This window comes from Scyliorhinus canicula, chromosome 29, assembly GCF_902713615.1.
Source record: "Scyliorhinus canicula chromosome 29, sScyCan1.1, whole genome shotgun sequence".
NCBI lineage: Eukaryota > Metazoa > Chordata > Chondrichthyes > Carcharhiniformes > Scyliorhinidae > Scyliorhinus > Scyliorhinus canicula.
Window position 1 is genome coordinate 12,997,365 of NC_052174.1, and position 71,764 is coordinate 13,069,128.

The 71,764-nt window shown below is 47.6% G+C and overlaps 2 protein-coding genes across 4 annotated transcripts in view; both read left to right on the forward strand.

Annotated features, from left to right (window-relative positions):
- Positions 1-276, forward strand: part of LOC119958386 (P2Y purinoceptor 3-like) — a 5,785-nt gene extending 5,509 nt beyond the window's left edge. Inside the window, exon 2 of the mRNA XM_038786879.1 lies at positions 1-276. This exon is cut by the window's left edge and continues 1,589 nt beyond it. The gene's annotated coding sequence lies outside the window, so the exon portion shown is untranslated.
- A 13,747-nt stretch (positions 277-14,023) lies between these two features.
- Positions 14,024-51,349, forward strand: LOC119958344 (protein FAM122A-like). 3 transcript variants are annotated; one of them, XM_038786789.1, is made up of 10 exons: positions 14,024-14,451; positions 20,469-20,550; positions 25,641-25,697; positions 28,748-28,791; positions 31,834-31,888; positions 33,703-33,807; positions 43,265-43,353; positions 44,989-45,053; positions 47,947-48,049; positions 51,206-51,349. In XM_038786789.1, the coding sequence occupies exons 1-10, from the start codon at positions 14,339-14,341 to the stop codon at positions 51,336-51,338; spliced, it is 846 nt and encodes a 281-aa protein (XP_038642717.1). In that variant the 5' UTR covers positions 14,024-14,338; the 3' UTR covers positions 51,339-51,349. The 3 variants fall into 3 exon arrangements, with proteins under 3 accessions (XP_038642717.1, XP_038642718.1, XP_038642719.1); XM_038786790.1 differs by having other exon boundaries at positions 43,268-43,353; XM_038786791.1 differs by lacking the exon at positions 25,641-25,697.
- The last annotated feature ends 20,415 nt before the right edge of the window (positions 51,350-71,764 follow it).

Consider the following 71,764-nt stretch of genomic DNA (forward strand, 5'->3'; position numbering starts at 1 on the left):
CATCCCTGTGATAACCCTGCAGTGTCATGGCTATTAAAGGATAAGCTGAATTTCTGGTGGCAACTTTCCCAAAACTCGGGCCGCCCACAGAGTGCTTTCCGGCCGATGGAGGACTTTTGAAAGCATAGACGCTGATGATGTCACGTGGGAAACGTGGCAGCCATTTGCGCCCAACAAGATCCAGCCAGCAAATAGACTGCTTCTTTTTTCTGTCTGTGTGTGTGTGTGATTTTGATTTGAGGAATAAATATTGGCCGGGACGCTGTGGGGCAGGTGTGAGGGTGCGGAACGGGGGGGGGGGGGGGGGGGGGGGGGGGCGACAGTCCCTGCTCCTGTTCACAAAATATTGGCCGTGAAGGCTCTCACGTCCGCTTGAGAGGGCAGATGGGGATCTCTCTCATCCGAGGGTCGGCACTGCTGATACTGCGGCACCCCCTCAGTACTGGGAATGTCAGCCTGGACTTTGCCTCAGAGCCGCTATCACCGGCTGGTTTAGCTCACTAGGCTAAATCGCTGGCTTTTAAAGCAGACCAAGGCAGGCCAGCAGCATGGTTCGATTCCCGTACCAGCCTCCCCGGACAGGCGCCGGAATGTGGCGACTAGGGGCTTTTCACAGTAACTTCATTGAAGCCTACTCGTGACAATAAGCCATTTTCATTTCATTCATTTTCACCTTTGTGTCTCGGAGGTGGGCGAGGGAGAGAGAGAGAGAGAGTGGCACCCACTTAGCCACGCTGACACAGTTAATAGCGTTGATTTTGTTTTATTGGCTGTTTAATCCTGAAGGGCTCATGACCAGAATGCAATGTTGGATGTTTGGAGTTGGCGTTCGATGCGTTTTTCTCCGGACGTTAATTTCCCAGTTAGTGACCGTCGCCAAGTTGGGTTGGAGAGGTCAAACCGATCCCCCCCCCCCCCCTTAAGTCCCACTTGACCCATTGACCGCCATCAACTTCACTGAAATAGAAACTGGACAGTATTTGCACAATACGACCTTGTCCACTGACTCCGGACAAATCCAAAGCCGGGTTGGCTGTCATGGAGGCCATTTTGATTTTTGAAATGTTCCCTCCTTGAGGTCCTCACCTGTCAATCAGCCCCTCACTATCTGTTTGATACTGTAGTCGTTCTAACCCGAATGTGATATAAAAAAGAGATTGGAACTGTTGATGGTTGTCGCAAATCATTTTGCTGTCTGCTGTCGCATCTTATATTCTTCCTTCACCTCCTGCTGTAGGTGCGTCCACCTTTTGGCCATTGGCCATGCCCGAGGTGAGCGTTGGGCAGGCTGTGGGGGCATCGTCGCTGAACTCCAACCCGAGGTGATAGCAATCAGGGAACACGCGCCGTCACTTTCTCTGCTCCAGGTTCCCCAGGGCCTATTGCAAAGCCTTCCTCCTGTTACCTTGGCTAAGGCAGCGGAGAGCTGGGATCGAAGGACTGGTTGCCATCCCTCAAAGGAATGGCCTGGAGTCTCCACAAATTGCAGTTTAATGTCCATCGATGCTGCCGGGAGCGATCCAGGAGGAAAATGGCATTTGATTCAAAACGGAATTTTGTTTTTTAATTGGCCAATGGGAAGGCAGGTTGGAGGTGTAAGTCAATAAATAAATAATCTTTATTGTCACAAGTAGGCTTACATTAAAACTGCAATGAAGTTACTGTGAAAATCCCCTAGTCGCCACATTCCGCCGCCTATTCGGGTACGTTGGGAGAGAATTCAGAATGTTTAATTCACCCAACAAGCACGTCTTTCGGGACTTGTGGGAGGAAACCGGAGCGCCCGGAGGAAACCCACGCAGACACGGGGAGAACGTGCAGACAGTCAGTGACCCAAGCCAGGAATCGAACCGGGGCCCCCAGAGCTGCGAAGCAACAGGTTGTACAGGGCAAGCCATCAAATCTCTGGGAATACAGAGGGTCAACCAGAGCCGGCAGCTGGAGGACGAACCTGTGACCCAGCAACTGTGTGTGCCTCAGTGCCTCAATGGCTGAAGCACTGAAGGAGATTATCTAAACCTTCTAAACGTGCCCAAAAAAAGGACTGCTGAGAACTCCTGCATTTGTTTGGTTAATAATCTCAGGCGTTGGCCAGAAAGGTCTTTATGTGAGAGGTTGGGGGAGGAGGAGGGAGGGAGGGGGGGGGGGGGGGGGGGGGAGGGGGAGGTCAGCTATAAGATATCAATAAATGCCCAGCGCCTGCATCCTTCACAATAGCGACTGTGGGATCCTGTACACCCCCCTTGAGGGGGCAGGTGGAACCTTGGCTTAATGTCCTATCAGACAAACAGCACCTCTAACAGCGTAGACCTCTATCTCCTTGCGAGGAACCATTTGACACTGGCTTGTAAACCGAATCAAAGGAGTTCTTAATTGACACTGTCGAGGTGCTTTACTTTGTATTTAATCCGTAGTTATACTCGAGGCAAAACGTGGCAACATTGCACACAATGGATAACACAGAAAGAGGCCATTCAGCCCTCGGGTTGCCTACTCTTCAGGATTGACCTGGAGTGTCCAGGAATTGAAGATAAACCTCGAGTCACTTCTCTGTGAAACCCTGGAGGCTGAATCATCGGGTGGTTAAAAGGTTTGTTTTTGTCGTCATTTTCTTCGACCATTTCTCTTCGAAAGACATCAATTGTTTTGAAATGGGTTAAAAGAAAAAGGGCCATTTGTCAGACATTCAGGCTTCATCCATGTTGAGTGAGGAGTCTTTGTTGCTCTCAAATTGGCATCGGGGGGGGGGGGGGGGCTGGCTGTGCATCACGAGGATGACGCGTTGACCGACTAATGGCAGAATCGTGCGGGGCAAGTCATGGGCAGCACAGTGGTTAGCACTTTTGCTTCACAGCGCCAGGGTTCCGCGTTCGATTCCCAGGCTTTGGGTGACTGTGCGGAGTCTGCACGTTCTCCCCGTGTGTGCGTGGGTTTCCTTCGGGTGCTCCGGTTTCCTCCCACAAGTCCCAAAAGACGTGCTTGTTAGGTGAATTGGACATTCTGAATTCTCCCTCTGTGACCCGAACAGGCGCCGGAATGTGGCGACGAGGGGATTTTCACAGTAACTTCATTGCAGTGTTAATGTAAGCCTACTTGTGACAATAAAGATTATTATTATTATGAAACCTCCAGGAATACACCTCATTGTGGTTGGCAACCCCTGTTCAGTCCATCTGATCCACCAGCATTTACATAAGAACATAAGAACTAGGAGCAGGAGTAGGCCATCTGGTCCCTCGAGCCTGCTCCGCCATTCAATTAGATCATGGCTGATCTTTTGTGGATTCAGCTCCACTCTCCGGCCCGAACACCATAACCCTTAATCCCTTTATTCTTCAAAAAACTATCTATCTTTACCTTAAAAACATGTAATGAAGGAGCCTCAACTGCTTCACTGGGCAAGGAATTCCATAGATTCACAACCCTTTGGGTGATTTACGTGCCGTGTGAGTTTCCTCCGGCCTCTCCTCTCCACCTCGCCCTCTCCCCGTTAACATGCCCTTCTGTTCCGCTCTCCCTCATGTGTTTCTCCAACTTCCCCCTCAAACGTCTCGACGTTGTTTGCCTCAGTCGCTCCCTGGGGAAGAGAGTGACGACTCTTAAGCAGCAAGTAGGTACGACGTGGAGGCAGATTCGATAATCTTGTCGACAGGGTAAAAAAACTTGAGGAGGAATGAATTCCGTGGCTGTGGGGAGGGAGACGGAAAGGGGGAAGAGTGGGACCAATCGGATGGGCCATTTATGGGCTGAATGGCCACAATCTGTGTTGCGTGGCTCGATAATAGGCCTACACCCCATGTCAGCTCCCTTTTCCCAGCGACACTGTAAACATGGTCCAAAGCAAACAATGTTATTGAAATGTCATTAACCTTAAAGACATTCCATTACACAGTCACATCAACCAAAGAACAAGGATTTTCTTGATCAACTGTGTCTCCGAGTTGGATAGGGTCCAAAGGTCGAAGGACAACACGTTGCTATGGAGACTCAACTAAAGAGAGAAATAAGCATCAGTCATGAAAGCGTCTGTTATTAATTTTTCAGACAATCTCTTCACGAAGGGGGTCGGCGGCCTCAAGCACAGATCCCCAAGTGTTAGACTAAAGATTGTGCAATAAAATGATTTAATATTAATATCTCAGCTGTTCCTTCACTCTCGCTGGGTCAAAACCCTGGAGCTCCCTCCCTAACTGCAGCTGCTCAAGAAGGCACCTTCTTTGAAAAAGTGATTGTGTTCACTGTAGCGTGACCATTGGCTGCTTTCTCTTGAGTAGGAGAGCTGAGTGGTGGTGATTTAACCTGAGGATCTTCGCACCTAAGGCGAGGGCCAAGTTTGAGGGCCAAGGGCCCTTTATGACTGTTACATAAGCTCAGATGTGAGACAAGATTATTTAACACAGCCTCTTTTCGACATTATCTGTGGATTCCTACAGTGCAGAAGGAGGCCATTCGGCCCACTGATTCTGCACCGACCCTCCGAAAGAGCACCCTTGATTGGCCCACTCTTCCCACCCTATCCCCGTAACCCCGTCTAACCTGCACATCTTTGGACACTAAGGGGCAATTTAGCACGGCCAATCCAGCTAGCCCGCACATCTTTGGACGGTGGGAGGAAATCAGAGCGCCCGAAGAAACCCACGCACACACGGGGAGAACATGCCGACTCCACGCAGTCACCCAAGGCCGGAATCGAGCCCGGGTCCCTGGCGCTGTGAGGCAGCAGTGCTAACCACTGCCCATCCCAACAAGCTGCCGTCTGATAACCTCAATATTTTTGCCTCCATTATCTTCCTTGTCAGAATATCACGTTTATTGATTGCAGGTTGGGCGGATTGCCCGCGATAAATTACCCCTTAGTGTCCAAAGGTGTGCAGGTTAGGTGGATGGGCTGTGCTAAAATTTCCCGTTAGCGTTCAAAGATTAGATTGGAGGTTGCGGAGATGGGGGCGGAGGAGTGGGCGAAGTTAGAGGTGCTCTTTTGGTCGGGCATCGCAGACTTGATGGGCCAAATGGCCTCCTTCAGCACTGTAGGGATTCTATGATTCCACCTGTTGACTGGCATGGATACATTGAAAGGGGAACTAGGCTTGCACAGGAGAGGGAAATGATTGGGAGGTTTTGTTGATAAAGTGAGATGATGGGGGGGGGGGGGGGGGGAGGAGGCTGTTTGTGTGAATGATCTACACCAATATTGAACAATCTGACTCTGTGGCCTGTTCAAATCGGATGAAGTTCCACGTAATTTTGTTTCATAAGAACCGTGGGATATTTGGATCTGAGAGAGGTGCTATCTAAATGCAGGTTTATGTCCTCCAACATCACAAGGTGCCTCGCAGCAGTGCTAAATTCGATATTGGGATACAGAAGGTGATGTTGGGGGCAGCTGACCGGAATCTTGGTCAAAGGGGGGTTGTGTTCCGGGATTATCTTAACCGAGAGGTTACGGCTGCGGGAATCACAGCTGCCAATGGGTGGACCGATTAAAATTGGGGATGTGCCGGAGGCTAGAGCAATGCAGGAGTGCAGAGATGGTCAGGGTTTGGGGCACTGGAGGAGGGTGCCGGGTCCATGGTTGGGGAGAGGGGGAGCCGCAGGAGAACAGGATGTGACGTTCCATCCCCTCCGCGATGATTCTTGCGATGGGCAGGGCTGGAAGATCTCACCTTCGGTCCCCTGGTTGTCCCAGCCCTTCAGCCAGGGGTGAAACAGTCAGCATCTCCCCTGCCACGGCCGCTAACGACATCCAAACGTTCCGCAGAGATCACGCCTCATTCATCCAGAGAATATAGGCCCGCTCTGCTCAATCTCACCTCGTGGGACTCCTCACGTATTTCACTTGCACCTCCTCACACGTTTCTCCAAACATGATCCAAATGGATAACATATCTTTACTGCTTTCTGATTGGTGTCGGAAGGCCGTGCCTCGCAAGGACAGATGAGACGGCTGGGGGAAAATCCTCAGAGCAAAGCACCAGGGGTACATTTAATCCGTGAGGGAAAACAACCCCCGGTTCGGGGCTCCATGTGGGATCAGCAGGGAGCGGCCGTACGTGAGATGGATTTTTAGTTTCCCATTTGGGAAGGGGGAAGATATTTGGTTGTTTCCTGTATCTGAAGAGGATCCATAGAATCCCCACAGTGCCGAAGCAGGCCATTCGGCCCATCGAGTCTGCACCGACCCTCTGAAAGAGCACCCCTACCTCGGCCCAATCCCCTCCACCCTATCCCTGAAACCCTACCTATCCTGTACGTCGTTGGACACTAAGGGGCAGTTTATCACGGCCGGCCCACCCTAACCTGCACGTCTTTCGGGACTTGTGGGAGGAAACCGGAGCACCCGGAGGAAACCCACGCAGACACGGGGTGAACGTGCAGACTCCGCGCAGACAGTGACCCAGCGCCGGGAATCGAACCCGGGACCCTGGCGCTGTGAAGCAACAGTGCTGACCACTGTGTCACCATGTTGAAATCAATCGAAAATAGGAGCAGAAGGCCATTCAGCCCTTCGAGCCCGCTCCGCCATTCATTATGATCGTGGCTGATCATCCAACTCAATAGCCTAATCCCGCTTTCCCCCCATATCCCTTTGATGCCCCTTCGCCCCCAAGTGCTGTATCTAACTGCTTCTTGAAAACAGACAATGTTTAGGCCTCACTACTTCCTGTGGTGATGAATTCCACAGGCCGACCACTCTCTGGGTGAAGAAATTTCTCCTCATCTCTGACCTCAATGGTCTACCCTGTATCCTCAGACTGTGACCCCTGGTTCTGGGCACCCCCCCACCATCGGGAACATCCTTCCTGCATCTACCCTGTCCAGTCCTGATTGAATTTTATAGGTTTCTATGAGACCCCCCCCCTCATTCTTCTGAACTCCAGCGAATCCTAACTGGCTCAATCTCTCCTCATACGTCAGTCCCGCCCTCCCAGGGATCAGTCTGGTAAACCTTCAATAAAAACTGAAAACAAGGGTTTAATTACTGTAATTATACTGTATTGCATTTGCTACCATTTATTTGTGCGTTTACTGTTCAATAAAACTGTCTACAGCCAAGTCAGTCTGATAAGAGTGTTTATTCTGAGATCGAGGATACTATATGATGCCATGTGACACATCCAGCCATGAATATAGTAACAAGATTTCTACCTACCTCTTCCTTTGATTCTCCTGAAAATCTATCCCTCTGACCCATCTTTTGTTCATCTGAACTCATATCTCCTGTCTCGCTGCCTTTTACAATGCTTGTGTGAAGCACCTTGGAGCATTTTCTTCCTGCAGTCTTTCCTGGGTTCAGAATCTCTACAGTGCGGAAGGAGACCATTCGGCCCATCGAATCTGCACCGACTCTCTGAAAGAGCACCTCACCTAGGTGCCCTCCCCCGCCTTATCCCCTTAACCCCACCCAAGCTTTTGGACGTTAAGGTGCAATTCAGCGCGTCCAATCCACCCGACCATCGGACTGTGGGAGGAAACCGGAGCACCCGGAGGAAACCCCACGCAGACGCAGAGAGAACGGGCAAGCTCCACGCCTGAGGTCAGAAGCGAACCCGGGCGCCCATGGGCTGCGAGGCAGCAGTGCTAACCCACTGTGCATATCCCTAACTGCCCTCGAACTGAGTGACTGGTCGGCCATTTTGGAGGACAGTTAATAGTCAACCCCATTGGCTGTGAGGCTGGAGTCACATGGAGGCCAGAGCGGGTAAGGACGGCAGATTTCCTTCCCTGATTGGACATTCGTGAACCAGGTGGACTTCTCTTGACAATCGATGATAGTTGTCACGGTCACCATCATTGAAACTGGCTATCAATTCCCGATTTTATTCACTGAAATTAAATTCCATCAGCTGTCGTGGTGGGATTTGAACCCTTGTATCTGAAGCGTTAACCTGGGTCTCTGGATTACTGGTCTATTCTGCCACGTTGTAATCTCTAACACACGGATTCTTGTGTAAAAAGCAAAAACATGAAATCCATTCCCTTAGCTTTAACCAGTTTTCATTGGCTCAATTCCTAATCGGGCTTTCACTGAGACAAGATCTTCGCAGCAGGATAGGTGGTTAGGAAGGCCTATGGGATACTTGCCTTCATTAACTGAGGTATAGAATATCAGAGCGGGGAGGTTACGGTGGAGCTGTATAAAACGCTGGTTAGGCCGCAGCTAGAATACTGTGCTCAGTTCTCGTCGCCACTCTATAGGAAGGATGTGGTTGTGCTGGAGAGGGTGCGGAGGAGATTCACCAGGATGCTGCCTGGGTTGGCGCGTCTCAGCTATGGGGAGAGGCTGGTTAGGCCGGGGTTGTTTTCCTTGGAGCAGAGTAGGCTGAGAGGGGACCTGATTAGGGCAGCACAAGTGGATAGCACTGTGGCTTCACAGCACCAGGATCCCAGGTTCGATTCCCCCCTGGGTCACTGTCTGTGCAGAGTCTGCACGTTCTCCCCGTGTCTGCGTGGGTTTCCTCCGGGTGCTCCGGTTTCCTCCCACAGTCCAAAGATGTGCCGGTTAGGTGGATTGGCCGTGATAAATTGCCCTTAGTGTCCAAAAAGGTTAGGAGGGGTTATTGGGTTACGGGGATAGGGTGGAAGTGAGGGTTTAAGTGGGTCGGTGCAGGCTCAAGGGGCTGAATGGCCTCCTTCTGCACTGTATGTTCTATGTATAAGGTGAACAAAATTATTGGGGGCATGGATGGGATAAATAGGAAGAACCTTTTCCCCTTAGTAGAGGGTCACTAACCAGGGGGCAGAGATTTAAGGTCAGGGGCAGGAGGTTTAGAGGGGATTTGAGGAACAGCTTTTTCACCCAGAGGATGCTGGGAATCTGGAACTCGCTGCCTGAAAGGGTGGGAGAGGCGGGAACAACATTTAAGGAGCATTTAGATGAGCGATTGAAACTCCAGCAAACAAGGCGATGGCCCAAGTGCTGGGAAGTGGGATTAGAATTGATAGGGGCCTGATGGCCGGAACAGACATGATGGGCAGAAGGGTCACTGTCCGTGCTCTAAGACTCCATGACTCTATCTTTGTAGCTCCTCTCACAAACTCAGGAATACCCAAGGTCCTTTAGTTTATGGCAGCAATGTTTTATCAATGTAGCGCCTTTAGAGTTGTAAAAAGCGCTAAGGTCCAAAGACGTGCAGGTTCGGTGGATTGGCCATGATAAATTGACCCTTAGTGTCCAAAAAGGTTAGGCGGGGTTACGGGGATAGAGTGGAAGTGAGGGCTTAAGTGGGTTGGTGCAGACTCGAGGGGCCGAATGGCCTCCTTCTGCACTGTACGTTCTATGTATAAGGATCAGAGGGATGTTAGCAAACAGAATTTGACAGCAGGTCAAGTAAGGCAGGATTCTGACAGGTGACCGAATGCGCAAAGAGGCAGCGCTGAAAAACACAGAATCCGTACAGTGCAGGAGGCCATTCAGCCCATCGGGTCTGCACTGACCCTCTGAAAGAGCACCCCACTCACCTGCCCTATCCCTGTGACCCCACCTAACCTTTTGGACACGATGGGGCGATTTAGCGTGGCCAATCCAGCTACCCTGCACATCTTTGGGTTTGTGTGGGCGAGACCCAAGCAGACATGCGGAGAACGTGCAAACTCCACACGGACAGTGAGCCGGGGCCGGGATTCGAACCCGGGTCCTCAGCCCCGTGACGCAGCAGTGCTAACCACTGCGCCGCCGTGACGCCCTTCTATTCTATGATTCGAGGAAAATCTCCAATAAACAGACGCTATGTAAAGAATCCAGCTAGAATTGGAAGTGTACTGATATTGCAGAGGGCTGTAGCAGATTTCAAGATAGAGAGGGGCTCAGCGAGGCCATGCTGGGATCTAAAAACAAGGTTGAGAATTGCGTGTTCGCTGTTATGATGTAGGAAAGAGCGTGGCCAAGTTTCACACAGCAAGTTCCACTCCAAACAGCAATGAGATCATTTACCATTTTGATGGGGCTGGTTTAGCTCACTGGGCTAAATCGCCGGCTTTCCGAGCAGACCAAGGCAGGCTAGCAGCACGGTTCGATTCCCGTATCAGCCTCCCCGAACAGGCGCCGGAATGTGGCGACTAGGGGCTTTTCACAGTAACTTCATTGAAGCCTACTCGTGACAATAAGCCATTTTCATTTCATTTTTCATACCAGCTGAGTTTTTTCACAGTGGTGTTGGCTGAAAGATAATTCTCTCACTATTCAAATCTATTTCTACCACCTGGATAACAGACAGGAACAAACCACAGATATGCAAGTCAAACGATGCCCTGGGTTGTTAAGAGTGGATCAGAGTCGGCAGGCTTTACAGTGTAAATGTGCCCATCTTATGTGACTGCCTAACATGGCATCAGAACAGGAGGAGGCCATTCAGGCCTTTGATTCTATCCCACCAGTCAATCAACTCCATAATAAATAATAATAATCTTTATTGTCACAAGCGGGCTTACATTAACACTGCAATGAAGATCTGGTGAAAATCCCCTCGTCGCCACATTCCGGCGCCTGTTCGGGTACACAGAGGCAGAATTCAGAATGTCCAATTCACCCAACAAGCACGTCTTTCGGGACTTGTGGGAGGAAACCGGAGGAAACCCACGCAGCCACAGGGAGAACGTGCAGACTCCGCAAAGACAGTGACCCAAGCCGGGAATCGAACCTGGGACCTTGGCGCTGCGAAGCAACAGTGCTAACCACCGTGCTACCATGCTGCCCCCCCCCCCCCCCGTCTTAAAAAAAAAATGACGATCTCAGTTCTGAAATTTACAATTGACTCCCAGCTTTTTGGAGATTAATCCAGATTTTCAGCACCCCCGGGTGACTGTCCCAGTTGTTAGCACTGCTGCCTCACAGCGCCAGGGACCAGGGTTCGATTCCCGGCTTGGGTCACTGTCTGTGTGAAGTTTGCACGTTCTCCCCGTGTCTGCGTGGGTTTTCTCCGGGTGCTCCGGTTTCCTCCCACAGTCAAAAGATGTGCGGGTTAGGTGGATTGGCCATGATAAACTGTCCCTTAATCAGATGGGACGACGGGATTATGGGGGAGTGGGCCCAGGTAGGGTGCTCATTCAGAGGGTCGGTGAAGGCCTGATGGGCCGAGTGGCCTTCTTCCGCACCGTAGGCATTCTATGGAAGGCCTGGCTCTAATTTTACAATGATGAGTCCTTATTCTGTACACCCCCATTGTGCCCAGAGGAAATAGTTTCTCCATATCCGCCCTTAACAAATCCTTTAATCATTTCATTATATCATGCCGTAACTTTCTATATGTGAGCGAACACAAGTCTAGTCTATGCAATACAAACAGAATGAAGACAGTGTTACAATCCCGGTTGATGTAACTGGAGAGGAAGACCCAGAATGGGATACCAAGCTCAAAAGACGGTAACTTTCAATCTTTTTCTGAAACATAAAGGGACAGAGTCACGGGGCTGCGAATTAACAGGACAATTTAGCTGTGATTAAGGGGTTGTAAAGGTATGGTAATCATTGCTTTCAACCATTTACTTCTATAGAAAAAGATGGCTAACGGAATATTGTTATGTTTTGGAGGTTCCCAGGAGTGTAGCTAGTTTAGTGGGTTGGATTGGATTGGATTTGTTTATTGTCACGTGTACCGAGGTACAGTGAAAAGTATTTTTCTGCGAGCAGCTCAACAGATCATTAAGTACATGGGAAGAAAAGGGGATAAAAGAAAATACATAACAGGGCAACACAAGGTATACAATGTAACTACGTAAGCACCGGCATCAGGTGAAGCATTCAGGGTGTAGTGTTAATGAGGTCAGTCCATAAGAGGGTCGTTTAGGAGTCTGGTGACAGTGGGGAAGAAGCTGTTTTTGAGCCTGTTCGTGCGTGTTCTCAGACTTCTGTATCTCCTGCCCGATGGAAGAAGTTGGAAGAGTGAGTAAGCCGGGTGGGAGGGCTCTTTGATTATGCTGCCCGCTTTCCCCAGGCAGCGGGAGGTGTCGATGGAGTCAATGGATGGGAGACAGGTTTGTGTGATGAACTTGGCTGTGTTGACAACTCTCTGATGTTTCTTGCGGTCCTGGGCCGAGCAGTTGCCATACCAGGCTGTGATGCAGCCAGATAGGATGCTTTCTATGGTGCATCTGTAAAAGTTGGTCTTTAGTCCGAGCGAAGCACGTCTTGGGACATTTTGGTGGGATACAGATGATGCCATTAATGGGAGGAGCCAGGTCCACCTGTGGTTTTGGCAGTCATAGAATCAGAGACTCACAGAATGTGGCTATAGGATTTGAGTCTGACAAGATGGAAGGATTTTCAGGCTGTTCCTGAAAGGGTTTCCCTCTCCAAAGGTCTGCAGAGACCAACAAGTAACCCTGATTGCTAACTTTATTTATGAGTGGATTGTGAACTGTATTGGGTTGCTTAGTTGGAATATATATAGTGGCAGGTGTAGATAGTTCAACGTTTTCCTTTTATTTAAGAATTATTTAATTGTTAATTGTAAAGGTATTTTCTTTGATGTTTATGTAGTTAATCCTGTGTTTAAATTAAAGTTTGTTTTAACATAAAAGATATCTATTGGCCAAAGTCATCACTCCGGGGGTGAAGTATCCTTTTCTCACAGTTATACAAATAGGTCTCTCCACAAGAGAGACGTACGAAATCCAAGCTGATCAGGAACAGCGTCGCACCTCATCTTGGGTTTGATCTTAGCCAAAAGGCCGAAAAGCAATTACAAATTGTTTGGGGGTTTGTTGTGCGGTAAGAAATCGGGGTGTGGTCCAGTATCCTGACAAAGAACAAAGAAAAGTACAGCACAGGAACAGGCCCTTCGGCCCTCCAAGCCTGTGCCGACCATGCTGCCCGTCTAAACTAAAATCTTCTACACTTCCTGGGTCTGTATCCCTCTATTCCCATCCTATTCATGTATTTGTCAAGATGCCCCTTAAACATCACTATCGTCCCTGCTTCCACCACCTCCTCCGGCAGCGGGTTCCAGGCACCCACTACCCTCTGTGTAAAAAACGTGCCTCGTACCTCTCCTCTAAACCTTGCCCCTCGCACCTTAAACCTATGCCCCCTAGTAATTGAACCCTCTACCCTGGGAAAAAGCCTCTGATTATCCACTCTGTCTATGCCCCTGATAATTTTGTAGACCTATCAGGTCGCCCCTCAACCTCCTTCGTTCCAGTGAGAACAAACCATGTTTTTTCAACCACTCCTCATAGCTAATGCCCTCCATACAAGGCAAAATCCTGGTAAATCTCTTCTGCACCCCCTCTAAAGCCTCCACATCCTTCTGGTAGTGTGGTGACCAGAATTGAACACTATACTCCAAGTGTGGCCTAACTAAGGTTCTATACAGCTGCAACATGACTTGCCAATTTTTATACTCAATGCCCCGGCCAATGAAGGCAAGCATGCCGTATGCCTTCTTGACCACCTTCTCCACCTGTGTTGCCCCTTTCAGTGACCTGTGGACCTGCACACCTAGATCTCTCTAGATTGTCAATAAGTGACCGAGCAAACCACTCGGTTCAATTGCGATTGGCAACAAATGCTGGCCCCGCCCAGCGACGCCCCAAGGGGGCTCAAAAATGACATGGCTGTTTATGGGATCTTGCTGTGCACACATTAGCTGCTGTGTTTCTTCCCCCACACCCCCCAGCGCAGCAGCGACTGATGGCACGACAGGTAGGACATTGCGGGACTGCGACACCTTGGGTGCCGCAGAAATGCAGGTTTTATGGGGGGGGGGGTATTTTTATGGGGGTGAGGTTGGTTGGAATTGGCCATCCAGGCGGCCATCTTTGATTCAGCTCCCTCTTCCCGGGCTGGGGGGGGGGGGGGATGACTTCATGACGCACAGACTGCGCTCCTGGCGTGCGACGAGGGGACGCACGCGCGATGAGCACGCACGCGCGATGCTGCCGTAGGAGGCTGGTCTCGCTCCCCTCTCCCCGGACGTGCGCACTCTCGGCGTGCGGCTACGCAAGGCGCGCACGTCGCCAGCGTGGGTCAGGTGCCCTCCGCAGGAATGTGCCGGAACAGCAGGATGGAAACTTAGCAACCGTGAGGCGCCAGCTTCAGAGTTTCTCGTCGCCGGGGTGGGGGGGGAGGGAGAGAAAAAAAAAATCTAACCCCTCCCGTTACATAATTTAGCGGCGGAAAAAAAATGGACGAAATCGGGACACTCAACGGTTTGATTCTCTGAAGGACCTCTGCTCTCCTCTCACCAACCTTTCCCCCCCGGCCCTGTTTTTGATCGGGAGGGGCCTACCCGTCGAGGCTTTCGCCGGCGTCGAGTTGGTGCTGACCGAGGAGCGGGCGGGCCGCTGCGTCGGCGCGAGGCCCCAGGCTGCGCGGCCTGCAGCTCGCGCCTCCCTCCTCTGGATGGCGCAGGAGGAGCGGATGGAGGTGGACCACTGCGCGTGCGCGGCGGCGGCGGGCGGGGGCGGGGCGGTGCTGCGCAGGTCCAACAGCGCCCCCATGATCAGCAACATGAGGTAATCAATCCCTCCCCCATTGCCCAGGCTTAACCCCAGACTGCACTCAGTCAAAATGCTCCTGAAACTGTGACTCACACAACACAATCTGCTTTTGAACTGATTGCAATATTGGGTATTCTATGAAATTTGATTGCAATATTGGGTATTCTATGCAATTTGATTGCAATATTGGGTATTCTATGCGATTTGATTGCAATATTGGGTATTCTATGCAATTTGATTGCAATATTGGGTATTGTATGCAATTTGATTGCAATATTGGGTATTGTATGCAATTTGATTGCAATATTGGGTATTCTGCAATTTGCAATATTGGGTATTCTATGCAATTTGATTGCAATATTGGGTATTCTGTGCCATTTGATTGCAATATTGGGTATTCTATGCAATTTGATTGCAATATTGGGTATTCTATGCAATTTGATTGCAATATTGGATATTCTATGCAATTTGATTGCAATATTGGGAATTCTAAGCAACTTGATTGCAATATTGAGTATTCTGTGCCATTTGATTGCAATATTGGGTATTCTATGCAATTTGATTGCAATATTGGGTATTCTGTGCCATTTGATTGCAATATTGGGTATTCTATGCAATTTGATTGCAATATTGGGTATTCTGTGCCATTTGATTGCAATATTGGGTATTCTATGCAATTTGATTGCAATATTGGGTATTCTATGCGATTTGATTGCAATATTGGGTATTCTATGCAATTTGATTGCAATATTGGGTATTCTATGCAACTTGATTGCAATATTGGGTATTCTATGCGATTTGATTACAATATTGGGTATTCTATGCGATTTGATTGCAATATTGGGTATTCTATGCAATTTGATTGCAATATTGGGTATTCTATGCAATTTGATTGCAATATTGGGTATTCTATGCGATTTGATTGCAATATTGGGTATTCTGTGCCATTTGATTGCAATATTGGGTATTCTATGCAATTTGATTGCAATATTGGGTATTCTATGCAATTTGATTGCAATATTGGATATTCTATGCAATTTGATTGCAATATTGGGAATTCTAAGCAATTTGATTGCAATATTGAGTATTCTGTGCCATTTGACTGCAATATTGGGTATTCTATGCAATTTGTTTGCAATATTGGGAATTATATGCAATTTGATTGCAATATTGGGTATTTATGCGATTTGATTGCAATATTGGGAATTATATGCAACTGCCCCCTGGGGCATGAGATCAAGTGTTGTCAGTAGCATTTCAGTGAGATGCACCAGCTTTGCTGCTCATCTTGTCCTGCTTTTAAAGTGAAAGCTTGTGTTTTTAAGGAAGGCTTTCATTCCGCGTGTTAAGATATGCAGGGGAATGGGTCAGGGTCGACGGAGCGGGACTGGGCAGGGGGTTCTTTTGCCGTGATTTTATCTTCCTGCTGATTGTCAGTGGGATTTCCCATTGAAACCAGCCCCTGCTGGTGCGAAACCCGCTGGCGGGGAAATTGAATCGCAACAACTGGAGAATCCTGGGTACTGTGTTTCTGCTGGTTGGGGTTGTCTAGGAGGGTAGATATTTGGAACGCTCTTACGCAAAAGGCAATTGTTGCTGCATCAGTTGTTAATTTTAAATGTGGTTTTGATTGAATGTTGTGGGTATTCAGGGGTCCAGGGACAAAAGCAGGTGTATAGAGTAGGGCCGCAGGTCTTGTTGATGGCGGGCGAGGCTGTTTTGAGGCCGATCCAAGTTGCAAGCTCCACAGGTCGATCGCCTGGGTAACAGCTCAGAATGAAATGGCTGTCTGCGTCTGCCATCCGTTTCAAAGGTACAAAGTGCAATGGGCATGTCCTGGATTGGCACGCTTGCATGTAGTTGGGCACACTTACATTGGGTGGATGGCATGTACTTGATAGCAGCGCACCTGGATGTTGAGTTGACCTGAAATGTACGAGTGTGAAATGTCGTAACACTGTTGGCTGAAGCCTTTATTCACTGGTGGCTGTAGAAATCGTAGTGAAGTTTATGGATGTGACGTGCAACATTAAAGACCATTGATTGCACGCACACTGCTGTGAATGAATTGGAGCAAGGTACCTAATTGATCGTTTGAAGACTTTGCCAGCCACGTCACAGTGGATAGCACTCTCCTGCCTCTGAGTCTGAAGGTTGTAGGTTTGAGCTCCAGTCCGAACACTCAGTACAAAATCCAAGCTAGCTCCTCTGGCAGCACTGAGGAAGCGCCACACCTTGTGCGGTGCCGTCTATTGAATGGGATGTTAAAGCAAGAGAGAAGGATCTTGTGGCAAAGCTTGAAGAGATTTTAGAATCCCGTCCATAGAACATAGAACAGTACAGCACAGAACAGGCCCTTCGGCCCTCGATGTTGTGCCGAGCCATGATCACCCTACTCAAACCCACTTAACCACCCTATACCCGTAACCCAATAACCCCCCCTTAACCTTACTTTATTAGGACACTACGGGCAATTTAGCATGGCCAATCCACCTAACCCGCACATCTTTGGACTGTGGGAGGAAACCGGAGCACCCGGAGGAAACCCACGCACACACGGGGAGGACGTGCAGACTCCGCACAGACAGTGACCCAGCCGGGAATCGAACCTGGGACCCTGGAGCTGTGAAGCATTTATGCTAACCACCATGCTACCGTGCTGTCCAATGTGTATCACTTTGCCAGCTTCAGTAAAAACAGGTTATTCATCTGCCTTTGGGAGCTTGCTCTGTGGGAAATGGCTGCCGTTATCCTGACATTACAGCAATAGCTACGCTTCAAGAAATTCTTCGTTGGCGATGAAGTACTTTGTACAATTCCTCACCTTTGGACGTTCCTATGTAAAGGCAAGTCCTTCCTTCATATGTCCCAGTCAGGCAGGAAATCCTTTTGGAGGGAGCTTGTCGATAAATGATGTTTCCGTAATGCTGCCTCCAGCGGTGGTGGTCTGAGGGCTGGGATAAGCTGTCGAAGAAAACTTGATGAGCTCCATCTGAGGGGAAATCATTGAAAATGCCTGGAGTTTACACACAGTGCATCCCCGAATATCTGACAGGATGCAGAGAAGATGTTTCTACTTCCCTTGAACGGAGAAGATGTTTCTACTTCCCTTGAACGGGATGTGGTCTTCGCCGGGAAGACCAGCATTTGTTTCCCAACCCGAGTTGCCCCTTGAACTGAGCGTCTCGCTCGGCCATTTCAGAGGGCAGATTAGAGTCAACCACATTACTGTGGGGTCTGGAGTCACATGTAGGCCAGACCGGGTAAGGACGGCAGATTTCCTTCCCTAAAGGGGAACCAGATGGGTTTTTACAACAAGTAACAATGCAGAAAGTACCCGTATCATTCCAGATTTATGAATTGAGTTTAAATTCCACCGGTTACCACAGTGGGATTTGATCGCATGGCCCTGGAGTATTAACCTGGGCCTCTGAATTATTAATCTAGTGACATTGCCACCATCTCCCATTCAAGTTTGTTGGAGAGACCAAGACTGGCGGTCATCAGTAACGTAATAGGGTGGATGGAGAAGCATTAGTGTTACCAAGAGTGGATGTTGCACAAACTTAGGGTTAGTGAACATTGGAGGTTGTGAGATTTTTGGGGTCAGCAGTGCGGAGTCGAGGGTGAGGGGCGGGGGGGGGGGGGGGGGGGGGGAGATGAGATTTAACGGGGCAAAAGCAACTCTTGGGTGGGGGGACTGCCGATTCCAAAAAAAATAGCCCCAATCTTTGTGATTGTATTTCCTTGTGCGTGAAATCTGTACCTGTGCCCTCTCCATGCAACTCTTGTTTGGTGTGGAGCCCAGAGTCTCTCAACTTCAGATGTGGATAGTAAGCGCTCTGGAATGGAAGGCTTTCCGTCTCGGGTGCCAAGTCCTCCCAGGACAGGTAGATAGACCACTGCCAGGCCTATGTTGCTTTACGCCTTAACGTACCAGCGTGGCATCATCATTCCTCGCCACACAGACCCACAAACCAACCCTGTGGCTCCTCAAGAGTTAATTTCCTGGTTGGTGTTCAGTTAGGGAAGCTGCTGTCTAGAACTAGGGGACGTAGATTTAGGAGCAGGAGAACGCGTTTCTTTTTCCCACACAAGATTGGGAGACTGGCATGCACGATTGAAATGAGTGATCCTGCAATGGTTGAAGATGTGAAAAGGGGCATTAAAGGAACAGGATGCGCACGTGAGGGTAAACCAAGTGGTTCCACCAGGAAATGGAGTGAGGAGGCCCAAACTAAGGGGGAACCATTATCCCTTCAAGGCCAGTTGCCCTCCTCAACCTCCACAACCCTCCGAGATGTCAGCTTTCCTCCAAATGTGGCCTCTGGTGCCATGCCCACTTTATTCACTCCACCACTGGTGGCCTCCAGCTGCCCAGGATCCCCTAAGCTCAGGAGTTCCCTCCCTAAACCTCTCTGCCCTTCTCCCTCTGGACCCTAAAACCTCTCTGACCAAGCCTTTGGTCACTTGTCTCGCTCACCTTAAGTTGCTGAGTGCCTAACTTTGTCTGATTGCATTTGGCGAAGTGCCTGGGAAAAGGCTTTGCCACATTAACGGTGCCGTGTAAATGCCAAACCTTCCTGTTGACTGGGTTAGAACCCAGGTCTTAAAAAGGTGAAAGATTATTGTCGAACGGTCTTTGACTGTGGTCGATCTGACCTCTCCTGGAAGGAGCTCTGTGGAAATACAAGCGTCAGTTGTTTTGACAGCCACGTGAAGATCAGCCAGGCGGGCAGAGCTGCTGGAGGGTCGCCAATGGGCCTGTGGTGTGAAGGAAAGTAATTGCCTGTCCTCAGATGGCGTCTCTGTCACTTCTGGACTCGCCATTGCCGGTCACTTCGACCCTCCCCTCACCCTTGTAGGCATCAGCCTGCGTCTTGGAAGATCCCGGATTATTGGTGAGCAGTCCGATTGGAAATCGGGCTGATTGCCATCGTCTTGGATTCCGATTGGGAGGTATCCGTGTTTGGAACATTCAGTACGAACTACGCCTGCAGCAGCTGTGACTTTGATTCTGACTGTGGAGCGGAGCCTGTGCTGGCTTTCTGTGTTTTGGAAGACACCGCCTCTTTCTGGGGTATAGTCCGACAGCCACCAGCAGCTTTCTGGCCATTCCTCATGTGCAAGCCTTGACGGTGAGTTTTAACGGGCCGTTAACCACCGGCAGGAACGCGGCTGACGTCCTGTCCTCTTCCCCCACTCAGTATTCCAGCCGGGGAACCAGAATCCCATCGAACAGTGTGGCCAAATAGCAATGATCAATACTCGGGCTGATCCAGGCCTGTCCTCACGTTCTGGGACCAAACCCAGCGCCTGCCTGACTTGCCCCTTTACGTGGCATTGCTGAGGTTCTGAGTGTCTCTCCCTGTCAGTAAATAGCAGCGGTCCACGCCAGCAAACATTCACTCAGCAATCCTGCTTTGTGAGTAACATGCAGCAGACGGGATGCCTCGTGGAGGCTCAAACATGCGACCTTGTGGTGTTGAACCTCGACTTTGTGATCCGGTCACGTGTCACACTGGGGTGGTCCCAACATGGCTCCTGATTGTGAGCCTGCACAACGGTGTCACGTGTTCTTGGGCTCGGAGAAGAATTCAGTCGGATTGTAGGTTGAAAGTGATGCCTGACACTGGCGATGGTGACAGCATTTAGGATTTTCTAGACGTGTGAATCCTCCAATTTTGCTGGAAATCTGACACGCTCTTGTGAGTTTAATCGTGGCTGTCATGAACCTTCATGGTGACAGTCCCTCAGTGTTAGTTTTTCATTGTGGTGGACACGGAATCTGGGCTAATATCAGAGAGAGTTAGTTAAAGTCAGGTAGCTGGGACATGTTTACTGGGCATTATATTCAGCTTGTTTCTGATGCCTGGCTCTGATGTGCCTGGCGACTTGTGCGAAAATACAACAGGACTGGTCCAAGACAAGCAAACTGTGTTTTGGCTTGCGTCCACTAACACTGTGAAAACAGTAAGACCCCTGTGTGAGTCAGTGAAACACTAGCTAATCTCTCTCTCTCTCTCTTACAGCGACTCATCCCCAGTGTTCCAGCCAACCTTACTCCGGTGCCGGAGGAGCAGTGCCTCGGTAAACCTCAGCTCCCCGAGCTCGGTACGTAATGCCAGACGATTAAACACAGCTCCAGTCCTGGCATCGTTCTGGGCACCAGGTTGACTTAAGTATTTCAAGGCTTTTTAGATCAATCAAAACGTTTTGGGTTCTTTATTTCTTTATGTTAGCTGTTCAAACGGGAGGGGGGGGGGGGGATTTTTGCTTTAACATTCCTGAGTAATGATGGTTCTATCTCACGAATTCTGTGATGTTTTAAGGTCCATTTTGCCACCAGGCCAACCTGCATTTACATAGTGCCGGTACAAACAAACAGAGCAGGAGTAGGCCACTCGCCCCTCGAGTCTGTTCTGCCATTCAATACCAATACCATCACGGCTGATCTGATTGACCCCCACATTCCTGCCTACCCTCCTGATAACCTTTCAGAAATATGAGAAAATATTTCTCATCTCTGTCTAAAATGGGCGATCCCATTATTTTTAAACAGTGACACCCCCCCCCCTCCCCATTCTAGATTCTCCCACAAGAGGAAACATCCTCTCCACATCCCCCCCCCCCTGTCAACACCCCCTCAGGATCTTTTATGCTTCAATCAAATCGCTTCTTACTCTTCTGAACTCCAGCGGATACAAACCCAACGTCTACAACCTTTCCTCATCAGACAACCCGCCCGTTCCTGGTATTAGTCTAATACGGTAGCATTGTGGATAGCACAATCGCTTCACAGCTCCAGGGTCCCAGTTTCGATTCCGGCTTGGGTCACTGTCTGTGCGGAGCCTGCACATCCCAGTGTGTGCGTGGGTTTCCTCCGGGTGCTCCGGTTTCCTCCCACAGTCCAAAGATGTGCAGGTTAGGTGGATTGGACATGATAAATTGCCCTTAGTGTCCAAAATTGCCCTTAGTGTTGGGTGGGGTTACTGGGTTATGGGGATAGGGTGGAGGTGTTGACCTTGGGTAGGGGGTAGGGTGCTCTTTCCAAGAGCTGGTGCAGACTCGATGGGCCGAATGGCCTCCGTCTGCACTGTAAATTCTATGAAAACCTTCTCTGAACTGCTCCTAAAGCATTTACATCTTTCCTTAAGGAATTTTTTTTTTTCCAATTGAGGGGGAATTTAGCGTGGTCAGTCCACCTAACCACATCTTTTTGGGTTGTGGGGGTGTGACCCGACGCAAACACGGGGAGAATGTGCAAACTCCACACGGACAGTGACCTGGGTCCGCGGTGCCGTGAGGCAGCAGTGCTAACCAATGCGCCACTGTGCCGCCCCTATCTTTCCGTACATAAGGCGACCAATACTGTGCACTATTCTCCAGAAGCCCCGTACAACCGAAGCACAACCTTCGTACTTTTGTAACCAGTTCCCCTCACAATAAATGTTAACATTCTATTAACTTTCCTGATTACTTGCTTTACTTGCCGTTTGTGATTCGTGCACCCAGATCCCTCAGAACCTCCTCGGTCTGCTGTCTCTCACCATTTAGATAAGAAGCCTTATTTATTGTTCCTGCCAAAATGGACAATTTCCCATTTGCCCACGTTAGTCTCCGCAGGGCGCAGTGCAGCCCATTAACCAGCTGAGTCAAGCTGACGTCAGTCTCCCGAGTTGTTCACTTCTGTAAATTGAACTGATTGCTTGCTGGAGCTTTGCCATGCCTTTTATTGTCTTCAGATATTTTAGTGCTTTGTTTAAGTGCCGACACGCATCTGCCTGATTTCCTATGTTACGGCAGTGACCACACTTCAAGCAGAAGTATTTAGTTGGCTGCAGAGCGCTTTGGGACTTGAGGTCACGAGGTCACAATAGGTGCAACAGAAACGTAGATCTGTCTTAGCTACGGAGTGCAGATCAGGTCTGCATTGATAAAACAACACTAAATCCACACTAATCCCACATTCCAGCACTTGGTCCACAGCCTTGAATGTTACTGACATTTCCAGTGCTCATCCAAGAGCTGTTTAACGGTTGTGAGGTTTCCCGCCTCTACTCCCCTCCCAGGCAGTGCATTCTAGACTCCCACCACCCTCTGGGTGAAAACATTTTCCTTCAAATCCCCTCTAAACCTCCTCACTTTAAAATTACGCCCCCTCGTTATTGACCCTTCAACTAAGGGGAACAGCTGCTCCCTATCCACCCTGACCCTACCCCTCATATCTTGCACACCTCAATCAGGTCCTTGCCGCTCACCCATCTCTGCTCCAAAGAAAACAACCCCAGCCTATCCAACCTCTCTTCATAGCTCCAATGTTCCATCCCAGGCAACACCCTGGTGAATCTCCTCTGCACCCTTTCCAATGCAATCGCATCCTTCCTATAGTGAGGCAACCAGAACTACAGAACTGCAAACAGTACTCCAACTGTGACCTAACCAAAGTTATGTATAGTTCCAACATAATATCCCTGTTACATAGAACATAGAACAGTACAGCACAGAACAGGCCCTTCGGCCCTCGATGTTGTGCCGAGCAATGATCACCCTACTTAAACCCACGTAACCCGTATACCCGTAACCCAACAATCCCCCCCATTAACCTTACACTACGGGCAATTTAGCACGGCCAATCCACCTAACCCGCACATCTTTGGACTGTGGGAGGAAACCGGAGCACCCGGAGGAAACCCACGCACACATGGGGAGGACGTGCAGACTCCACACAGACAGTGACCCAGCCGGGAATCGAACCTGGGACCCTGGAGCTGTGAAGCATTGATGCTAACCACCATGCTACCGTGAGGCTACTGTTCTTATAATCTAAGCCACGACTGATAAAGCAAGTGTCCTGTATGCCTTTGTAACTACCCGACTAATCTGCCCTGCCACCTTCAGGAATCTGTGGACAAGCACCGTCAAGATCCCTCAATGCGTCGTGAGTTCCTTGTGTCCTGCCATTCATTGAGTATTCCCTTGTCGTGTTACTCCTTCCAAAATGCATCACCTCATATTTTTCTGCCACTGCCCATCTGACCAACTCGTCTATATCTTCCTGCTACCTTTGACTTTCTTCCTAACTATTAAGCACCTTGCTAATCTTCATGTATTCTGCAAACTTATTTGTCATTCCCCCCCCCATCTCTCTATATCATTTATTTTTATATATATGTATCTGTAATCAAGAACAATAAGTACTCCACTGGACCCTGGCCTCCAGTCACACCAGCAGTCTTCTACCACCACCCTCTGTGTCCGCTAAGCCAGTTTTGGATCTATCTTATCACGTTACCCTGGATCCCATGTGCTTTTACCTCTTTTATCAGTCTCCCATGCGGGACCTTGTCAAAGGCTTTGCTGAAATCCATGTAAACTATATCAACTACCCTCATCTACACACCCATCACGACCTCAAAAAATTCAATCAAATTTGTGAGAGATTGGATTTGTTTATTGTCACAGTGTACCGAGGTACAGTGGAAAGTATTTTTCTGCGAGCAGCTCAAGTACATGATCATTAAGTACATGAAAATAAAATAAAATACACAATAGGGTAACACAAGGTCCACAATGTAAATACATAATCACCGGCATCGGATGAAGCATACAGGGTGTAGTGTTAATGAGGTCAGTCCATAAGAGGGTCGTTTTGGAGTCTGGTGACAGCGGGGAAGAAGCTGCTTTTGAGTCTGTGTGTGCGTGTTCTCAGACTTCTGTATCTCCTGCCCGATGGAAGAAGTTGGAAGAGTGAGTAAGCCGGGTGGGAGGGGGCCTTTGATTATGCTGCCCGCTTTCCCCAGGCAGCGGGAGGTGTAGATGGAGTCAATGGATGAGAGGCAAGTTTGTGTGATGGACTGGGCTGTATTGACGACTCTCTGAAGTTTCTTGTGGTCCTGGGCCGAGCAGTTGCCATACCCAGGCTGTGATGCAGCCAGATAGGATGCTTTCTATGGTGCATCTATGATTTTCTGACAATTTGGCTTGACCAATCCAACTACCCTGCACATCTTTTAAAATGTTTACAGTTAATTTAAGCAACCTCTTGTTGAACCGGGACAAATTATTTACATTTGGGTGCATTATGAAAGTTATGCTTCAACAATAGCAGCAGTTTATGTCACATCTTGAGCATAATGTCCCATGAGGCTTTAGGAAAGAAAACGTGACACAAGCCACATATGGAGCTATTGGGCCAGATGATCAAATTCTTAGCCCGAGAGGGAGGCTTTACGGGAGCGTCTTAATGGGGGAACGTGAGGCGGAGAGGTTTAGGGGAGGGAACTCCAGAGCTTTGGACCCAGCCAGCTAAAAGCACAGCCAGCGATGGTGAAGGGGATCAAAATCGACGCTGTGCAAGAGGCCAGAATTCAAGGGGCACAGAGATCTCGGAGCGCTGAAGGGCTGCAGGAGATGACAGAGCCTGGAAGGACGAGGCAATGGAGAGATTTTGGCAGGAGGCTGAGAATTTTAAAATCAAGACGTTACTTGACCGGGAGTCAGTGTAGGTCAGTGAGCCGGGGTAGGTGGGGGCAGGGACAGGGCTTCCCACCGGCGAAGACGGGGGCAGCTAAACTTTGGATAACCTCCAGTTTGGGAGGGTCAAATCTCGAGGTAATGAAGGCATGGATGAGGTACACGGGCAGTGATAGTGGAAACCTGTGAGATGTGGGTGATGCACCGTATTGCTTGCCCCATCCATGCTTGAAGTTGCTTTTCAACTTGTCTAAGCTTTCGAGTGGCATGGCTGCATAATGGCTGGCTCCCGTGTTGGGTGTGCAGACCTGACTAATGCCAATCACATACCACGTGGGCTAGAGGTGAATCAGAAAGGAGATGGACTTTACATTCGGTCATCCCAGCAATCCATATCAAGTCAGGATACCTGGAAAAGTGTTCCGCCAAAGTCATCCCAAAGTCGTCGGGGTGACGGGACCAGGGTAAAACAACGTGGAGACGGAGAATTCCTAGTCGTGTCAGGAATGCAGGAAGGGAAACCGCCTGATGTGCTTTGGTTTGTTTGTTTGCACCTTGGTTTCCTGTTCAAATCCCACTTCATTTCACAGCTATTCAGCAGAACAGAGATTTCACAGTTTGGGTGGTTACGTAAACTCTAAATATTCAGGTCAATTTCCAATTAGTAACACAATGAGCGGGTTGAATGACAGACTTTGTTTTTGTTCCCCTCCCCACCCCTCCTCCAGTCTTTCCCGCTGTCACCATTCCGAACCTTCAACAGCCGGATTGACCAGATTAGGCAGGTAAGGGTTACCTTGTCACATCACCTGGTACCTTCCTTTAAACATCGGTTGGACTCATTGAGTCAGTGTCTCGCTGTTACGATCAAGAGATTTCCTTTGCAGACTAGGTGTTTGTGTGTGTGTGTGTGGTAAATGTGCCTGTGTGTCAATTGCTTAACCACATGGCGATGTCGTCGCCACCGGATGCATTATGTAGAATGTACAGCAGTAAACAGGCCCTTTTGAGCCAGCCGCTCTGTGCTGGTATTAACCCTAAAAAATAAGCTCCCCGCACCAGAGTTCACCTCCTCCCATCAGCACTTCCTAGTACAGATTTTACTCGTTCTTAATAATTGTTCTCCTTTGAGAAGTATGACAGGTCATTGTCGGGGCGAGGAAATTTCCTAACTGTTCTCTCCACCTTGGCGTGATTAGCAGCGACTTATTATTGGTTCAAATTGGCTGGCAGCAAAATGCACGTGTGTGAAAGCTGTGAAACCTTTCATCATTTATTGCTATCTGGCCTCCTATTATGGGAACAGACTCTGTATCGCTGCACATGTTAAATTTAGGATTAAAGAGAAGTTACAACTTGGATATTTGTTGCTGATCATTACATCACTCTCAAACTAAAACTAATTTCACCAAACGCAGTAAATAGCTAATGGATCTTCTGCAGCTTAACCCACATACAGTCATACAATGACAGACAAACTTTAAACAAAATAAATTTAGAGTACCCAATTCAGTTTTTCCAATTAAGGGGCAATTTCGCGTGGCCAATCTCTCCCATCCTCCCCACCCCCCCCGCCCTCGGCCACCGAAACATATCTGTGAGATCACCTCTTACTCCAAAGAATATGGACCGAGTCTATTCAATCATCATAAAACAATCCCAGGAATCAATCTCGCGGACCTTAGTTGCATACCAAGAAAGATGTATCCTTTCTTTACTAGGAGAACAAATCTCCAGGTGTGGTCGCAGGAGCATACGATTTAGGAGCAGGGGTAGGTTATTGGGACCGCTCCGCAGTTTGATCTGAATATGGCCTCGGGTCCATCTTCCTGCTTTTCCCCATAACCCTCGACTCCCTTCTCTGTTGATGATCTATCTAATTTAGCCCGGAATAAATTCAATGTCTCAGCCTCCACTGTTTTCTGAGGAAGAGAATTCCTCAGGCTAACGACCCTCCCCTCCGTCTTCAAAGCCATCCCTTATTCCACCTGCGCCCGCTAGTACTCGTTTCCTCCAGAAGAGAGAAAGATCTTTCCGACATCCACCTTATCAAATCCCCGCAGGATCGAGTCTGTTTCAATAAGGATGCCTACGGTTCTTCTAAACTCTACTGGGTATAAGCCCCGACCTGTTCACCCTTTATTCAGGAGGTGGGTTGGGTGAACTCCTCTGAACTGCGAATGCAATTATATAGTGTAAATAAGGAGACCAAAACCGTACACAGTACTCCAGGTGTAGTCTCACCAAGGCCCTGGACAGCTGCAGTAAAATATCCCGACTTTTATATTTCATCCCCTTTTGCCGATAAACACCAATGTTCCATTTGCATTCCTAACCATTTGCTGTACCTGCAGACTAACTTCTCGCAATTCATGTCCAGGGATCCCCAGATCCCTCTGTACCGTGGAATTTTGCAGTCCCTCTTCATTTAAATAGCATACTGCTTTCCTATTTTTTTTCTGCCAAAGTGGTCAAGTTCACGTTTTTCCACATTATACTCCCATCTGCCAAATTTGTGACACTTGTTTAACCCGTCTGTATCCCTTTGTGGACCCTTTACCATTTCTTGGCAACTGCGTCCAGTGTTTCTTTCAGACTGGTGCCAACCATGACTTCCTTATTTAGCCACAAACGATGCATCCTTCTCATCGAATCTTTCTTTCTCACTGAGATATATTTTTGCTGAGATATTTAACTATTTTCTTAAAAGAATGCCACTGTTTCTACTGTCCGATCTTTAATCTGGTTTCCCAGTTCACTTTAGCTTTTAAATTTAAAACACTAGTCTCAGACCCACGTTTCTCACCTTCAAACTGAATGTGAAATTGGGATTGCTGTCGCTTAGCGCTTCTTCCTGGAGCCCAGAGGTTATTGATTAATCTTGTCTGATTACTCATGACCAGATTTCGAATAGCCGGTTCCCTTGGCGCTAGAAAGTACTGCTCGAAGAAATTGCCACAATTGCACCCGATTAACTCATTTTTCTTTTTTTCAAAATTTAGAGAACCCAATTCATTATTTCCAATTAAGGGCCAATTTAAAGTGGCCAATCCACCTACCCTGCACATCTTTGAAACCCACACAAACACGGGGAGAATGTGCAAGATCCACAGTCAGTGACCCAGAGCCGGGCTCGAACCTGGGACCTCGGCCCCGTGAGGCAGCACTGCTAACCACTGCACCACCTTGCTGCCCCCTAACTCATTTTCCAGGCCATCTTTGCAAGGTCTTGCTGAGGACCTGTGTGGTGCCACAAAGTAATGATACCTTGTCTTTTAGCATGCATTTTCCTTTTAATTTAAAGTACCCAATTCATTTTCTTTTCCAATTAAGGGGCAATTTAGCGTGGCTAATCCACCTAACCCAGCACATCTTTGGGTTGTGGGGGTGAGACCCACGCAGACCCGGGGAGAATGTAAACTCCACAATGGCAATGACTCGGAGCCAGGGTTCGAACCACTGCGCCACCATGCCACCCTGTCTTTTAACATGCATGCTGACATCTCCTTTCCTCAGTCGGCTGGTAGGAATAGGTTGGCAACAGATTCTTCTCGAAAGCTATAAAATGGCCCAATTCAGACGCATGCTGGATTGCAAGCTGAGAATGTGTATGATTAGTTCACGTTTAGAGTGGCGGCGTTTGTTGGCAGGGTATTGGCTCAGGCCAAAAGGGTGGGTTCAAGTGAGTTGCATTTGGATGTGCGTTGATGTGCAAAAATGACCCTTTCTTGGTTTTGCGCACCACCTTTCCACAAGTAGGATGTGTGCAGTGGCTGAGGTTGGTGTGGGTGACTGTGGCACAGACCTAAGAGACAGCTGTATATTTTCGTTTCAGGAGGAGAGCATGGATGTGATGAATCGGGAGACTGCACATGAAAGGTGAGATTAGCATGTGGAACTCGCCACACTCCCCCCCCCCCCCCCCCCCCCCCCCCCCCCCCCGTCCGCCCGCCCGCCCGATTCGGTTAAAATCCTTGATATCTAAGGATATGGTGTCAACTGGGGTTTGCACTCGCCTCCTGTTCACGTTTCCATTTCTCATCCTGCTTCCCCCACCCTCCACACTCCTCAACATGCCGAGTTAAGGTTCCTCTGTTCGTAGAATGGCACAGCCCAGAAGCCGGTAGTTTAACCCATCGCACACGTGCCAGCTATTGGCGTTGAATCTGCGTCCGTCGCCCTTTCAGTCAGTGGGTAGCAGATCATAAGTCGACTTAAGTGGAAGTCTTGGTCATAAGATAAATGAAATCATCGCGGGCCTCGCTGAAGTAGCCATCCTTCGAGTGATGTGACATGTGGCGAGGGTATTGTGTTATCAGCTGGGCAGGCGATATGGCCTGTGTAGCCTGCCCCACATTTAATTCGATCGTAGCTGGTCTTTGGCTACAGCTCTAAGTTCCCGCCCGCTCCCCACATCTCTCATTGAGAGACCTCAAAGAGAATCCATCTCTGCTTTAAATAAATTCAGCAATGGAGCAGCCGGAACCCTTGGCAGAGAACTCCAGAGATTTCCAACCCTTTGGGTGAAGAGATTTCTCCACATCTCAGTCCTAAACGACTGCCCTCACCTTGTGTCCCAGATTCTCCGCCCAGTGGAAGCAGCCTCTGTGTCTTTAACTTACCAAACCCCCTCAGAATCAGTGAGGTTACCAGCGAGGAAGAATGTGCAGCAAGACGTGGTAACGTTTGTCAGGCTGTGTTTGATGTCCCGTTCCCGCGACCCTCTGACGTTGCTGCTGCCCCAGCTCAGCACGAACTGCCGTGAAACCGGGCTCGTGACGATGGCTGTAATCTCAGCACTGGGAAGCTGAACACGTACCGAGTGGGAGGTACGGCGCATACCCTGTTTGCAATTGAGCATGTCGGGATGGCAGGGGGCCGTGTTTATGTTGGACGTGGGCCAGATCCTTCCTCCCTGGTGGAGCTGGTTTCTCCCTGGCAGCCGCTCCGAAGCTGCCCCCCCCCCCCCAACTCTCTGCTCCTCCAAGCCCCTGACACTCAAACGGCAACTTCCATTCGCAGGAGGCACACACGCACGCGCACACTCCTGTTGGAGGGAATCCAATGGATGGATGAAAGGCTAAAGGAGGGAGTACTGTGGGAGAGCTGCTGTTTAAATATCAGCGTTGGGAGTAAACTCTGGTCCCCAGTTTCAGATGGGAATGGCTGGGAAGACGGTGTATTCCAGAACACGGTGGGAGTGGAAGTCTTGGTCGATGGAAGCTTTTGAACGTTGATCTTCATTGAGTTTCTGATTAGAATATTTTGTGGGGGAGGACAGCAGTATTTGATTGTGTTGTTGGATGCATTGGGGAATTCGAAGTAGCATATAAACATGCATTCGCGTTTCTCCGTGCCTTTTGACAGTGACTGGAGACAGCAGCCTGATATGTGACACCCCCTCCCGCGCAAATCTGGCAGCATGTAATTCAGTTCCACTGATACGAAGGGGAATGATCTGCGTCATTTTAAAACGGCGGGAGGGACACTAGCTGGCATATTTTATTGTTGAACACACTCAAAGACATCTGCTTGTTCCTGCCGTGAGGCCAGGGCTGTTTGCTGCACTGATATTGTTTGTTGTTCAGGGATGTGATTGTTCGCCTGAAAGTGCCGCAGATTTGCGTTTTGCTGCTTTAAGACTGGACCAGAATCATTGGGGGAGGGGGGGGGGGGGGGGGGGGGGAGTGGCGTTGAGTGGTATGTCTGGAAATGTCGACGGTTGAATCGGAAATTCGTGAGGTTTGTGATTAATTTCAGTGAGTGAAGATGATATCTTCGCTTGTGCTCACTTAACTGTCTAGTTTTTTTTTATGCGCCTTGACTAAATCACTTTAAATTCCCAGCAGACAAAGCACAAAACCTACCTCTGTTCAGCCTCGATTGGTTAGTGTCCATCAATTATGCTCGACATTGTTGAGGAAGGTCTGAATGCATCATGTACCTCCTCATCCTGATGTGTCGCCTTTGGTGCAAAGTGGAATATGATTGTTGATTTTCTCCTCCTCGTTAAGCCGGCTGTAATGACCCCCCCCCCTCCCCCGTGTTTACCTCGGGGAGGGAGGGGGTTGCTGCTGGTGGTTGGGGGGAGTGAGATTGGATTGCATTGGATTGGATTTGTTTATTGTCACGTGTACCGAGGTACAGTGAAAAGTATTTTTCTGCAAGCAGCTCAACAGATCATTCAGTACATGGGAAGAAAAGGGAATTAAACAAAATTCAAGAAAATAAAAGAAAATACATAATAGGGCAACACAAGGTATACAATGTAACTACATAAGCACCGGCATCGGATGAAGCATACAGGGTGTAGTGTTAATGAGGTCAGTCCATAAGAGGGTCATTTGGGAGTCTGGTAACAGCGGGGAAGAAGCTGTTTTTGAGTCTGTTCGTGCGTGTTCTCAGACTTCTGTATCTCCTGCCCGATGGAAGAAGTTGGAAGAGTGAGTAAGCCGGGTGGGAGGGGTCTTTGATTATGCTGCCCGCTTTCCCCAGGCAGCGGGAGGTGTAGATGGAGTCAATGGATGGGAGGCGGGTTCGTGTGATGGACTGGGCTGTGTTCACGACTCTCTGAAGTTCCTTGCGGTCCTGGGCCGAGCAGTTGCCATACCAGGCTGTGATGCAGCCCGATAGGATGCTTTCTATGGTGCATCTGTAAAAGTTGGTAAGGGTTAATGTGGACATGCCGAATTTCCTTAGTTTCTTGAGGAACTATAGGCTCTCTTGTGCTTTCTTGGTGATAGCGTCGACGTGAGTGGACCAGGACAGATTTTTGGTGATGTGCACCCCTAGGAATTTGAAACTGCTAACCATCTCCACCTCGGCCCCGTTGATGCTGACCGGGGGGGGGGGGGGGGGGTGTTCATGATGCTCTGGTATCTAATTTGTGTTTTTTTTCTCCTCTGTTCTATCTCTGTTAAGGGGGATCCACACAGCCATGCAAATGAGCTGCTCACGGGAGGATGGTTTTACGCTGGTGAGTACCTCGTGCCTAAACCAGGCTGCAAAGCCACTTGCCAACTAATAACTCCCAGTCAAGCTTCATTTCATTAGCTTCTCGCGTGGGTTTAGCGATCTCAATATTTAACTTGTATCGGCTGCGAAACTCTGCAGGGGGTTTGTCCGGCTTCCTCAACTTTCCGCACCTCCCTTTTGTTGTGCATGGGGGGGCACATTAGATTCACTGTACTCCCCCTTTGTGGGCAGGGGAGATGACGGAGGGAGAACATTTGGGTTGTGGTTTATTCCCATTAAAAGTGAATTTGTGGGCTTGTGAAAGTTGGCTCTGTTTTAGAAAAACAGTACTTTTGTTTCTCTCGCTCGACCCTATAAAATCCATTCATTATCTTAGAACCCTGGCTGTGCAGAAGGATCATGTCTGCACCAACCCTTTGAATGTGGGCTCTAACCCATGTCCACTCTCCCTATCCCCGTAACCCCATAGCATATCCTGCACCTCCCTGGACACTAAAGGACAATTTAGCATGGCCAATCCACCTAACCCGTGCATCTTTGGACTGTGGGAGGAAACCAGAGCACCCGGAGGAAACCCACGCAGACACGGGGAGACTCCGCACAGACAGTCACCCGAGGTTGAATCGAACCCGGGTCCCCGGCGCTGTGAGAGCGGCAGCACTAATCACTGTGCCATCCCTTAAAATTAAATTCTCCTCCTGCTAATCGTCTCCACTGGCTTTAGTCGAAGCCACCTGTTCTCACAATTTAACCCGTTTGGGACTGGTATTGTTCTGAAAATGCCCTATTCGTCCCAGTGAGGGTTTACTGAATGCAGCAGGCGGAGTGGATATGCCACTGCGCCAGTAACCCAGCGACCCAGGAAAATGTTCTGGTGACGTGGATTCAAATCCCTCTACTGGTGGAATCCGTCTGCAATAAATAGAATCTGGAATTAAAAGCTAGTCTCAGTAATGGTGACTGTAAAACTATCATTGGGCTTATACCTTTAGGGAAGGAAATCAGCCAACTTTCCCCGGTCTGGCCTACATCTGACTCCCGGCCCTCACCAATGTCCTTGACTCTTGCTGCCTTATGAAGTGGCTGAGTGAGCCACTCCGTTCAAGGGTAGTTAGGGATGGGCAATAAATGCTGGCCTTGCTGGTGACACTTGCAATAAAGGAAAAAAGTGCAATGTAATTACAGTGCCCTCCCCCCATGTCCCAGAAGCCCAAGACACATAGCAAGACACGAATACAGACTGAATAGAGCCAGGGATTCCGGTTCAATTCCAGCCTCGGGTGACACTCTGTGTGGAGTCTGCACGTTCTCCCCCGTGTCTGCGTGGGTTTCCTCCGGGCGCTCCGGTTTCCTTCCACAGTCCAAAGACGTGCAGGTTAGCGTGGATTGGCCGTGCTAAATTGTCCTTGGTGTCCAAAGGTTGGGTGGGGTTACAGGGATGGGGCGGGGATTGGATCTGTGTAGAGGGTGGTCTTTCAAATGGTGGGTGCAGACTCGATGGGCCGAATAGCTCTGTAGGGATTCTATGACTGGAGGAGGAGCAGTTATGAGCAGCCTGCCTTTGGGAAGCGGCCCTGTTTTGCTGGATATCGGGCACATTAGGTTGGTCGGTGTTTCTGGCTGGCCTGACTCTTATTAAGCGCCTCCCAAAATAAAACGAGTGCACAGGCTGAATGACGGCAGCAACAGGTAGTCAACTGTGTCAATTGCATTGTATAATCAGACTGTAATTTGTTGCCCAGTGATGGGGATTTGCCTGAATGATATGGGGGAGGTATTGAAAGGGCTCATGTGCTGCTGATATCTCTTTTGCAGTGCGACCAGATGGTGACTGCTGAGCAGGACGACCGGATTTTGTCACTGCAGAGGGATGATATTTTCCCCCTCTCCCCTTCTCCTTCTCCGACGCGGATTGGGAAGGTAGGGCCTGCTGGCTGTTGCCTTTTGTAGTCGAAAGTTTCTCCGTTAAATGAAGCCGAGAAAGACACTTTGTGCAGCTCTGGACTGCGCCGGGTTTGCGAGGGATATGGGGTGTTTTGGGATTGTTGCTGTTGTCAGCGTATCGTCACACCCATATGCATTTTTCCCCCTACCCTTTTGGGGAATAGTGGGGGATGTGGCGGAAGGATTTCCAAGCTGAACACTCCTTCTGTCAGGTCCCGGCGTTGGACTCTAACCCGGAGCTCCTAGCCCAGCCATAGGGGCGCTACCACTGCACCACGAGGTCCTTGATTTGGAGTTGCAAGGTCGTAATCAGGGATACGATTACTCTCCTTGTTTGTAGACGTCGCCCTTTTTGAGACGCCTGCCAAAAGCATTTGGGGCAGCACTCTTCCCTCTGAGTCAGAATGTCACAAGTTCAAGTCCTACCTCATACGTGTGAGCACTCAATCCCAGTTGGCACTCCCACTGCGGTGCTACGGGAGCGCTGCACTGTCACAGGTGGTGCTTTCCAGTTGAGCCTTCCCTGGAGGAAGCATGGCACTGTTTCAAACACCAGAGAGCAGTCTCTCCTTGGTGTCCTGGGCAATAGTCCTTTTCTCTTGGTTATGTGTGTCTTATTCAGTTAAGCGCTCAAACCCTTTAAATGTTTTCCACGGTCGGGTGAGGCTGTTAACTTGAAAGGCGCCAACTCGGGGCTGGTTTAGCACAGGGCTAAATCACTGGCTTTGAAAGCAGACCAAGGCAGGCCAGCAGCACGGTTCAGTTCCCGTACCAGCCTCCCCGAACAGGCGCCGGAATGTGGCGACTAGGGGCTTTTCACAGTAACCTCATTTGATGCCTACTTGTGACGATAAGCGATTTCCATTTCAATTCGTGCTTGGCCTCTTTGAGAGCATGTTGTTCCTTCGAGAAAATTGGTCCATGACCAATATTTATCCCTCAACTGATATGTGGTTATTGTCATCGTACTGACTGTGGGATCTATCTGTGTGCAAATCGGCCCATAAGACGTCTTGGTGTGAGAGTCACAGATCTCTTCCTTTGAGGAGAGCAGTCATCGATTTAGCTAACAGACGTGAACCATCCAATTGCTCTGCAGAAAATACCTATTCAACCACCTTTTATTTTCTTTTAAAGTGAGACCTGCTAGCTGAGACATTTTTATTATTCATCTTGAGCTGAACTGCTTCGTAAGACCCACATGGCCATTAAGAATCCGCCCTGGAGATCGAGACAAGAGCCACTTTAATGCATCACTGGGCCATGATTCTTGGCTCCGTTTTACAGCTGACCACAGTGGGATTTGAATTTGACCTCGGGACAGCTAAACAGTCCTATAGCCACAACACAAAGCATCCTGCTTGATCAACACCCCATCCATCGCCGTACACACTTGGTCCATCGCTGTCGCGCACCATGGCTACAGTACCCACCATCTCCCAAGTTTCTCTGCAGCAACCCGCCAAGGCTCCTTCGACAGCACTTTCCAAACGTGCCACCTCGAAGGACGAGGGCAGAAGACACAGGGGAACCCCACCACCCGGACGTTTCTCTCCCAAGTCACTCCCCACCCCGACATGGGAAACATATCGGCCGTTCCTTCACTATCACAGGGTCAAATTCCTGGGACTCCCTCCCTAACAGCACTGTGGGTGTACCTACACCACACGGGACTGCAGCGGCTCAAGAAGGCGGCTGAGGGAGAGGGAGTTTAAAGAAGCAGAATTGGAGCATTCGAGCAGATGAACTTGATTGTGTTTCCTGCTATTGATGCATTGAAAGGTCCTTTGCGGGGAGGCTTGTGGCACAGTCGTTGCATCCTTCCCTCTGGACCAGGAGTTCAAGTCCAGCCCCTACAACCTATTGACCACGGAAAGAGCGTCCCGCTCGGTAATCCATCCACCACTTACCCACTATTTTAGGTGTAAAGATACATAGAATCCCTACAGTGCAGAAGGAGGCCATTCGGGCCATCGAGTGTGCACCAGCGCTCTGAAAGAACGCCCTGCCCAGGCCCACTCCCCTGCCCCATCCCCCTAACGCCACCCAACCTTTGGACGCGAAAGACCATTTTTAGCACGGCCAGTCCACTTAACCCGCACATCTTTGGACTGTGGGAGCACCCGGAGGAAACCCACGCGCACACGGGGACAACATGCAAACCCCACACAGACAATGACCCGAGGACGGAATTGAACCCGGGTTCCTGGTGCTGTGAGGCAGCCATGCTAACCCACTGTGCCATTCCTTGTGCTTAAAGAAAAAAATGGGAACCTTGTGACAACACTGCCACTCACAGTGGCAACTATCTGATCATCCAGGCTCTGTCGCAGTTTATTGAAAACCCTGGGACGATTCAAATACCTCATCTTAAAGACATCAATTTTAATCTTCTTCCCCCACCCCCAATTATCCTGGGCCAATATTTATACCTCACCCAACATCACAAAAAACAGATGATCTGGTTATTAACAGATTGTTTGGGACAGCACGGTGGCGCAGTGGTTAGCATTGCTGCCTACGGCGCCGAGGACCCAGGTTCGAATCCCGACCCTGGCTCACTGTCAGTGTGGAGTTTGCACATTCTCCCCGTGTCTGCGTGGGTTTCACCCCCACAACCCAAAGATGTGCAGGGTAGGGGGATTGGTCAGGCTAAATTGCCCCTTAATTGGAAAAAATAATTGGGTACTCTAAATTTATTTTTAAAAACCTAAAAGATAGCAGATTGTTTGTGGGAGCTTGCTGTGCACAAATTAGCTACCGGGTTTCCTACAATACAGACATTTGAAAAGAGGCTGTAAAGCGCTTCCCAGTGTGTTGTCATGAAAGGAGCTGTGTAAAGGCAAGTCTTTCTTTACATTTACTCCATGATAGGGTAAGAGCAGGAGTCCAAACATGTACATGTTGGGTGGGGTTAGGGGGATAGGGCAGGGTAGTGGGCAGGCCGAGTTAGGGTGCTCTTTCACAGTCAATGGGCCGAATGGTCTCCTTCTGCAATAGGGATTCTTGTTTAACATGTATCCAGACATGTCACAGCAAAACCGCCACTCCAGCAAAATTCACCGCCGTGTAATCAGAGAGGTGAAGGCCACAACATCGGCCTTCCTCCTCTCCATGAGCTCCGGCTTCTCTGAAACCCTAAATATCGCCACATGGGGCTGGTTTAGCACAGGGCTAAATTGCTGGCTTTGAAAGCAGACCAAGGCGGGCCAGCAGCACGGTTCAATTTCCATACCAGCCTCCCCGAACAGGCGCCGGAATGTGGCGACTAGGGACTTTTCACAGTAACTTCAGTTGAAGCCTACTTGTGACAATAAGCGATTTTCATTCATCTCATTTCACCTCCTCCACTATCCTGGCTAAGACCGCGAACTCTCCCGCCCAGAATCTTCCCAACTTTCCGCAACCCCAAAACATGTGCGCGAGATTCCCTGGCCCCCGTCCACACTGAAAGAACCCACTCATTCTCGCCCGAGCCATATGCACTCTGTGCACCACCTTAAACTGTATCAGGCTCATCCTTGCACAAGAGGAGGTCCAGTTTACCCTACGCAGTGCCTCACTCCATACTCTCCCCAATTGATCTCCCCTCCCAACTCCGCTCCCCATTTCTCCTTGATCTTTACCATCCGCTCACCTCCCTGCTCCCCCAGCCTGCACGAGGGATTCTGCGTCCATGCTGATAATGATCTACGCCAGGGGTGGGCAAACTACGGCCCGCCAAAGGTCTTTATGCGGCCCACCATGATCAAGTCATTAAAAAAAAATTTTTTTTTAAATTAAATTAAATTAAATTAAAATTAAGGTTAATGGTGGGGGGGGGGGGGCTGTTGGGTTACTGGTATAGGGTGGATACGTTGACTTGAGTAGGGTGATCATTGCTCGGCACAACATGTGTTTCATGTGAAGTTTCTACTTTAAAATATTAATTAATAAAAATTAATTCCTTTTTTTTCCTTTAAAAACCTTTTATTTTGGCTATTTTAAATATTAATTATTTTACTTAATATACTATGCGGCCCTTTAAAATTGTGAATTTTTGAATGTGGCCCTTGTACAGAAAAGTTTGCCCACCCCTGATCTACGCACACCAAGAGCCCTCCTGGTATGTGCCAGCGTGTCCTGGCCCTCTGCCACCCAGTGAGGTTGTGTTTAATGCAGGTCCCAGATCGTCTGGCTTTTTGTTTCAGGTTGCGTGTAAGTGTGTGTATCGATTCCTTTGGCCAGTTTTACTCCGATCCTGACCCCTTGGCGGCACTCAGCCCCATGGTCAACTTGCTGCTATTTCTTAAAACAAATAGCATTGATCGTCAAACCCTGCTGAATGCCTCAGCCAGCGCTTCTGACGGTGCAACACTCCCTCAGCTCTGCACAGGGAGTGTCGGTCTGGATTTGAGGCCCCTTCTGACTGGTGAGAAGAAGTGCTACCCACTGAGTGGCAGGCGACTCAAAGGAACGGCTGCTTCACACGCCAGTCACGGTTTGCAAGTTCATAGTGTGTGTTAACCCTTTGCACTGAGAAACAAGCGGGTGGTGGATTGTCCTGGAAAGATATTTGCCTCTTCCAGCAAAGAGGCTGCCTGAGGTGGCATGAGCCATGTGTGATATCTTAGATTGGACGGGAAAGTGACGGAACTCCACCTCTACAAGCCTGCCTTTTGCTCAGTTTGAAGCGTTTTGGATTTGCCCTCGTGCGGACCTGACCCCCCCGGGAATCACGGCCGACCTAAGTCACTTTAAATCGTCGGCTTCAGGATATTGCGATTCTGCAGCTGGTATGTGTGGAAAGCATTCGACGCTCGCAATGTTTTCTGTTTTACGAAGTTGAGTGGGTTTTATTCAGCGAGGTGCCATGTGCCACCCGGTGGACAGAAGTGGGTTTGCATCCCCAATTCAATTTCGAGAGTCGCCACTACTGAACCTATCCCCGTTGATGCTGGATAACCTCTTGTATCAGTAAAATGTGCCAACAATGAACTATTAAAGGGTCTGGTGTTACGGTGCCCGGACTAGACCCCAATTTATATCAGAAAACAGGACGAGACCCCAACAATTTTTCAATTTGTAAACTGTGAGGAAGGGAGATTTTGCCCCAGGAATAATTCTGCAGACAACTATTATTTTTTTTTAAAATAATTTTTATTGAGAAATTTTGATTTTATACAACCTTAGTAAAATACCGAAAATAACAATAATATTAACAATCATATACATTCGCCCCATCCCCATGAACAACCCAGCATTTTAACAACAACGCAAATTAACACACTATAAAGTTACAGAATAAACACTACAATAATGCACCCCCCCCCCCCCCCCCCCCCTCCCCGGGTTGCTGCTGCTATTGACCCAGTTACCTATCTCTGAGCCAGGAAGTCCAGAAAAGGCTGCCATCGTTTATAGAACCCTTGTATTGATCCTCTCAGGGCAAATTTACCTTTTCCAATTTTATAAATCCCGCCATGTCACTGATCCAGGTCTCCACACTTGGGGGCCTTGCATCCTTCCATTGTAACAGAATCCTTCGACGGGCTACTAGGGACGCAAAGGCCAGGACATCGGCCTCTTTCGCCTCCTGCACTCCCGGCTCTACCGCAACTCCAAAAATCGCGAGTCCCCACCCTGGTTTGACCCTGGATCCAACCACCCTCGACACCGTCCCCGCCACCCCTTCCAGAATTCTTCCAGTGCTGGGCATGCCCAGAACATATGGGCGTGGTTCGCAGGACTCCCCGAACATCTGGTGCACCTGTCCGCACCCCCGAAGAACCTACTCATCCTAGTCCCGGACATGTGGGCCCGGTGCAGCACCTTAAATTGGATGAGACTAAGCCTCGCACATGAGGAGGAAGAGTTGACTCTCTCCAAGGCATCCGCCCAAGTCCCGTCCTCTATCTGCTCCCCGGGTTCCTCCTCCCATTTAGCCTTCAGCTCCTCCACTGACGACTCCTCCACCTCCTGCATTACCTTATAGATGTCAGACACCTTCCCCTCTCCTACCCACACCCCCGAAAGCACTCTGTCCATCGTCCCCTGCGAGGGCAGCAAAGGGAATCCCTCTACCTGTCGCCTAGCAAACGCCTTTACCTGCAGGTATCTGAACATGTTCCCCTGGGGCAGGCCAAATTTATCTTCCAGTTCCCCCAGGCCCGCAAACCTCCCGCCAATAAACAGGTCCCTCAATTTGCTGATGCCCGCCCTTTGCCACCCCCTGAATCTCCCATCCGTGTTCCCCGGGATGAACCGATGGTTGCCACCCAGTGGAGCCTCCATCGAGCCCCCTGTTTCCCCCCGATGCCGTCTCCATTGTTCCCAGATTCTTAGGGTCGCTGCCACCACCGGGCTCGTGGTAAACCTCTTAGGGGAGAGCGGCAACGGTGCCGTTACCATGGCACCCAGGCTCGTACCTCTACATGACGCCATCTCCATTCTTTTCCACGCCGCCCCTCCCCCCTCCATCACCCATTTACGCACCATTGACACATTGGCTGCCCAATAGTACCCCAGAAGGTTGGGCAGTGCCAGCCCACCTCCATCCCTTCCTCGCTCCAGGAACACCCTCCTCACTCTCGGAGTCCCATGTGCCCACACAAAACTCAGAATACTGCTAGTCACTCTCCTAAAGAAGGCCCTGGGGATAAATATGGGCAGGCACTGAAAAAGGAACAAGAACCTCGGAAGCACTGTCATTTTGACGGACTGCACCCTCCCCGCCAACGACAATGGCAGCATGTCCCACCTCCTGAACTCCTCCTCCATCTCAGACAACTATTATTAACGCAGGAGTAACCCCATTAATATCCAAGGGAAAAATCAGCTTTTCAATTAACAGCCAAACAGTTCTTACAGAAAAATGAAGAATAGTCTTTGAGCTGCCTTTGCCATCTACTTCGAAACTTTTAATTAAGCAAAATCCACACACACACCGTTCTAACGCCTCTTATTGATTCAGTTAATACTCAGTGGCTTACAGACTTATTCACATCGAGCTTGGGACAGAGGCTTTCAGAATTCCGTCTGAGAAAACCTTTCCTCGGGAACCCAGAGCAGAACTCTTAAAAATGAAACTAAAAACAACAGACACCGGGCAGGGCTGTTATGGGCCAGGGTTTGGAGAACCCCAAAGTGTATCATGGAGTTCACCTGATCCACAACTTTTACTAGATTGTGGTATGGGGAGCACACGCCCCACTCTACAGGTGTGGTACAGCAGAAAATGGACCAGTGGTTTTTAAAAACAAAACAATGTTTATTCTATGAACTCAAGTTAACCTTTCTGAAACAAACAGTGAACAACTTAGCAACCATCAATCAAATACAACCCCCAAAGAATACAACACTAAGTAATCTGTATGCCGTTCTTTTAACATCCAAAAGCAGCATGGTAGCATTGTGGATAGCACAATCGCTTCACAGCTCCAGGGTCCCAGGTTCGATTCCGGCTTGGGTCACTGTCCGTGCGGAGTCTGCACGTTCTCCCCGTGTGTGCGTGGGTTTCCTCCGGGTGCTCCGGTTTCCTCCCACAGTCCAAAGATGTGCAAGTTAGGTGGATTGGACATGATAAATTGCCCTTAGTGTCCAAAATTGCCCTTAGTGTTGGGTGGGGTTGCTGGGTTATGGGGATAGAGTGGAGGTGTTAACCTTGGGTAGGGTGCTCTTTCCGGGAGCCGGTGCAGACTCAATGGGCCGAATGGCCTCCTTCTGCACTGTAAATCCTATGATAAACAGGAGCACATTAGGGTTTACATTCAAGACCGAAAACATTTATCATTCTTCCGAATCCACCAAATGATTAAGAGATAGTCCTTCATGGCAGAGATCAACAGCAGTGCAGCTCACTTTTAACTCCAGATGCAGCTCACTGAAAAACACAGGCACACCCAAGCTCTCTCAAACTGAAACTACAAAGCAGAAGTGGAGCTCAGCTCCACCCACACTCTGACATCACTCCAGTAACATGAGCAGCTCCATTTCTTAAAGGTACATTTCTTAAACACCCATTTCTTAAAGGGTACTCTCACATGACAGGGCTGAAAAGGAAACTTATAAAAAGAAACAGCCCCTCCTCCCATGAATGACATCGCAGCCTGCCTCGTTGTTAACCCCTTAACAGGGGCTGATTTAGCTCACTGGGCTAAATCGCTGGCTTTTAAAGCAGGCCAGCAGCACGGTTCAATTCCCGTATCAGCCTCCCCGGACAGGCGCCGGAATGTGGCGACTAGGGGCTTTTCACAGTAACTTCATTGAAGCCTACTCGTGACAATAAGCCATTTTCATTTTCATTTCATTAATCAGAGCTTCAGCAGACATATAGTCTGGATACCTGAACCTCCGTTCTTTTAGTAACATGACCACAACGCACCCATAATACAATAGATGTAAAAATTCCCGACATTCCTCATGACGGAGACTGGGAGAAACTGTTCCTGTTTACGGAAGGATCGAGATGCCTAGGTCACCGATTGCGAAAGCAGCAGCGGTGACACGGGAAGAGTGGCCTTTGTGCAGCGAGTGGTTAGGTTCTGGATTGCAATGCCCGAGTGTAGCGAGGGCAGGGTCAACTGTGGCTTTGAAAAGAAAATTGGAGAATTATCTGCAGAGCAAAAAACTAATTGCAGGGGCCGCAGAGAAAAGATGGAGGAATGGGGCGAGGTGCCAGCAGATGCAGTGGGCTGAATGGCCTCGTACTGTGCTGTAACCATCCTATTATTTTGTTCTAAGTTACAAAGGCGCTGCTTAAACTGTGTTAAGAATGCCACATATTTGGGAGGTTGGAACTGCCGTTCGCCCTCTGCCCCGTCATTAAAGACTAAACCTCTTCAACTAGCCTCTCAAACTCTTGCCAACCCTTCTCAATGAGCTTGGAAGCCTTCTGACGGAGGTTTCTCGGATTGACCGTCTCGCTGCATCTCAAACGGGTCCAGGACGTTAACCTCCCACCCAGCACGGTAGCATTGTGGTTAGCACTATTGCTTCACAGCTCCAGGGTCCCAGGTTCGATTCCCGGCTTGGGTCACTGTCTGTGCGGAGTCTGCATGTTCTCCCCAGTGTGTGCGTGGGTTTCCTCCGGGTGCTCCGGTTTCCTCCCACAGTCCAAAGATGTGCAGGTTAGGGTGGATTGGCCGTGATAAATTGCCCTTAGTGTCCAAAATTGCCCTCAGTGTTGGGTGGGGTTACTGGGTTATGGGGATAGGGTGGAGGTGTGGACCTTGGGTAGGGTGCTCTTTCCAAGAGCCGGTGCGGACTCGATGGGCCGAATGGCCACCTTCTGCACTGTAAATTCTATAAACCAAGTGTTGCAGGGTTAACTGGTGCAGTTGGCAGTGGGTAGAGGGACGGTCACAGGAGCTATCGAGGTGGGTGGGTGGGGAGGGAGAGAGGGGTGCGGCAGGGTAACTGTTTTCCATGGCTAACGGTTGCCTTCCTTTTACAGCAGTACTTCTCATCTTCCCAGCCGATTCTGATACCCAAAGGTGGGGTCACGCCAAATTCCTCTCCGAGTCCCACTCGACGTATTGCAAGGTGAGAGGAATCTGTGGACTCATTGCCCCCTCGGTGCTACTTTCTGATTTACGTTGTGTTTTTACTTGCTGGCTGTTTTGATGATGTGCTGCAGTGTGGACTTGCAGCTATAAGATAATAAATCCTTTGTCCCAGTTGTAATTATTTGAATGAATAATGCAGGCTAATGGGGTTAGCTCAGATGGGCCTTTTGGTTGGCATTGACCTGTTTGGACCGAAGGACCTGTCTCGGTGCCGTAGATTCTATGATAAGCGGCACAGTAGCACAGTGGTTAGCACGGTTGCTTCACAGCTCCAAGGTCCCAGGTTCGATTCCCGGCTTGGGTCACTGTCTGTGCGGAGTCTGCACGTTCTCCCCGTGTTTGCGTGGGTTTCCTCCGGGTGCTCCGGTTTCCTCCCACAGTCCAAAGATGTGCGGGTGAGGTGGATTGGCCAGGATAAATTGCCCGTAGTGTCCTAAAAAGTAAGGTAATGGGGGGGGGGTTATTGGGTTACGGGTATAGGGTGGATACGTGGGTTTGAGTAGGGTGATCATGGCTCGACACAACATCGAGGGCCGAAGGGCCTGTTCTGTGCTGTACTGTTCTATGTTCTATAATTGTGACAATGAAGGTTATTAGAGTTTAGGTGGGGCAACGGTGTCTGTGTGTTAAAGGGACCTGCAGTCTAAGAGGCTTTTTTCTTTCTGAACAATAATGCTTGCTCAATCCAGCCACTGCTTTCCAATGCACATTGCTTAGCACTTCAGCCCCCACTTTTCCACCGTCTTTAAGCTCAGTCTCTCTCTCACACACTCTCCCCTTAATTCTGCTGAATCTTCCTTTTTTTTTTGTACACTGGGCTGGGAAAAATGCCCTCCCACTTCAGCTGCAATTACCTTTACTGGGGAGGTTTTTTTTTAACAAGACAATTTTATTGAGGTATTTTTGGCATTGTAAACAGTAACAATATACATTACAATTACAAAAAACATAATGCAAATAACAGTACCTCCCTCGCAAATAGACCCGCCTATTCTTTCCCCCCTACTCGACACTACTCTACCCCCCCGGCGATGGTTCCCCGCGAAGAAGTCGATGAATGGTTGCCACCTCCGGACGAACCCCAATAGTGATCCTCGTAAGGTGAACTTGATTTTTTTTTTCCAAGCCAAGAAAGCTTGCTATGTCCGACAGCCATACTTCAGCCTTTGGGGGCTTTGAGTCACTCCAGGCCCACTGTATTCGTCGCCAGGCTATCGGGGAAGCAGAGGCCACAACATCGGCCTCTATCCCCCTCCTGGGCTCCCGGGTCTTCCGACACCCCAAAAACCGCCACCTCTGGACTCATCGCCTTGTTTTCAGTACCCGGGATATGACGTCCGCAGTATCCCCCTGAGTTTTGGACACGCCCAGAACATGTGCACATGGTTCGCTGGTCCTCCCCCCACATCTAGCGCACTTGTCCTCCAGCCCAAAGAATTTGCTCAACTGGGGAGGTTGTTTAAGGGGTAGGGCACACACTCGAGGACCAGAGCCTTCACTCCCCCTGCCTCGGTATACAGCAGGGCAGGGCAGATTTAACTGCGGCAGTCGGTAACACCGGGTATCGGTGGGAGTGGCCTGCCAAGGTAAGAACTTGTCTTTTCCTTTACAGCAGGACAAGTGTCAGTCCCAGTGTTGCTGTACGACCCAGTGCCTTGGGGCCATTGAAGAGGAAAGGTAAGGAGCCTTCAGTAATGCCTCATACAAATGCAAGTACTTTTAATCATTTTATTTTAAATTTCAAGCTTTTACTTTGCGGGAAAGAAAGACTTACTGCTGAAGATTTTGGCCTTGCACTCAACAGGAAAAATGCAAGAATACCAAATTTCAAATGATCGCAACAATTGATACGAAAAGAGAAACGGGTTCTAATTGGTTGGCAGCAGCCTCTTGTATCCATTCTTTGGTTCTTAAACGTATGCTTAAAAAGCATGATCTTATTTGAATGTATGAATGGAAAGTGCTGGGAATTATCAGTCGTATGTAACAGCAAAAGACAAGTTCGCAGTTCAGGTGGTTCACTTCCTCTGACTTTGTTGGCAACATTATTAGGTTCAGTGGATTGGCCATGTCCAATGTTTAGGTGGGGTATTGGGGTTATGGGGATGGGGCGGGGGAGTGGGCCTCGGTGGGGTGCTCTTTCGGAGGATCGGTGCAGACTCGATGGGCCGAACGGCCTCCTTCTGCACTGCAGGGATTCTCGGATTATGGCGGAGAACCTATGACCGTGAATGGTGCGGGACCGGCGCTGTGTGCTGTCGCCCAGTTCCGTTATGGGGGGATGGACTAGTAATCTGGGATTGAAACCTACTCTCCATAATGGTGACCACGGCAACTACCACCGATTGTTGTAAAAAACGATCGGGTTCACTAATGTCCTTTAGGGAAGGAAATCTGCCGTCCTTACCCGGTCTGGCCTACACGTAGCTCCAGACCCCACAGCAACGTGGTTGGCTCTTAACTGCCCCTCTCTGAAATGGCCAAGCGAGCCGCTCAGTTCGAGGCACGTTTAGGGATGGGCAACAAACGCTGGGCCTCGCCCTGTGAGCCTCACAACCCACTGAAAAGTGAAGAAGAAGAAAAAATGTTAGGCTGGATAGCTTTGCAGTGACCAGCACAGACAAGGTGGCCCGAATGGCCTTTGTTTACTTCGCGACCCATAACCTTTACTCGTGGTATTCCTCGCCATCATAAATATGTAGTCATAAATATAAGCAATGGGAGAGGGGGGTCGGCCATTCGGCCCCTTGAACCTGCTCCACCACTTAGTGAGGTGGTGGCTGAATGGCTGAGCAGACACTCCACAACCCTCTGGGGGAGAGAATTCCAAAGAACGGCAGCCCTCGAGTGAAGAGCTTTCACCTTGTCTCAGTCCCAATTGGCCAACTCCTTCTCCTGAGGCTGTGCCCCTTAGTTCCAAACTCTCCAGCCAGGGGAAACATCCTCCGCGCATCTGTCCTGTTAGAGTCCTCCAAAATATTCCGAACGTTTCAATGAGTTCACCCCTTAATCTTCCAACCTCCAGAGAATATCGGCCCACTTTACTCAGTCTCTCCCCTTAGGAGTGGCACAGTGGTTAGCACTGCCGCCTCACGGCGCCGAGGACCTGGGTTCGATCCCAGCCCCGGGTCACTGTCTGTGTGGAGTTTCCACATTCTCCCCGTGTCTGCGTGGGTCTCCCCCGCAACCCAAAGATGTGCCGGGTCGGGGGATTGGCCGGGCTAAATTGCCCCTTAATGGGGGAAAATACATTTTGTAAACTCTCCTCTTGGGATAGCCCCCTCAACCCAAGAATCAATTTAATGAACCTTAGTTACATCCCTCCAGAGCTCATGTGTCCTTCCTCGGGTAAGGAGACCAATATTTCCACCACACTGCAGGATTATTGCAGCATGATGCTTTACCCTTATCCTTGCAATCCTCTTGCAGGAAAGACCAACATATCACTTGCTTTCCTAATTACTTACTGTACCTGCGGTGAACATGCAGTAATTCATATACAAGAACCCCAAAGTCCCCCTGCATACCAGCATTTACTAGCCTCCGCTTTTAAAAGCAATTCTGCGGTTTTTAAAGGACCAGGTTGAGTCTGGATTTCCTCTCCGCTATGTAGCATATTGAGAATTGTGTTCACATTCGGCTCTTGCCCATGCCGTCTCAATGGTTGTCCAGGCAATTTAATTTAAACAAGTTTAAAAATGTATTGAAATAGTCCCAAGAGATTAATTTAGTAAGAATGTGTTTATCAGTGCGTTAAAATAGCAGAGGGTGGTGAAGAGCCAACCACATTGCTGTGGTCTGGAGTCACATGTAGGCCAGACCGAGTAAGGGTGGCAGATTTCCTTCCCTAAAGGATATTAGTGAACCAGGTAGGTTTTTACATCAGTTGATGGTTCATTAGTAAGACTGCTTACAAATCCAGATTTATTGATTCATTGAATTCCGCTGGTTGCTGTGGTGAGATTTGAACCCGTGTCCCCCAGAACATTGATGTGGAGATGCCGGCGTTGGACTGGGGTGAGCACAGTAAGAAGTCTTACAACGCCAGGTTAAAGTCCAACAGGTTTCGCTCCGAAAGCTCGTGTTTGAAACAAACCTGTTGGACTTTAACCTGGTGTTGTCAGACTTCTTACTGTCCCCAGAACATTGGCTGAGCCTCTGGATTATTAGCCCAGTGACATTACTCCCACGCCGTTGTCTCCCCATTGGAGGAGGCAAGAGGTATACGAGGGTAGACGCTGGAATTTCATCTCTCTGGTTAACAAAACTAGCTTTGTACTTGGTGCAGGTTTTGCGTTTATTTTTCCATGCCCATTACTTTGCATCATTCTGTAATAATGAGCCAGCGGCGTCTCCCACTGTCCCATAGTGGTAGGTAAAATCCCAGAGCAATGTAGTACTGGGATCGGTGCAGGCCCCAGAGAGTTGCTCCAGCCTCTTCTCCTGTACCACCCGCTGTCTGAACTTTTTTAGTACACTTGATGGATTTAAGAAACTTGTGCCGTCCAGTCTTTCTCTCTCTCTGTCACTCTCTCGTCTCACTTCCTCTGGTTTTTGCTTCTCCCGACAGGTGACATGGAAGTGGATTCCCCTCCCAAGAAATTATTTGTCAGTGGGGTGCCTGGGATTGTAAATACTGAGACCACTCTGCTAACTCCGTTGCTTTCGCACAGGTACGTAAAAAGCAAATTGTTTTCTCTCCAGGCAGAGTTTATAAACTACCTAAAGCCATGATGCGTTCTCCCTTCCCCAGCACCCACTACTGACATGTTTGGCGATAATTTAAGGACCTATAATTAAACATTTTGTTCTGACATGGGTGGCGCAGTGGTTGGCACTGCTGCCTCACAGTGCCAGGGACCTGGGTTCAATTCCGGACACAGGTCACTGTCTCTGTGGAGTTTGCACATTCTCGCTGCGTCTGCGTGGGTTTCCTCCGGTTTCCTCACACAGTTCAAAGATGTGCAGGTTAAGTAGATTGGCCGTGCTAAATTGTCTCTTAGTGTCCAAAGTTGTGCAGGTTATGTGGGGTTACGGTGGGGGAGTGGGTCTGGGTACGGTGATCTTTTAGAGGGTCGGTGCAGACTCGATGGGCCGAATGGCCTGCATTATAGGGATTCTATGAGTGTTTTGACTGTTGCCAAGGTCCATTCTTTGTTATTTTCCACTTTCACCTGTCCTGGAGACATTGATTCTTGCTGCATATTGGATTGCACAGTTTATTCCAGTGTTTTGCCTGTTAAGAACCAGTAAGTTACGTTTAAAGTCGGCAAAGTTTGAAATCCCAGTTATCCACTAGGAGAATAAAGCCACAAGATTCCACAGTTTTAAACAAACAAAGTAGACGTTACTATACAAAGTCAGAAAATAAAAACAGCTATCTTACTATCCAACATTCAAAATTAATATGAGGTAAATATAAATTAAAAGGCAAACTCGTCGAATGCTCAGCTCATTATATGGCGGATGCGACCAAGTTAGATCACATGGATTTCTCAGCAACCCACCCAGGGGCTGGTTTAGCTCACTGGGCTAAATCGCTGGCTTTTAAAGCAGACCAAGCAGGCCAGCAGCACAGTTCAATTCCCGTACCAGTCTCCCCGGACAGGCGCCGGAATGTGGCGACTAGGGGCTTTTCACAGTAACTTCATTGAAGCCTACTCGTGACAATAAGCGATTTTCATTTTCATTTCATTTCAGATGTCAGTGACCACTAAGTCACAGAATCTCATTAAAACGGTTTCATAGAATTCTTACAGTGCAGAAGGAGACCACTTGGCCCATCGAGTCTGCCCCGACCCTTCAAATGAGCAATCTACCCCCCCTCCCCCTTTATTCCCGGAACACTATAACCTAAGCTGCACAGCCCTGAACAAAGGGACAATTTATCATGGCCAATCCACCCTAACCTGAACATCTTTGGACAGTGGGAGAAAACCAGAGCACCCGGAGGAAACCCACGCAGACACAAGAAGAAAGTGAAAACTCCTCACAGATAGTGGCCCAAGCCGGAATTGAACCCAGGTCCCTGGCTCTGTGAGGCAGCAGTGCTACCACTGTGCCACCCGTGAGGTTTCCCTCGCAAGAGATTTTAATTCCTCACTTTCGAAGACCTAACCTCCTGATTTCCCTCAAAATCAACTCTAACCTGGACTGTCTTCGAGGCCTGCTCACCTCCCAGTGGTTCAGCCTCCCGAGACTGCATTCCACGGGATTTAAAAAGCTGCACTCCTGTCCCCAATTACCTGTACGCTTGCAACTCCTTTGTAGACTGCTTGTTTCACTAAGCTGGCACCGACCCTAACTTTCTCCCAGCTGCACCCAGCTATAGATAACTCCCAGGACTTCTTCTGAGCCCTAAACCCTCTTCAGTACAGAACCAGTGACCGTCCGCCACCACCTCTGCTTCCTAGGTCTTATCCTGAGCCCGAACTGCACCAACTGGGCTTCTGTGAGCTGCAAAACCCACATGGGGTTCAAATTGCAATCAAAACCTTCCCCAGCAAATACACAGGTAAATTGAAACCTGGAAACCCTCTTAAACTCCACGCAGCTCCATCGTCATGTAGCTTTTCACCGTTCACTGAATGCTTTTAAACCTATTTAACTTTTAACTCCTAAGACAAAACATCTCTCTGGATTGCACTTCTTTACAAACAGTGTGTATGTCATGTCTCCAGCTAGGTAAGCCCAAATGCTACTACAGGATCTGATCTTTCAAGCTGTTAACCCCTTTAAGTCAACACGGCCCCAACCTTTTAAGTGTAGTAGATTCAGAACTGCTCCAGTTGCAGAAATATTGCCTCATTTCTACCTTCCTGCCTGTCCCCTATCTGATTGATTAAAGCCATCACCCGGCGTGGGTCATAACCGAGGTCCTCGGGTTGTTACTCCCACTGGTGACCTTGGCCAAATTGGTGTTGCTTCAGTGCTGTGGAACGAGCAGAACATGAGCTGCAGCTTCTGTGCCCGAAACAGGCGAGGAACGGGGTAAAGTGGGCGGCACGGTAGCACAGTGGTTGGCACTGTTGCTTCACAGCGCCAGAGACCCGGATTCGATTCCCGGCTTGGGTCACTGTGTGTGCGGAGTCTGCACGTCCTCCCCGTGTCTGCGTGGGTTTCCTCCGGGTGCTCCGGTTTCCTCCCACAAGTCCCGAGAGACGTGCTGTTAGGTGAATTGGACGTTCTGAATTCTCCCTCCGTGTACCCGAACAGGCGCCGGAATGTGGCGACGAGGGGCTTTTCACAGTAACTTCACTGCAGTGTTAATGTAAGCTTACTTGTGACAATAAAGATTATTAGTAGAAGAGAACGCATTGTTCCAGACACTAAATTTAAACGAGCCTTACACTGTTGCAGTTGTTGCTGTAATTTACACCTGCCCTGCAACACTGAGATCTCGGCGCTCCCGACAGTTTGGTTAGCACATCCCCTGTTTTAGCTGCTTCACCGTTGGTGGCCTAGCTTCCAGCTCCTTAAGCGCTAAGCTCCGGAAACCCTTCCTTCAATCTCAATATCTCCTCTTTACAGTCCTTTAAACTCTACCTCGTTGACCCAAGCCCTTGGTCACCTCCCCTCATTTCTCCCGGTTGTGACTCTGCCAAATTTGGTTGAATAATGCTCCAGTAAAGCCCCTTCGGACATTTAACCACATTAATGGGGCTATACACAGGCACGCTGTTATTCTTGTTGTACCCTGGAACGGATTGGAAACCCGAGAAGGGGGAAGAGGAAAAGCTCAAGCCAAGAATTTTAAGCTTCTTGCCGCGACCGTGTGGATGAACCCTTACTAACGTCGGTGTTTCCCCTGATATTTTTGTCTCTTTCAGCTTGGAATGTGTGATCAACAGCCCTCCCCAGACTGTGCCTCCATCAGGGCCTTACGTCGCGACTTCACCATCGGTCACCGAGATTGGTTTCACTTCGCCATACACCTCTGTGGCTCACCCACCTGGAATGTGAACAAAAAAAAAGACAATCACCTATATTCTAAGAGCTGGGCTACATAAAGCACTTTGTTAGAGGATACTGTATAATAGCATTCCTAATCAGTATTTTATAGCCAACTGTATAGTTAATTAGTGAGAGAAACCTTTTAAGGATGGCCAGTGAGAAGGGGAACAAAAGTCGCTCCTGTCTGCCGCTTGGCCTGGAACTGCACAATCCAAGGTTGGAGCTGACCTGACTCTTTGCCATTTGGGTTAAGACCTAGTGCCTGCTCTCTGTATAGACCACTGTATGAATCGCTATAGAGAAATTTAAGTTGTGAGGTTGCAAGAGATTTGAGGAGCTGCTCCTGCCCTCTGTGTATGTGTGTGTGTGTGCGCGCGTCTGTGTGCGTGCAGTGTGTGTGTGCCAACAGGGCTGGAGCCTGCATTAAGGAAAGGTCGATCAGTGTTAGAAGTACGACTTGGCAGAACGGGACACGGTTCTGCGCACACGACGGCCTGATGTAATGGGAAGCTGCAGACGGGGCCAGTCGTTTCTGTGATAGCAAGTGGGCTGTATCTGTGGGAGTGAAAGGGGGCTTCCGTCTCCTCCCACCCATCGAAGTTGGGCCTGCCTCAACCCTGAGGTGGGGAGCTACTTCCTGCATTGACAGGATGTGCAAGATGTAATGGCGCACGAGCGGTGACTTCACCATGCTTCGAGACCGTGATTGGCTTGCTGTTGCTTTTATCTGATTTTATTTTCTGTGAAGTTGATTCCTGGATCATTTATAACCAAAAACAATTTACATGTCTTTCGGGTTATCTTCTGTGTTGGACTCTTTTGTCCTGTTGGAACTGCCTACAGCAAAAGGAAAAGGGCAGATTACTGCTCACTGTGGTGGTATTGTGAACCATCATGGGGCCTTATAGTCGCTGTATAAGATGCAGATATTTTCATGACGTACCTGGGCTTATTTTGCGGTTTCTCCCCACACAATAGATTGCCCACATACATTTATCTCACAGTAATTTCCCTATTGGAACAGTGTCTTATATCAAACAGTCTCTCCCGGAACTAACTTTGTTAATTTCTATCCAGCGTGACTCTGTCTTTTTCGGAGGCAGGATCTCTCATGTGCCCTGCAAAGCTTGTGGGGTGCTTTCCTTAATACAGAAACCACCCAACCCAACGCTTACCTTGTCGGAAGACTGCCTTCTGCTTGACCCTGATGTTGTGGGCTGAATCAGGTGCTGCTGGGTACTGGGGAGACGGGGTTCGGTCTTACAGTATTACAAATGGAGCTGCTGTCCGCCTCCAGTGGTTCAGTATTGACGGTGGGAGCAATTAAAGGCAGGCGGCGTTTGGGGGGGGGGGGGGGGGGGGGGGTGTGAACCATTGTCAGACTTGTACGCAAGTGCAGCCATATTGCTTTTTAACTTTGGATGCGGTGATTACGTTTCGAAGGACCAGGAAATTCTCAATGCTTTTACTTTTGGAACCTAGCTGACGAAGAGCTGCAGCAGCGACTCCCGGAATCGGGAGTGCCGTGTTCACGTGGACGGGGCTTGCAACTGAAAATTTAATCCCATAGGAGAAAGGCAGGCTCCTTTTGATAATTGAATGTAATATAGCGGGAGATAAAAAGCTGAAATGGAGAATGATTGTTTGAGATTATCAACGTTGGTGGAATTACTTGGCAAGTCGATCTGTCCATCTTGTTGAGACCAAGCAGTCATTGCCACGTAAAGCTAAAAACAATTGTGTGCAATGTTTTAGGCTCCAGGCATCTGGAAGACCTTGTAGCTTTATTCTGTTTTATTTGCTTCTTTTGCAAGGTTAGCTGTTGTGTATTGCTTCAGCAGCTTCGTACTATATTGGTCCCGTCACTGTTGCTGAGGGCCTCCAAGCTTCGAGCCACAGAATTTAAAACCAGACGACAAATATGACTGACGAGCAATTGGGAATTTCAATGACCCCCCTCCCCTCTGTAATTTTATTCTGTAAATAGCTACCTGCTTTCAATAAAACACATTGCTGCTTCTACGCCGAGGGAAGTGGATCGCGCTAGTTAAATATTCAAAGTCTTGGGAACTTTGATTGAGCTTTCATTTTTATTGTTGGCTGACTTTCCCCGGCAGCTCTCCTGTCTGAGACGGCGTTGGCTGTTTGGCAGGTAGAACCTGCGGGGCTCTAGGCGTAACGTCATGGGGTATCGGCTCGCTTCACTCGTTTCGTACCAAAGCCTTTTAAGAAAAAGAACCACGGAGTGGGCGAGTTTTGTTCTCGGAAGGAAGAAATGGAGGTGTCTGATTGCCTTTGATGTCTTCCTCTGCTTGAATTCTGTTTGCTTGTTTGACACTGTACAGCACACGTGTTATCAGATAGTACTGTGTTATTCCAGTTAATGTGCCGTAACTCAAAAGGGTTAAAAAATGATTCTTTACAATCACTGGGCGAGAGAACCACTGAGTAGTGATGACGCAATATATGAAGAGAATAAATTTACGGTCATTGGTGCCAATTTTATATTTTTTATATAATATTTAATTATATATAGATTATATATATATACGCAGTGAGAGTTGTCTATCCAGAGACGTCAGTCTTGTCTATTGTTGCCACTCATGATGTCATTGCCAACAATAAATTCGTTGATTGCCAGGGTACGCGTGAGAATTTCAAAGAGATCCAACAAGTGTTTGCGATCGAAAATCGTGCAAAAAATATAAAAGAGGCGTAACTGCCTTGACATCGTGGAGCGTGGTAAAGGGTAACTTAGAGTGGAATTATTTACAGGGAACTCCGAAAGGCGGGAATGCCGGACCATTTCAAAAACTGGGGTGGGGCAGGGGAGGACATTGACAAGCCTCCAACGTCTTGGATTGTGTCATAGCTGAAATAGAGTGTGCGTGTGTCCCTCGGCAACAATCTTTAAGGAAAAAGAAATCCGGTACACTGTTACCACACAAAATATCAGTCTACCCTGTGACGTTGCACTCGAGTAGTCTTTGGGCGATATGGATTAAATTCTGGAAGAATAATTGGACGAGGTTGCATTTGAAAGTCAGACATTCTGTCCTATTTGTTTCCATTATAAAGTGTTACATGCACATACAATAACCACCCGTGTCAATTTTTATTGACTCTGCAATCACACCCTCCTGCCCATTAGTGCTGACTTTTTTGTTATTCTTTCATGGACGTGGGGGTGTCGCTGGCCAGCCCAACATATTGTTGCCCACCCGTGATTGCCGTTGAACTGAATGGCTTGCCCTGCCACTCCCTGAGGCAGTTATGGTGAGTCTGGAGTCACGTGTAGGACAGTCCGGGAGAGGATGGAAGGTCTCCCCTAAATGACTTTGGTGAACCAGATAGTTTTGTGGTCAGCAACTGAGACCAGCTTTCTATTCCAGTTTGTGAAACCTAATATGTTTAACATTGGAGTTTCCATTGGAATTGCAGATATAGATTTATAATTTGGGGGGGGGGGGGGGGGGGAGTTGACAAAATTTGCACAAAACGCAAAGCTTTTAATATATTACGGTAATCGCTATTCAGATTGTGATTGATGCTTTAGAACCCATTTCATAGATCCCTGGGATTGAGGTTGAGGTACAGCCCCACAGACACTCGGCCTGGTCGAAAATCTGTTTGCTCACTTTACCCACATGCCCAGTGGGTGGAGGTTGAAAGCAGAATAGAGTTGTTGATTAGTGACTGGCTTCGTGGGGCAGGCTCGAGGGGCTGAGTGGCCTACTCCTGCTCCATGTCCACATGTCAATGCATCAGATTTCTTCAGAGAGGCCAGAATGGCTTGTAAGGAGCAGAACAAAGAAAAGGCCACTGGGATTTACAAGGCATCTTGTGTTTTTCTGATTGGCCATTTCTAACCATCATAAAGTACAGCACAGAAAGAGGCCATTATCCCATTGTGTCTGTGCGAACTCTCTGGAAGAGCAGTTCACCGTATGCCACTCCTCTCCTACCCTGTAACTCTACAATGTTTTACTCTTCGCATAATGGTCCAAATGAAGTATGATCGGGATTTTTTTTCTTTTAGATCCTTTGCAAGTTCTCCAAAATGGTATTTTGTGAGGATTGTTGAGTGCGCTGGCTTTTTAAAAAAAAATTAAAACTTTTTCAAACTGAGGAAATCTTTTCAGTTCGCTTGAGCATCTAGTGCAGGGGTGGGCAAACTACGGCCCGCGGGCCGCATGCGGCCCGCCAAAGGTATTTCTGCGGCCCACCAAGTCATTAAAAAAAAAAAAAAAAAAAAATTTTTTTTTAAATTTTTTTTTTTTTTTTTTTTAAATTTTTTTTTAAAGGTTAATGGGTGGGGGGGGGGCTGTTGGGTTACTTACTGGTATAGGGTGGATACGTTGACTTGAGTAGGGTGATCATTGCTTGGCACAACGTCGAGGGCCGAAGGGCCTGTTCTGTGCTGTACTGTTCTATGTTCTATATGAGGCGCCCACAATCATAACCGGGTGAAGTAATTATTTTACTTAATATACTATGCGGCCCTTTGTGAATTGTGAATTTCTGAATGCGGCCCTTGCACGGAAAAGTTTGCCCACCCCTGATCTAGTGATACATCATGAATAACCATGTTACTTTTGGAACTTGATTGTCCCAGGAAGGTAGGAAAGATGAATTTCCCCAATCAGGTAGTTTTTTTCTTTTTGCGTCACCATCTATTGAATAGGTTAAGGAATGAGGGAGCCAATTATTCTTCCTACACGCTCATGTGAAATAAGTGGAATAATTTATTGGTGAAGGTAGCTCTGTCTGGAACAAGACCTCCTCTGGAACGACCTGACAGATGTGCCATTTCTGTGGAGAATTTGTAAACTGTGTTGAAATGTAGTCAAGTAGTCTACCGTGCCTCCATTTTCAACAGTAATCCACCCCCCCCCCCCCCCGGAACGGGAATTTATGGGCCCACACCCCTTAAGCAACCAGGCTAGCAGTGGGCGCAACACAACACTTCCCTTTTCTTGGGAAAGTGGAAAGGAATAAAGGAGAAAATAATTTTTGGAATTAGAAGATGTGGAATGATTGAACAACAGATACAGTGTGCTAAATAATCCTGCATAGTTTTCTCTTGTGGCGTTTTTAACAGTGCAATGAGTTACTCTTTATAAAAATCCATGGACCAGCGGTGATGTGCAAGTTGACACGGCCTTTTGTATATAACTCTGATTTGTTCAGTATGTTGGGTGATCACTTCGCCCAGGAAGCCAGTCATGGCATTGTATCTATAAGGACCTAGACGGTGACATAAGGTACCCAAGTTCTAAATTTCTCTGGTGCAGCCTGTTCTCATTGAGTCCCATGCCAGTCAAATGGCGCATTGAAGGTTTAAATGTAACTTGGGACCATGCATCCAATAGCAACAGTTGATGCAAAGAGCAGGATTGGGGAATTCTGGAGTTTTGTTTTGCATACTTATAACCATTTGGAAAACCGTTTAGCTCATTGGAAACGGTGTAGCCTACTATGAGCATGGCGCCTAGTAGACCAGATTGAGTTAGCAACCAGGTTGGCTTCACCATCCTTAGTCTGAAAAATGCCTCTATTTTTGGCTCGTCCAAGAACAGGGATGTGCTTCAGGATGTGATGTTTCTTCATAGGAAAAGTGGGAACCAGGGGTGTGGTCCTGGTTGGCATCCAGCACCTATGAAACTGCACTCCAGCAGTAATCTCCGACTGCTCGAGACTAGCCCCCCAAAAATTGATATTGTGAGTGTGCTGAAACAATAGTTTAAAACACCGGTAGGTAGCATTACATCAGAAATCCGCAGTACGTTGAATTGACAATTGTAATCCAGACCTGCACAGACCGAGCGAAGTAATGTAGCAACTTGCATTTGAAAATATTTCTTCACCCTCACGACTACGCAGGACATCGTCCATCCTGTGCCCAGTTGCACCAGTGTCAGCCTCCTCTTTGCTTTGCAGTGTTGCCTGTGGTCAAAGATTCTTTGGTTTTGCGATTTGGGATGCTGAACATCACTGCACAATATCTTGGACCTGAATATGATCTGGCTTTCATGTGTGTAATGGCGTGGATCATAGGTCACTCTATTGGCAGGCACAGAGCCTTGTGAATGTGGGGGGGGGGGGGGGGGCAATTTGGCAATGGTGTATGTTGTAAATTGGGAATACAGTGTTTTTGCATTGTTCTGTTTGCGTGGCTCTCTTGCAAATGCCACGGTTCGTCTGTAAAAAGCAGTGAACGTGATATGTTTGTACATACAAATTAAATAATGAAACATTAAGTACATCTAGTTTTCTTCAGATGAAAATCATAAAATGGCAGGTGGCAGGAAATCAATTTCATGGATTTTTAGAGCAAATAAACAACAGTTAAATTGACAATCGGATTACATTGTGCAGACTGAAAGTAAACAACTTCTATACACAGGATGCTTCAAAGTGCCTTGCTGCCAATTAAATATTATTGATGTGTAGTCACTTAAAGAATTTGTCCTATGCCAGCATATGTATGTTAATTAGCTTTTCAATTCAAAATATCACCATTTTAAAGGTTTTCGGCTTGAGCACTGACATGCTGTAAACTCTTTAATTGAATCTGTGATGTACCTTAGTGCTTTGATTTATTGGTTCCATATCCCTCCCTCCCCGCCAACTGCGTGTCTCCTCTAAAACAATCCACTATCTTCGATATGTGGCTTGGTGTCTAATTGTGTTTGATAATGGTGTTTGCCTTCGGATATTTCACTTTGTTAAAGGTGCTGAATAGGTGCAGGTTGTTACCTGCGTAAACCTTCAGTTTAAAGACTTCTAACAACCCCCCCCCCCCCACACACACCACGTGTGCATTGGGGCTCTCCCCTGGGCCAACCACCACTCCAAAGGGGAGCCTACCCCCTATTGGGGCACTGCCAACTGATCACATCGCTGCGCACGAGGGGGGCGGGGGTGCAGGAAAGATCTCCAAGATCTCGCTGACACAAATCCTGTCATGGCTCTCCCGTGAGATTTAGCGGCCATGCGCCCAGGGCGAAGCAGCCCTCTAAATTCCGCCCTTTGTCTCTGGCCCTTGTCCCACAGTTGTCATGACATTATTAGCCTTTGTGAAGCCATTAGTACAGCCAAGGTAGGGTCTGCCTTTAAATGGACATTTAGGCACTGGATGAAGAATTATTACCAGTGAATCGCCTGTTGCGGTGTACCTAGGTAGTCTGGAATATTATGATTAGCTACCACCCCTTCAAGCCAGATACTCCCTGTGGAGAATCGGAGACTCCCTGTGGAGAATCGGAGACTCTTACAATGCAGAAGGAGACTATTTGGTCCATTGCGCCTGTATCGGTTCTTTGAAAGAATTTTCCAAGTTTCAGCTCCCTGTTCTGCAATGGTCCCTTTCAAATATTTATCCAATTACATTTTTTTTATTTTATTTTTTTAAATTTAGATTACCCAATTATTTTTTCCAATTAAGGGGCAATTTAGCATGGCCAATCCACCTACTCTGCACATCTTTGGGCTGTGGGGGCGAAACCCACGCAGACACGGGGAGAATGTGCAAACTCCACACGGACAGTGACCCAGAGCCGGGATCGAACCTGGGACCTCAGCGCCGTGAGGCGGTTGTGCTAACCACTAGGCCACCGTGCTGCCCTCCAATTACATTTTTAAGGTTATTATTGAATCGGCTCTCCCCTCTCTGTCGGGCTGTGCATTCCAGATCGCGTCCCACTGCATAAATTAAATTCTCCCCTCTTGCTCTATTGGCAATCCACCAAAAATCTGTGTCCACGTGGTAACCGACCATTCCGCCATTGGAAACAATTTCTCGCTGTCAACTCCCACAAACATTTTCAAAAATCTTTCTTAATTTTGTATGCCTCTTATTAAATCTCCCCTTAACCTCTGCCCAAAGGAGAACGGTTCCAGTTTCTCCTCCATCTCCGCATAACACATCCCGTTAAATCTCTGTATTCCCCCAAGATGATCCCAGGAGGTACAGTGAGAGTGATGTCGATGATAGGATAGTGCAATTATTTAGAGTATCCAATTTATTTTTCCAATTAAGGGGCAATTTAGCATGCACATCTTTTGGGTTGTGGGGGCAAAACCCACACACGGGGAGAATGAGCAAACTTCACACGGCTAGTGACCCAGGGCAGGGATTGAACCTGGGACCTTGGTGCCGTGAGGCAGCAGCGCTAACCACTGCGCCACCATGTTGCCCTGGATAGCTCAATTATTACAACTACTTGGACGTTTTTGGCTCCAGATCAGGAAACAAAACAACTAATTGTGAAATCCCTTCATTTAAAAAAAGGGAATATATTGCATTTGTAAGAAAACTTAACAAATCCAATGATAACTTGTTTTATTTGTTCATGAACTCTGCAGATTTTTGAATACTGTAACACAAACGATATTATTGAGACTGAATATAGAGATGGTCATAGATAGGTGGTTATGGAAGGATTAATAATTGCCTTCCTTTATTGCCCACCATGCTGAGAAAGCCATTCTTTATGGCAGATGAATAGAAGATTTGAAGGTTTGCTTTGGTCCATAGAACCTTTAGTTTAATCGCTGGTGCAAATCGTTACCCTCCCCAAATCTCAGGTGAAACTTTGAACTTCATGTGTTCCTTCCAATGGTGCCGTTGGGTGAGACATCATTACAAATGATCAAGTGGAACAAAGCGATACAGGTGTTCTTGGAAACTTGTGCATTGAATCCAAATTGTTGCAATCCAGAAATTGGGAGAGTCTCTCCGAAGAGCTGCCGTATAAATCATTGAATTTAACCTCCACGTGCGCACATTGTCTGCCCCTAAAACAGAGCCAAATTCGAACTCTTGAAAAATGGCAAGCTGTAACTCCCAAGTGATAAAGAATGACTGACGCAGTTGCACACACATGGACATTGAGATGGCCCATCTGCATAGCCAAGTGCTTCTTGGCGTTTTGAAGTACATTTGGCCACTTGAAATTCAACTACCATTTTGGGAGAGAGTGAACAGGCATCATCAAATTGTACCTGAGATTCTCTTCATTCACATCCAATAACCTGATCGAGAATTTGTAAAGCAGGGTTCCATATTGAACAACATTAGCCATGGAAGGTTTCAGACCAATCCATTGTTTATTTCGAGGAAGATTTTCCAATGTGCACGTTTTGCGATTTCCTGGCCCTGATCGCTCTGTACTCCTAGCCCCATTCCTATCCTCCAACGATACAGGTTGCGTATCTGTTATCTGAAACCCTTGGGGTCAATTATGTTTCACAGGTTCGGATCCCGGCCCTGAGTCACTGTCCTTTTGGAGTTTGTATGTTCTCCCTGTGTCTGCGTGGGTTTCACCCCCACAACCCAAAGATATGCAGGATAGGTGGATTCGCCACGCTAAACTGCCCCTTAATTGGAAAAGAAAAATTGGGTACTCTTAAATCTTTTTTAAAAATTATGTTTCAGATCATTTGGGCTTTTGGATACTGCATATAAAGGCCTAGGCCTATTTACATTACAATAGCCCAAGCTTAGGGTAGCTATAGTCTAAATAAAATGGCTACAAAAGATGTACCATTGAATAATAAACTCAGGGTACCTGAAATAAGTTCCTATCCAATGCGCCATCAGCGATTCTGCTTGTCGGAGAGGGTTTGCATGGTAAATGGTGCAGGCAACAATACCTCCCACACTAAAGGTCAGGTGTGGTCAGCGAGGTTCGTGTCAGCGAGGGTCACAAACTTCCAGCGCTAAATGCCGATGAGGTTCAAAATGTGCGGTTTTCAGATTTACGTTTGAAGACTTCACGGTGACGAGAACCCGGGTTTGATCCCGACCCCGGGGTCGCTGTCCGTTTGCGGAGTTTGCGCATTCTCCCCGTGCCTGCACAGGTGTCTCACCCTCACAAACTCAAAAAGATGTGACGAGTAGGCGGACTGGCCACGTCGAAATAGAGGTCTACAAAATTATGAGGGGCACAGACAGAGTGGATAGTCAGAGGCTTTTTCCCAGGGTAGAGGGGTCAATTACTAGGGGGCGTAGGTTTAAGGTGCGAGGGGCAAGGTTTAGAGTAGATGTACGAGGGAAGTGTTTTACACAGAGGGTGTGGGTGCCTGGAACTCGCTGCCAGAGGAGGTGGTGGAAGCAGGGACGATAGTGACATTTCAGGGGCAATCTTGACAAATACATGAATAGGATGGGAATAGAGGGATACGGACCCAGGACGTGTAGAGGATTTTAGTTTAGACGGCCAGCATGGTCGGCACAGGCTTGGAGGGCCGAAGGGTTTGTTCCTGTACTGTACTTTGATCTTTGAAATTGGAAAAATAAAAAAAAGCTAAGTTTGTGCAAATAGAAAAATTTGTGCAAATAGAAAAATCCCCCATTTTTATAAAGGCGGTGTGAACCTTTGCTGTAAGATAGGGAATGTCCCTCCTCTAACGTCCTGACACACAGAGAAAGTGATTAAAAAGTCAGAAGTAAAAAAAAAGCTTGACGTCTCGCTCAGCTTGCGAACAACCAAGAATAAGGAAAAGTGAATGACGGCTTAGCAAACGGGGAAAAGGATACGGGCGGGCATCATCTTCCTCTGGGGTGGCCACCTTTGCTGGACAACGGGGCAAAGGTCATAATCTCTCAACCTTGCCCCCCACACCTTAAACGTATGCCCCATAGTAATTGACCCCTGTACCCTGGGAAAAAGCCTCTGACTATCCACTCTGTTGATGCCCCCCCATAATTTTGTAGACCTCTATTTCGGCGTGGGCAGTCCGCCTACTCGACACATCTTTTTGGGTTCGTGGCGGTGAGACACCTGTGCAGGCACGGGGAGAATGCGCAAACTCTGCAAACGGGCAGCGACCCCGGGGTCGGGATCGAACCCGGGTCCTCGCTGCCGTGAAGCAGCAGTGCTAACCATCAGGCTGCCCTTTATTCCCTTAGACGTAGAACACGATGAAAAGCTATGTTGGAATCACTACAGTACGGGCAGCACGGTGGCGCAGTGGGTTAGCCCTGCTGCCTCACGGCGCCGAGGTCCCAGGTTCGATCCCGGCTCTGGGTCGCTGTCCGGTGCGGAGTTTGCACATTCTCCCCGCCTCTGCGTGGGTTTCCGCCCCCACCCCACCCCACAACCCAAAAGATGTGCAGGCTAGGCGGATTGGCCACACTAAATTGCCCCCTTAATTGGGAAAAAAAGAATCGGGTACACCACATTTATATATTCAAAAAAAAAACCCCTTGGCTGGACAACTGTCCTGGATGGTCAAGAAGAGAGAGGTGACCTTCCCAGCAGCCCCCGCGCGCGCTGGATGAACCGTTAGAGGGGCCCCCAAAATGGCGCCATTTTCCAACTTGACCAAATTGTTGGGGGGGGGGGGGGTGGAAAAAAAAATAGAAAAAGGGATCGTCCGACGACGGATGGCGGGTTTCTGAAAATAAATAAATTAATAAATAAATGAACGGGGCGGGGGCGGGGGCGGTGTGTGTGTTTGCCCAGTTGTTGTTGTTGTAGTGATGATGGCGGCGGCGGCGCCTCCCTCCTCCCATGGTGCCCTGCGCGCCGCTGACGGTTGGCTGGCGGTTTCGGCGCCATTTTCAAGCGGAGGGAGGAGGTGAGTGAGAGGATTTTTCGCTGAATATTTTTTAATGATTTTTTTTTTCTCTCTCTTTCTTCGTCCGTGTGTGTGTGTGGAAATGGATAGAGAGAATGTGTCTCTTCATTCCTCCTCTCCCAGCCCCCCCCCCCCACCACCGTCGACGACGGGGAGGGGGTTTAAATTAAAAGTGTTCCCCAAAGCGAATAAAAATTCTTCCCCCCCCCCTCACCCACATCAAAAAAACAAGTCAACCCCCCACCCCCTCCTCCTCCTTCTCTTTGTATTTGGAAAGCTTCTGTCTCTCTCTTCTCCCCCCCCCCCCACCTCTCTGTGCTTAGGTTTAATTTGAATTTTCAGTATTCCTTTCCTACTGCTCTTAAAATGCAAAGGATGGGGCTTTTCTTAAACTTTTTGCTGCTTTTATTTTGGGGGGGGGGGGGGGGTGCAGAATCTAAGACTGGAGTGAGTGACTTTATTTATTCCCCCTCTTGAGGAGTTTGTGAGCAGAGGGAGAGGTCTTCAAACCAAGTTTTATTTCTCTTCCCCCCCCCTTATAAAGAAAAAGAAGCCTTTTAAAAAATATCTTGTGTGTCAGCTTCTGTTTCCAGACATTTTGAAGCCGTCTCCTTCAGTCAGTGACAATCCCAACTCTCTCTCTCTCTCTCTGTGCTGCTGCAAGAAATAAATGAATTAATGCCTCCCCTCCCCAGAAATATTTTACGGCTCCTTTGTAGGTTGTCAGATCGCCAATGGAAGTGTTTACCACTTGGAAAATTCCTATTTTCCTGGCACACCCCGTTCGTTCGTTCGTCGCTTCGCTCTTGGAAATGAACCGAGGGGGTTCTGAATTTGAAATCATCATTTAAGCTCAGGTCCTGAGGCCAAGTTTGAGCCCCCCTCCCTCCCCAAAAGAGCTGTTTTTCTTTTTCGATGGGGGTTACGTTCGTATCAAGTTGTTTCAGAGGATGGATTTGGTTTCCAACAGCTAACCAGTGTTTTTTGAGTGCTTTTTACTTGCGTGTGGGCTCATAGTCAACTTGTGTCCCCCAGCTAAGAATTGGAGGGAAAAAGATAAACTGCCAATGCCTTGAGTGGATCTTCTTGATCGTGTCTGAAACCCGCCCATGTTTGAGTGCGCTCGCCCTACATTTGCAGCAAAACGTGGAGTTTAATGCCTATTTGATAGCTCTCTCTCTCGTGGTGTCGAGTTGTATAAAAAAAAATACATGCCAATGGCGCAGTTGAATAATCCTGACTGTAGGTAGTTAATTCAGAATGGGTAGGCAAAGATCTCGCCGTGGTTTCGCTCATCAACCGAGGTATTTGAGATGTTCATGTTAAGGCTTTTCACAAATGCAATTGGAGAATTATAGCAACATCTCACAGCTGCCCCATTCATAGGTGACCAAGCTGAGCAGAAAGCAAATTAAAATTAGTACGTTATCAGTTGTTAACATTTATGGGTGTGTAACCCTTTGAGGTCAGTGCACAGCACACACTAATGGTGTTAAACACTCAAGTTCTGTATATTTGAATTATAGGGTAACGAGGGAGTTGTAAATAATGGGAGGTAATATTTTCACCGATTTTAGTTTTTAAAGTGTGATTCTGGACCTGGAATTTTAAAAATTGACCTTTTGTTCTGGTTCTGCACATTACACAATACCGTGATCAGATGAGTAAGAAAAGAGACAGCTCATTTCTCTACAGTAATTTATAGTATGTAGCAGTTACGAATGTTTTTAAACCTGTAATCCTGTGTAGTATTTAGTTGGACAGAACTTGTCATCCCGTAGCTGCTTTTATATGCACCTTGGTTTAAATAAATTAATTTAATGGAATTTACTGAGCAATATTTTGGAGGATGCATTTGGCAATTAAACACTGAATACAAACTGGGAAACAATGAAGATTAAACCGTGGATTCTACACGTGTCAAACACATTCTCTTATTACTCAATGTCAAACTCGAGCTTTTGAGCTGCCGGATATGCGCAAAACAGCTTGGATGCACCTGTGTGTCAGTGGCATGGCCAATATAATGTATTGGGGTATTTACCTCATTCAGTGCATATAATTTGTGCTGATGCATGTAACATACTCTGGTATGTATGCCAGTAGATATTGTTTGGATGGAACAATAGTGACTCCGAGTCACGAAGGACAGGAGTGGGTGACTGTTCTTCCAGTGACACAGGGTATTTTAATAAAAGCTTCACAACTACTATTGTGTTTATAAACCAACATGTACTGTTCTGTATATTTGTGGAGATTAACTGTTTATGGTTTGTCCTTTCATTTTACAATTTCTGGATTTAAGATAACCATTGAAATCCTTTTTGGTTTAAAGTTATCATACATAGAACAGACAATGCGGAAGGAGGCCATTCGGCCCATCGAGCCTGCACCAACCCACTTAAGCCCTCACTTCCACCCTATCCCTGTAATCCAATCGCCCCTCCTAACCTTTTTGGACACTAAGGGCAATTTAGCATGGCCAATCCACCTAACCTGCACGTCTTTGGACTGTGGGAGGAAACCAGAGCACCCGGAGGAAACCCACGCAGACACGGGGAGACCGTGCAGACTCCGCAGACAGTGACCCAGGGGAATCGAACCTGGGACCCTGGCGCTGTGAAGCCACAGTGCTGTCCACTTGTGCTACTGTGCTGCCCAAAATAGTCACTTATAAAAATAGTCATTTATCAAAAACAGTTTAGTCATTGCATTCTCAGTGATATTGGAGAATTCCTTAATTCAAAGGCTTTATATTTTGTACATAGTGTATACTCACATTTTTTATTTATACTCGCGCAAGGCAGGAAATTCTACTTATCAAAGTGGTGCTTGGGGGGGGGGGGGGGGGGATCTTGTCCAGGAATTGGAATCTGTTGGTGGAGGCTGCAGAGTTTCCCAAAACAGGAAATAGGAATAAATTGCTGGAAATTGATTCGCTGACAGCTGGTAGTGGTTCTTTGGTTACAAAATTCAAATGTTATAACTTTGGATTTGGTTATTTGGAAGATCTGAGATCAAGCGATGTGTGTGTGTGTGTGTGTGTGTGTGTGTGTGTGTGTGTGTTCAGTGAGAGTTGGATGGGAGAGAGGGGGAACTCTTCATTGTAGAACTGGTTTCCCTCAACATTGTGTTCCAATGTCTTGTTAATTTTTTTTGATAGAAAGCTACTGACGTGCACATTGGTTGCTTGCTAACTACTACTCCAATGATGGTTGGCCCCCAAATCAGCACCTCACCAGTGCAGTGCACTCCCTTCAAAACCCTGCTTAACTTAGTCCCCACTGGTATCTTGAAAATTTCATGAAGCAAGAAGGAAAGAGTTTGAACTCCACAGCCATATCGCATGTCTAGTAAACAATTGGGAGATGGTGCTGTACTGGGAGCTTGTGATTCCCTGGATTGAGGGCCAGCATTTTGTGAAGCCCAGGAATCCGATGCATCTGGCAATCTGGACCTGCTGCAAAGTAAGGAAAGCTATAGTAGTGGTGAACAGAAACCAAATGTTTAATGGTTTACTTTAATCCTTTCTGTACATATTTGATATCCATGTTTTTATCTGTAACAAGCTTTAGGAGGCATTTTCTTGACTGAAAGTTTGGGAACCGTCTTGCATGTGGAATTTAAAATAAATAATTGCGAATGAAATGAGTAAATACTGAAAATAGTTTTAGCAGCTGATGGGTCTGAGCCTGTAACAAGAATGTTTTCAGCTAATTTTGTTCAGAAGCCGGGTGTCTGTTTCCTACCATTTTGTTTTAACTCTAGAAATTGTGACAGTGTTCAATTGCTTTTGGCTTGGGACAAAAATGGTACTCTGGCACTTAAAGAGTTAATCACTAACTTCCTGGCAAATCAGTCATAGTAGTAACCAATTAAATAGATCCACTCCGGTTCATAACTTTGTGTTGTATATGTACCTTATTTGGCACCACTTGGGCAGTTGTAGAGTAAGAAATCTGATATCCATCTATCGTGTGTGAAGCTAGTTATTTGTAAATGCACGTTGCTTTTAGATTTGTTTAGAGGAATAATTACCCAGTTGACAAGATCTTATAATTTCTCACCTCCCTTATAGGGAATTATTGTAACCAAATCATGAAAACCTATTTGACGTAGAGATATAATACAGCCTACTTTAATTATCGGAACTGAAATCTTTACATAGTTAAACAATTTGGGCTGATTCCAATTTTTTGCATGAAATTTTAAAAAATCAAGTCACACTTTTCCAGTGTTTCGGTGACATCCAGACCTCTGCCATTGTCATTCTTAGCAAATTGTTGCAGCCTCTCGTGCTTCTCCCTCCAGATTACTTCCACCCTATTATTGAGGCTCTTGGTGTTAGTCTGTGCTGGGATGGCGACTTGGCAGAATGAGGTTTAATTTTGCCTGCACAGGTTTTATGTATAAAAAGCAAGGTTTTATATTGAGTTTGTGCTGCTGTCCCTCGTGTAAAGCAAACAATTGGAAAGGAAGCATTTAAATTCTCCATTGCCTACTCTAAATTGATATTTTTAAGCTCTTATAGTGTTGCGTGCTGATGCCCTAGCAGTCGGGAATTTGACTCATTCAGATCAGGAGTCCAAACTTCGATAAAATGCCATGAGGCGGGAGTACAGAAATGAGCTAATGTTTACATAGGAACAGATGGGGGAAAAGTCGGAAGTTTAGTTTTTAATGTAATTAAGATGGTTGCACAATTGAGGATTATAAGTGAACAAAGTTGTAGTACAGGTCTTGAGACAAAATTCTTCATTGGATCCCTGTGAAATTGCTTAGTGTTTTAGCATTGTAATATTCCTGTAATTGCTCTCTTGCCTACCACTTTTTCTCAAGCATTCAATTCTCACTTACCAGGGTAAATCTGGTTGTAGTTTTTCTTTAGAAACTAACCTTTTTCTTGGCTGTATTATGTTTACCATTTTATCTCTAATCAGGCCTTTGCCGTTCCTGGCTGATTCCAATAAAACAACCATTAGAGATATGGCAACTAGAAACACATTTTTCTAAACTAGGTAAACATGATAACCACCACACAGTTCCTGTTCATTGCATCAACTTTTCAATACCATGGGTACATCGCTAGTATTGTATTCCTGCCTATCCAACAGAAATAATGGGACACTACAGCTCAAAAGTGAATTTAGAAACTTTTTGAGAGCTGCAGTGAAATGTTGTTGAACTGATCATGTATTTCCAGTTATACTGAAACCAACCCATTATTTCTTGAAGATTAAAAGTAAAATATTGCAGATGCTGGAAATCTGAAATAAACCGTAAAATGTTGGGAAAACTCAGCAGGTCTGGCACATCTGTGGAGAGAGAAAGTGAAACTGCTGGAAAGACTTTTTTATCTCTTGAAGATTGCCGAGTAATCTGATGAAGTTCACACCTAAACTCCGCAAAGCTGTCAACTCATTGTATTAGTGTAGTGACTGCTTACGGTCAAAATTTTTACAATGCCAGGGTCTCCAGGCCCGACTATTCCAAAGCCCTTTGTTGAACTTTCACCCTTAAATTTGGAATCACCCAGTTCACATTTGTGCACCACCTTCACACATCACTTGTATTCTTGTTAACCTAAATTGGTTCCCAATACACCAATGCCTCATTTTACATCCTCAACTTTGTCCCCTCATTGCCCCATCTCTCGTGCCTCCGTTATCTTTTCTAGTCCTCCCACTCACCCATAACTCTGCATTCCTCGATCTATGGCCTCATTCGCTTCCCAAATCCTTTCACTTCACCGGTGATGGCTATGCTAAGTTTTGGAATTCCAATTCTATCAGATAAGTTTCTGAAGCTCTTCTGTTATATGTCCTCAACGCAATATTTTAAGCTGATCTTGATAATGTCTGGTATTTAGTTTTAATTAGATTTGTATAATTGGATGTAATTTGGAGAAAATTTACTAAAGATGTATAATTTAATGCTTAAGACTATTTAATGTTAGTACTAAAATCTAACCGTTTAAAAGTTGAGTGGTTTGTGGTTTACCACTCTTATCTTGGTAGTTTAAAACTGAGCTAAACCAGAAAAGCAGGCAGCGTCTATATGTTAATGCTGTTTAGCTATGGCTATATAGATTTTTGGACTGACTATGGCATCTATCTAGATGATTTGGCAGGTGGGACCACAGCCTAGTGCAATTTTTTAATGCGATCTGAGAAGGATTGAAAGCTGGAAAATACACTAACAATAAGAGCTTGCATTTAACTAACTCATTTTAATGTAGAAATACATGAACAGATGATCCATAGTGAGGGAATTGGAAGAGGTGGAAGATGGTGGTGATAAAAGTGGTTGAGCAGCTTAGTATGTCAGTTCCAGAAAGTAGGACTGAGGTGGTGAGTACCCAATTCTCTCTTTTTCCAATTAAGGGGCAATTTAGTGTAGCCAATTCACCTACCCTGTAAATCTTTTTGGATTGTGGGGTCAAACCCACGCAGACACGGGGAGAATGTGTAAACTCCACACGGACAGTTACCCAGGGCCGGGTTTGAACCTGGGTCCTTGGCACCGTGAGGCAGCAGTTCTAATCACTGCCGCCCACATATAGGGTGATGTCAGGTTTTTGAATTGAATGTATTTGAGTTTGAATGTGTTGGAGTTCATGGAAAACAAGACACCAGCTAGGGAGGGTTTGGAGAATGTTAAGATGTTCAGATGTAAGAAAGTGCAACTGAGGATTTCTTTGAGGTATTATATTAAACTCTATCTGCAAAAGAACAAAACAAGGGCAGCTTGGTAGCATAGTGGTTAGCACAGTTGCTTCACAGCTCCAGGTTCCCAGGTTCGATTCCGACCTCGGGGTGACTGTACGGAGTCTGCACGTTCTCCCGAGTCTGCTTGGGTTTCCTCTGGATACTCTGGTTTCCTCCCACAGTCCAAAGATGTGCAGGTTAGGTGGATTGGCCATGATAAATTGCCCTTGGTGTCCAAAAAAGGTGAGATGGGGTTACAGGGATAGGTTGGAGGCAAAGAACCGGTGCAGACTTCATGAGCCGAATGGCCTCCTTCTGCACTGTAAATTTTATGATTTCGAATTGGGTAAATTCTTATAAAATATGGAAAGACCTAACTAGAGATGTGCTCAGGTCAATCTGCAGTAAAAAATTGGCATGCGGGTTATGAGTGTCTGAAATATCTATGTAATTTGCTGCATGTTTAAAATGAGTCAAATGGGAGGCTACAAATGTCAGCCTGGTCATTCTCCCACTTTTGGCTATGGCGTTGAAGTTGTTAACATTTTAATTGCCTGACTACTGCAAAACTTTGTGTGAACATGAAGGGAAAGCTGTCCTAATGTTATAAACAGGTTTCCTTGTGGTTTTTATCTTTTTTAGTGTTCTCTATGTGAAGGGGATGATTAAAACTCTGTAAGAATGATCTTGTGTACATCCCCTCAAAGACTGTTAGTAAGTAAGAGCAATGGGCATTGTGCATATGAATGGTAATCTGATTGAATTGCATTGTATCTTGCCAGCCTATTCCATATTTTATCCATAAGTAATTGTGAATGGTCCTTTCGGCCTTCTCTGGGGTGTGATAAAAGCCAAAGGGACATACCATGCATTTACCATTAGTGATTAACGGCAATTTCGGGTGAATAAATGAACCTGAGTTATACTTGCCCATAGATTTCTGGTTTGTTTGTAATCTTCATGTAGCAATTGTGAAAACCAGTATGGAAAAGTCTGAACTAAGCAACTCTGGCCTAATTAGTGGATGCCAGATTTGGTCATACATTTACTGGCCAGTACGGCCTCACAGTGGTTAGCACTGTTGCTTCACAGCGCCAGGGTCCCAGGATCGATTCCTGGCTTGGGTCACTGTCTGTGCGGAGTCTGCACGTTCTCCCAGTGTCCGCGTGGGTTTCCTCCGGGTGCTGCGGTTTCCTCCCACAAGTCCCGAAAGACATGCTGTTAGGTACTTTGGACATTCTGAATTCTCCTTCTGTGTACCCGAACAGGTGCCGGAATGTGGGTTAATGTAAGCCTACTTGTGACAATGAAGATTATTATTATAGATGAAATGTTATTTGTGTTCTGCATATCAAACATGCACAAAGGAATCTACGCTCCACTGAAATTGACACTTGGGTCTTTCAGTCCCTCAAACAGGTAACCATCGGCAAGAATTTTCCACCCAAAATGTCAACAGCTGTCCCATTTCCCTATTCCCTCTATAAGGCACACAATTTCCCATTTTAATCTAAGCAGTTGTGTTTTTGTCTCTGCCCCGCCAGCTGCATTATACTGTCTGAAATCACTGTGTTTTCTTTTTTTTTATTTTAAAAATAAATTTAGAGTACCCAATTCATTTTTTTCAATTAAGGGCAATATAGCGTGGCCAATCCACCTACCATGCACATCTTTTGGGTTGTGGGAGCAAACTCGAGGAGAATGTGCAAACTCCACATGGACAGTGACCCAGAGTTGGGATCGAATCTGGGACCTCGGCGCCGTGAGGCAGCTGTGCTAACCATCACTGTGTTTTCTGAAAGTGTCTGCCACTTTTTCCATAAGAACAAAAATAGTGTTCCCAAAACAGAATTTTAAAAGTATTTCGCACATTTATTTCTTTGAAGGCCATAAATCTTGTTTGGGTTTGATTTTATTGCCAAGGACTGAAACGTGATTGTGCAATCTGAGCATGTGCATTGTACTTTCCAGAATTCTTAAAGTTCAGGATACCAACTGCTGAATGCTTTTCTTCAACTTTGAGCAATTTAATGCTAAATTGATTTTTCAAAATTATTTGATGGAAAGCTTTCTGTTGGCCAGAATCTTTGTGTGAGCCGAAGTGAACAGAAAGGAGTGCACTGATTGCAATCCCCATTGTAA

Excerpts from the sequence above, each read along its gene's own strand:
- LOC119958344 (XM_038786789.1), top strand. The coding sequence starts at position 14,339 with ATGGCGCAGGAGGAGCGGATGGAGGTGGACCACTGCGCGTGCGCGGCG. Across the intron at positions 14,452-20,468 it reads CCCATGATCAGCAACATGAG|CGACTCATCCCCAGTGTTCC; the intron begins GTAATCAATCCC and ends TCTCTCTTACAG. Across the intron at positions 48,050-51,205 it reads ACTCCGTTGCTTTCGCACAG|CTTGGAATGTGTGATCAACA; the intron begins GTACGTAAAAAG and ends TGTCTCTTTCAG.